The sequence below is a fragment of the Pithys albifrons genome, chromosome 1, assembly GCF_047495875.1.
Source record: "Pithys albifrons albifrons isolate INPA30051 chromosome 1, PitAlb_v1, whole genome shotgun sequence".
In the NCBI taxonomy this organism is placed as follows: domain Eukaryota; kingdom Metazoa; phylum Chordata; class Aves; order Passeriformes; family Thamnophilidae; genus Pithys; species Pithys albifrons.
The window spans coordinates 101,191,238-101,263,326 of record NC_092458.1 but is presented as its reverse complement, the minus strand read 5'-3'; the positions used below and the strand labels follow the sequence as shown (position 1 = coordinate 101,263,326).

The window sequence follows — 72,089 nt, the reverse complement described above, 5'->3', positions numbered from 1 at the left end:
GGTTTTATGAGTCTCCTGAGGCCTCCTGAGATGCACAAAATTAAAACAAGGGCATGAGGACCTCCATGGGTGTGAGAAGGCTGAATGCTGATTAATGGAACCCAGAGACCAATAAAGAACTATTAAATTTTACACAGCCAAGTGAATGAAGACAGTACATAAAAATCAATAATAATATTTCTGTTTTATCTCTCCCCAGAAATGCTCAACAGCCATTTTTTAATCAGTGGGTAAAAGGAGAGGTAGGAGGGGACTCCTTTAGCACATTGGAAAACTCTAAGGTGATTCAATTGCAGAAGTCCTCATGAAATATATCCCATGGTATTTAAAAAGAAAAAAAAAAGCTTTGTGTCAACACTCAGACTGTGCTGACATTCAGCTATGCAACCATTTAGTTACAACAGAAGTTACTAAGACCTCATGTTTGTCTCTACAGTGAGTACTCCGACCATAGATCACAACAGAGTTATTTGGACTAGTTTGAAATTAGACAATAGAAACATTTCTAAAAAAATAGAAACATACAAAGTACAATTATTTTTCATTTGTTTGCCTAAGAGTAAAGTTGGATTTATATTCTATTTAGCAACAATGTTAAGTATCTCAAACCAAGACATCTACTCACATTTAGTGCAGAAACTAAAGATGACAAGGCATATTTACTATGTGATCAGCACAATCTCCAAGGAAAAGTCTTCTCATATTAAATGCAAAATTTGGCTCCAGTTCCAGGAAGCTGAAATTTTATTATTGCATTATTAAGGGAAAAAAAAAAGCACAAGCTCTGTAATTATAAATTATTATAATCAAGGTCATGATAGGTGACATTTCCCATGACGTTCCCTGCAGTCTTTGGATGTTCTTTGTCTTAACACTGGTTGTCTTCCATATGCTTGTCCTGGATTCTGAATTGGTCAGAGCAAGCTTCATGTTCTCATGACTGAGGGGTTTTTTGGAGGGGTTTGTGAGCTTGTTATTGTGCTTGTTTTTTAATGGGACACTTTACCACTGCATCCATCCTAGGGAAAGTTCAACATCTTAAGATGTTGTGGAAAATTTATATCCATCATAAGTGGTAGGTTATCAAATAAATATTTGACAAAATTATATTATTCATAATACCTCAAAGCCAATCTGTTCATCAGGTCTCAAACCATCAGTAGTTAGCAGTATTAGTTTGGCAATCTAATCATAGCAAAGGAGTTCCTGACAAGAAGCCACTACTTTTAAATAAAATTGTAAAAGATCACATAAAGAGTACTTTAAGCTTCAAGAACTTCTGTTTGATTTTAAAAGGCCTGACGGGTGTATTCATAAACTCATTATTTCCACTCTATCTTTTGCTGTGCCCTGTGCTGCTTTTGCTGCGTGGATGCCACACTGGCCGCTCATGGCCCTCCACTGCCTGGATCCCTTGAATTCGCACTGGGTGGTTTCTGCTAAATTGTTGGTTGCAACTGCAGAAATCTAACACATATGATCATTTAATTCCTGCCACATTTATATTCAACATTGATGTCTTCAAGGTTGTTCATCTTGTTCTACTGCAAAGTACTCTGATTTGAATTCTTTTTATTTAAAAACTTCCAGTGCATCAAGTAAAGAATTCTCATCTAAAAACCCAAAAAAAGGCACACTTCCTAAACACCACACTCATCTGTTTACTGTAAGACTAAGACCTAAAATCTTGCTTGTTGCAAACAAAATACATTATTTTGTTGTTGATTAGACTATTTCATAAGTGGTCCACATATCCTAATTCTCTGTAAGCAGATTCTTACTCCTCAGATTCTTACTCCTCATTGCTGTTGGTGCTTTTGAGGATAATCACACAATAAAATTCTTGTTATTCAAGCGTCAATTTAGTAAATACATACTTTACACAGTAACTCAAATCTGAGCACAAGCTTAAGCATCATTATGAGTTAGCTTGAGAGTGAGGATGGGTATGAATCATGGAAGAAGACCATTGAACTTGACACCCTTGGCTCCAGAGAGACCATTGTTGGAAGATTAAGAGACTGTTCTATTGTTAGTGCTTTTCAGGTTTTCAATGGTTATTATAGGTTGCTTGTTATATTAAATGTTTTCCTATAGAATGTTCAAGAAAGTTTTTCCTGTCATGGTTGAACCCTCAAACCCTCATTTGTTGTTGCATGTTCCACCCCCAGTACTCCCCTACTTTCCTAATGGTCACTTCCAAGGTTACATAAGGCAGAGCGCACCTCAGTAAAGTGCCATTTCCACTCTATTCCTCCTGGTCTCCAGAAGTGAACCTTTCTTTCCATGCATTTAGGCCCCATTAGCCTTCATTAGAAAAGAAATAGAACGCAGAAGGAGAAGATAAATAACAGTACGTAGAAATTAAAAAGTGTTTCAAGATTTTGCACACTTCATACAAAGCAGGTATGAATGTGAGAGCTCTTGATTTTCTTTGGTTCTTCAGTAATCCCTTGATGATCAGGTGTAAGATTGGAAGTGAAAAGTGAAAATGGAAGTTAGTGATTGTATGTAATTCCACTGAATATAACATTTTCACAGCTTATTGAAGTTATTGAAGTCTTGAGTTAGTTGAGTTCACAGAGATAACCAGAAAGAAAATAATGGGATTTATGGGTACTGAATGGCTTATAAAGAACAGGAGGCTAAATCCAAAATATAATTAAGCATCTATCATGCATCTTTGTTGTGTTTCAGGAATGGTACTCCCCAGTTTAGGGCTCCGACAGAGACTCTGCAAACCATGAGATGCTCAATTGCTTCTCTCATCCCCCCACCCTCCAGGGTGGAGAGGAGAATTGGAGTCACAAATGGTAAAGATCACAGTTTGAGATAAGAAGGCAGGGAGGCCCTGCAGAGAGACCTTAACAATTAGAGTGCTGGGCAATCACCAACCTTATGAAGTTCAACAAGAAGTGCTGGATTCTGCACCTGGGATGGGGCAACCCAGGATGTACATACAAACTGAGGAATGAGAAGCTGGAAAGCAGTGCCACAGAAAGTGACCTGTGTTCCTGGTCAATGACAAGTTGAATGTGAGTCAGAAGTGCCCTGGCACCCAGGAGGGACAACCATTCTAGGGTCATTAAGCAAAACATCACCCATTGGTCAGGGGATGGGATTGTCCCACTCTGCTCTTCACTGGTGTAGCCTCACCTTGAATATTGTGGAAGTTTTGGGCATCTTAATATAAGAAAGATATCAAGCTATTAGAGAGCATCCAAAGAAGGGCAACAAAGATGGTGAAGGGCCTTGAGGGGAAGCTATATGAGGAGCTGCTGAGGGCACTTGGTCTGTTCATCCTGGAGAAGCAGAGACTGAGGGGAGACTTTATTGCAGTCTACAGTTTTCTTGTTAGGGTAAGACGAAGGCCAGGCACTGATCTCTTCTCTGTCCTGACCAGTTACAGAAACTGAGGGAATGGCCTGAAGTTCTGTCAGGGGAGGTTAAGTGTGAATATTAGAAAAAGATTTTTTTCCCCAGAGGGCGGCTGGGCACTGGAACAGGCTCTGCAAGGAAGCCGTCACTGCACCAAGCCTGCCAGAGTTCAAGAAGAGTTTGTACAAGGCTCTCGGGCACACAGTGTGACTCTTGGGGATGGTCCCATGCAGTGCCAGGAGCTGGCATCGATGATCCTTGTGGGTCCCTTCCAACTCAGCATATTCTGTGATTCTGTGAAGAACAATTTACTGACAACAGCAGTGAGATAAAAAAACAAACAGTAATAAGAGCAACAATAATAATGACAAGGAGTAGAAGACAAGAAACATTATTGCTCACACTACAGAAACCTCCAACAATAGACTATCCCACTGCTCCCTCTGCCATGCTGCCCCCACCACTCCCCCCAGATTGGAATCAGCATCACCCAAACACTCCCCCATGGCTCAGGACTGGGGCCACCCTACTGCTTCTTGGGCCACCCTTACTCAACCAGAAGGAAAGTCTTCTATTCCGAAGAGACTCCCTTACGCCTCTGCCCCAAGCAATAACATGAAGCAGTATAGAGTAATCTCTGGGTGTGAGTCATGCCCCCACTTGGCTACTGCAAAAATTAACTCTGTCCTGGCCAGAACCAGGATAATCCTGAATAGAACTAAGGTGCCAGTGTCTAAAACTCACATCTGAACAATGTTCTCCACTGCCTCTCACAGATCCAGAGGTGTTAGGCCTCCATAGAACTGAGACCCTTATCACCTGCTTGATATGTAGTCCTAACCAGACCCCAGCAAGGCACTTCTCCAGCTCAGAGGATTAACCATGTGTAACTAAGACATCACCTTTCAAAACATTCCTAATACAAGCATTTCCCACCAGACCAGGTCTCCCTGTGTACCCATCACCTTCTCTTAATTGCAGTTAGCAGAAAATATAGTAATATTAGGGTGACCTGCCTTTTATATACAGCAAAAAAATCTGCATCCCCAAAGTAAGACATCAAACCTCACTTTTCCCTCTGCAAGGAGAATTTCAGCCTTTGCCACCAGCTCTCCCAGCCAACATCATAGCAGGGGAGTCTAGGTGGCAGGGGGAGATTAAATGTGCTGGTCCCGGCTCCAGGACTCATGTATTTGGTATGGATCTATCACAGTAATGGCTGTTTCATAGCTTATTTTAGTAGGGGGTGTATTCATATATTTATGTATTTATAAATACATATACACAAGACTACATATCAGGAGAGAAGAGAAAAGGCTGAGAAGTGGCATTTTTTGAAGGGATCAGCGAGCAGAGTTAAAAAGACATTTGGAAAAAAATAAGGATTAAGGATTTCTTCCACTGCTATAAACAGTACTTACACATTAACTCTAAAGACGTGGTTCTCACGTCTTTAAAAACATGAGAAAAAAAGAAAGAAAAAATACAACATAAAGCACAAAAGTGATTTTAACCAGTGACACCAAGTTATGCACTGAGTGGGTACAATCCTAATATTAATGAAAATGTGTCAAATGACTGCTGTTGACACTAAATTTTCATTCTGCTGGTGGTTTCTTTATACATACCTAATACACAATGGCTTTTCAAGTGCGAAATGCTTTAAAATACTTTTACACAGTCACAATTATATTAAAACCACCGAGGGCACCTAAAAAGTTGTATTCCAAACTTTTATCCTGTTAATTTTGTGCCTATTTAACTTGTTTCAATTTGAAACCTGAAAGGGAACAGTTTCTTTACACTCAGCAGGTTTCCATTTACTCTTATCCAGTGAGTATACACATGGAACATATCACTCACTCCTGTCTTTTCTGTTGCTGTGCTGTGCTGTGCTGCACTGCAGGGCCAAACAGCTGACACTTAGGTAACACAAGCCAGAGTGGGAGAATCAGCTAAGATATAAACTCTCGTGGAACTTCTAATTCAACTTTGAAAATACATAATTGCAAAACTAAAAAAGAATTCAATAGTACAATATAGAGTATGGGGGAGTTTCCCATCAATTTCTTTCAGAGTAAGTCCCCTGAATAATTTTCTAAGTATTTTTAAAAGATGTGTGGCATAGCGGTGCTACACAATGGAAGAGGATTTATAGATACTGTTTCAGATAAGGTGTATTGAAAGACCTAGGAATCCAAGAACTAGCCTAGGAGTTTTCCTTCTTGTTACTAACATCTGTGGCAACTTCAGTATCCATTAAAAGAGGAAAAAGCAGGAGCTCTTTCTTGTGTATATGATCCCATCTACATGCAGTCCTTCAACATCTGCAGCAGAGACTGAAAGTGTGCTCAATCTCCACTAAACATAGTGAGAGATTCCAATGGCCAGATAGTAGTCCTGTTTATCAGCTTATACAAAATTCCCTGATAAAATTGTCCTCTTCTTCTTTTGCATAAATCTTTCCTCTGGATATCTTTTTTCCTAACAACTGTCATGATGCTGACGAAAAAACATCTCTGCCATTTTGAACCTGGTATCTCTTACGACAGCAATCTTTTTTAAAAAGATTTAAAAAGAAAGCAGCTGAGCAGTGCTTTAAGGAGTTGGCTTGGTGGCTTTTTCTATTTTTTTTTCTAATAAAAGACAATAATTGCAGCAGAAATAAGCAAAGAAAAATTGTTGCACCTAATATCTGAAACAGTTGTCTTATAGTCTTGGAAGCAGCCTGAATTATTTCAGGGAAGTTAAGTGAACTGTAACCAACTGCAAGTTTAATATCCAAAAGAATACTGCTGATACTGGATTTTTAGATTCCCTTACTTAGTTTGTAAGAAGATGACATCCACTGAAGACTGAGATTACTGGATATTGAATGATAGTTTATCTACACCTTTCAGTCTAGACTGCAGCTGAGAATATTTAAGTGGGTACAGCACAAAGCATGACTAACTATGTCCAGCTTGCTGATACTGTAAATGTGATTTTTCTTCACAACATTTAAAAAGTTTCATTCCCGTGTGTCCAGTTTCATTTTGCATAAAATTCACTTTTGACAGAACAGATAAGAGGCATGGAAAGGCAAAGCAAATATGGAAATATGAGGGCTGCATGTCACATTCAAATTTTTCTTTTTTTTTTTCTGTTACAGTTTTACCTGTTCTTTCTGTTTCTCCCATTACATTCTGTAATAAGCAAACCTCAAAAAAAGGACTGATTTAATGCTCATTCAGGGAAATACAGAGATCCCTAGATAGCTACTCAGTGAGCACTGAAATGGACTGGAGGATAGGGAAGAATTATTTTTATTGGAATTCTATTCCCAGGCAGAAGAGAGAATGTAATGAGTTCACACTAGACATCCTCCCATTGCAGACTAATCTCTTGTTATGGAACGCAGTCCATAATGGGGAATAATTATTGCCCATCACATCCAAATAATTTTTCTGATATCAAACCTTTGTGGATGCCTCACAGAAAGGGAGAAAAAGTGACCATAGATATGTCTCAGAACATTACCAGAAAAAACCGAATGGGTCTGTTGGTAAATATATGTTATGCACCAACCCAGAGTTTCACTGCAAAAGCCATTCTCTGTAGTGTTTTCCCATCTTGAAAAGTGGTCCCTCCAGATGAGTACTGACGAGGATAACAAATGGTGTTAAATATGTTTTAATTTCCTTACACATGGCTGGAAGACCTTTCTATGTGCAGCATTCTTTCTCCATCAGGGTGTATTTTCTGTCCACACAGAATTTATTAAAGGTATTGTCAGTCCATTTTTCTAAAGATATTCCCAGGGAGATAACATGGGAACAGGCAGCAATAATGGCATGTCTGTTCTCCAAAAGACATGTGACCATATGAAACATTGTAAGAAAATTCTGGTAGCAGTGACACTAGCAAAAAATGGTAGTAAAGATGGTGTTGCTGACTCTCCAAATCAAATGTGAACACAAAGAAGTGAATACTTCATTTTAACATGACCATTGACTTTGGTGAAAAACTGGTGTCAAACTATCTATATAAAAAAAGCTCACAACAATTTACTGACCCCCATTTTCACTTAAATTACAGTGATTTAGGTAGAGTTGATGACACATGACCATAGCCATGCACTTCCTAAAAAAGGTGCTGGGTCTACGTTAGTAACTTAAACCCTTCTAGAATAAGTGGTTTCTTTTGATTTCAAAAAAAGCTGCAATATTTCAAAAGGTACTTTAATGAAGAGTAATTACCACTGAAGACCACAAGGACAACTTATCATAGAAATATCAAGGTTGAAAAAGACCTGGAAGATATTTGAGTCCAACCCTTAACAGAATACCATCATGTCAACTAAACCATAAGACTGAGTGCCATGTCCAGTTGATTCTTAGACACTTTCAGGGATGGTGATTCTACCACTTCCCTGGACAATATTTTTAACAATGTGTTGCCATCATAACTATTTAGAATATTTTAATTCTCAGGACAGGTACTAGAATCTGTTTAATAAGGAAATAAGTATTACCAAGGAAACAGAGTTTTCTTCTGAGTTTATTGTTTTGGTTTTTGGAATTTCCTTTTGGTACCTTGTCTCATCATATCAGAGGGATATAATAAATCTCAGCCTTTGCCTGAGTTATGGAAAAAGAAAAAATTAATGTCTTATTTTTGGAGTAGCAGATCTTCAGAATTTGCTTCAAATTCAAAAGAATGACCATGTTTTCATGCTGTTTCATTAACCTTGAACAATGAGGAAAAAATGCCCAGAAATGTGCATTTCATTAATAGGATTGGTGATAACTGGGAGGAAAAATGAAGGAATAGAAATGTTTCCAATTCTGTAAATCAGCCTTGAAAGAAGCAGATAGAATCACATTCTACCTCTGATAAAACTATTATCTCCATCACCAGGGCATTTCATGACAACTGCCTGAAACATCTGATGAGGTGTTTACAAGGAAAATTAGAAGCACCTTGAGTTACTGTGCTTGCCCTGAGAACTTACACAGATCTACTAGCATATATTTGGCAAGAATTTGTTAATGAGTGATACTATGGGAAACTGATCTCATGTCATAGAGTGAGGCTGAACAGACACCTAAGAAAAAATCTAGACTAGTGATTGTATTCTTTGTTAATGAAATTCTCTGTGAACTCCACTGAAATGATGGACAGCCACAAGAGAATAGACACAGATCCTTGGAAAACATCAGTCTGAGGAATCAAGCTTTGTAACTAATGTTTCCTGCTAATCAGGTGATCTACACCATCATTGGAGGAAGAGGGGGAATGAAGCTCTCTGAAGAAGATAAGCAGTTCTGTAACTATGCTTGATCATGTAGAAAAAAGAAAATTCGTGAATTCTGAAAGTCCCCTCGGAGAATTCGGCTACCAAAAGCTTTTGTTCTTCTTCATCCCTGTTTGCTGAAATGACTGTGGATCACCACCACCATCTCAGTCACCATTTCAAACTGACCTCAAGAAATAGGCTGCATACATCTCTCTTCCTTTACAACATCTGTTTGCTCTCTGCTCCTTTGTCTATGTCAGGCCTGTCCATTGGTATCTGATATGTCAGAAATTGTATCATTTTTTGGTGAAATTACACTGTTCTCTTCCACAGTGGACCATTCTGAAATAAATTAGAATTTGGTAGCTGTAGGGGTAAATACCATTTTTCTGGAAGATTTTACTACGAGGAGTCAGTTATTTCACTTAGGAAAGGCTCTTCTGCCACTTTCTCAAGACAATTGCTGTCCTGTCCCCCTGCATCTCTCTGATACGTGAGGAGAGAGAAAACATTCAGACATGTTACAGGGCTGCTGTGGTCCAGAGAGAGCCTGGGGCCCAGTGATAATAAAGCCTGAAGAAGGAACAGAAGGTGTGTCTTTCTGAGGTCCAGTGCTCTTGCAGCTAGCGATGGTCCTCTTTGTAAGTTTTCAGTATTCTTGACTTCAGAATAAACCTTTTGGATTCTTTCTACTGTTTTGGCATTTTTCTTTTTTTTTCTCTTTTTTTTCTCTTTTCTCTTCTCTTTTTTCTTCATTTCTCTTTTCTCTTCTTTTCTCTTTTCTCTTTTCACTTGTTTTCTCTTTCCTCTTCTTTTCTCTTCTTTTCTCTTTTCACTTCTTTTCTCTTTTTTCTTTTCTCTTATTTTCTCTTCTTTTCTCTTTCCTGTCGTTTCCTCACCTTGCCTCACCTCACTTCCTCATTGTTCTTTTGACAATGAACATCTCCAAGTCTTGGGATGTCATGCATGCCTATGGATCTCCTGAAGAAGAAAAAGCAGAAAAAGAATGATTAAACCCCCCTTGAAGCTTTGAAGGAAGAGAGCTCTAGTACAAACTCCATGTCTTTTTTCTAAGTACAAAATGATGTTGAGTTGAAAATTTTAGACAAGAAGCTGAAGATAATGACTTTTTTTACAGATAAATGTAAGCACAAAAATGTGGTATGGAGCAACACACAATAGGACTGTCTGACTGCTCGATGGTTCCTATTATCAATATTTGCAATTATACATAACATCACTGTAGTAACTATCTTAAAAAAATACTCAGTCTCCACACACAAAAACTCTTACTCTCTGTGGGTAAATCTTGGTGATCCTTCCTTTACTACTTTTCCTACTTTCCCCAGAATATATTTGCCCATCTACAATTTTTTAAATCTCATGTCCCAGTGGCAAAATTGCATTACTAACAGCAAAACAGAATACTGAGAGATCACAGAAAGCTACTTTGAAGTACAGAACCAGACACAGTTCCATTTGAAACATTGGGTCTGTATATTATACTGAAGTTTTAAAAAGGAAAAAATATTAAAAAGAAATACTATAAAGGTAATGATGAAACAAATAAAGAAACTGAAGACTATTTTTTCTCAAGAGAGCTATACAGAAAATTATGCTATCATCAAAAATATTAAAAATTTGTGCAACGCATAAAACCAAATATTTTGTAGAAAAAATATTAAGAAGACCAAATTCTAGTTTTTAGGCTGAGAGTTATCTGTCTCCAGAGATTTCTCACAGAAGATCTTAAATAGTTCTTAAAAAGTGCACAAGTCTTATGTCAGCATTCAAAACAGGTGTAAATTTCATTAACTTAGCAGTGTAAATCCCATTTGAGAGAATATCCACTTCTCACACTTTTTGTCAGGCTTTTTCTTTCTTTCTTTCTTTCTTTCTTTCTTTCTTTCTTTCTTTCTTTCTTTCTTTCTTTCTTTCTTTCTTTCTTTCTTTCTTTCTTTCTTTCTTTCTTTCTATAACAGAGAGGATTTTATTTTCTTGGTTTCTTTTAAGAGGAGGAAGAACCACATCCATACAGAAAAATAGTAAATAAATAACAGAGAAAAATATGTTCATAATTGAACAGTATTTTTGGTTTCCATTATCCCCACTTTATAAGCATACTTCTGTACAGAAAATGCAGAATACTAAGAAATTCTAGGAAAGATTACACCTTAATTTGTCAAAGATTAGAAACAACTACACTGCTCCAGTTATTACTAAAAGCAATGAGAGATAGTCATGGGACTATCTTCCAACTCAGTTTTTAAGCCTTCTAAAATATTTTCATTCTTAAATTCATGTGTTTTTTAATAGTGTTATTGTGGTTTCAGATTCCCTATTACCTCAGTACTTGAAATAAGGAAAAAGTTTTCCAGTCTATCTTAACTTTATATACAGCCCCTGTTTTCGCTGCAGAGTGGGCATTGTTTGATGCTGTCAGCATCCCTGCTCATCAGAATTATCTGAACGATACACAGGAGAAGTAATTACAGACCATGAAATGAGTAAGTGCGAAAATGTGTTGTCCTGTTACTTCACAAACAAGCAATCTCACTGAATAGAAGATAAAAATAAACATCTAAAAGTGGGCCAGACAGGTAAAAGCCAATATACCTTTCCTTAGCCATAGACTCCTATTCATTTTTAGGTAAATTGCAGGCCATTTGTGTATGTTAATAACTATTCTATCCCACATTTCTTCCATGAGACATATAAGAAGGAAGTTACTCCCAGAAAGGTAATTAAAGTCCATGTTTCCACAGCCTAAGTATACATAAATCTAATTTACTGCCCTAAGACACCTTCTAAGAATATATTAAGATTAATATACTAATTTTACTTCACAAAAGAAGAATCATAGAATCAATTGGGTTGGACCTTCAAGATCATCAAGTCCAACCTTTGGTCCAACTCCAGTCCCTTTACTAGATCATGGCACTCAGTGCCACATCCAATCTCAGTTTAAAAACCTCCAGAGACAACCTTTCTAGGCAGGCCATTCCAATGCCTGATTACTCTCTCCGTAAAGTATTTCTTTCTGATATTTAACTTAAATTTCCCCTGGCAGAGCTTAAGCCCGTGCCCCCTTGTCCTATTGCTGAGTGCCTGGGAGAAGAGACCAACCCCCACCTGGCTAGAACTTCCCTTCAGGTAGTTCTAGACAGTGATGAGGTCACCTCTGAGCCTCCTCTTCTCCAGACTAAACAACCCCAGCTCCCTCAGCCTCTCCCCATAGGACTTATGCTCCAGTCCCTTCATCAGCCTCACTGCTCTTCTCAGGACCCACTCCAGTACCTCAATATCTTTCCTGATCTGAGGGACCCAGAACTGAACACAATATTCAAGGTGTAACCTCACCAACGCAGAATACAGGGGAAGGATCACTTCCCTTGTTCTGCTAGCCATGCTGTTTTTGATACAGGACAGGATCCCATTGGCCTTCTTGGCCACCTGGGCACAATGTTGGCTCATGGTGAGCTTCCTGTCAATTCATACCCCAAGGTCCCTTTCTGCCTGGCTACTCTCCAGTCACTCTGTCCTCAGCCTGAAACGCTGCCTGGGGTTGTGCAGGACTCGGCACTTGGCCTTATTGAACTTCATCCCATTGGAATCAGCCCATCTCTCAAGTCCGTCCAGATCCCTCTGCAGAGTCCTCCTGCCTTCCAGCAGATTGACACTCCCTCCCAACTTGATGTCATCAGCAAATTTGCTGATGATGGACTCAATCCCCTCATCTAAATCATCAGTAAAGTTGTTAAACAGGTCTGGACCCAACACTGACCCCTGGGGGACACCACTCTAGTGACTGGCCACCAGCTGGATGCAGCTCCATTCACCAGGACTCACTGGGCTTGGCCAGGCAGCCAGCTCCTAACCCAGCACAGAGTGCCCCTGTCCAAGCCATGGGCTGTCAGCTTTTCCAGCAGTATGCTGTGGGAGACAGTGTCAAAGGCCTTGCTGATGTTTAGATAGACCATATCCACAGCCTTACCCTCATCCACCTTGTGGGTCACCTGATCATAAAAGGAGATCAGGATGGTCAGACACCTCAAAATCAGGTTGGTCAGACATCTCATCAAGAAATCTCAGTATACTATAGAAATAACAATATGTGGGCTGGTGCATGAACATGCACCTATGCGTACAGGTGGTAGTCATAGTCCGGCTTCAGAAACAGGTTTTGTCCCTGAAGATCAACATTATAAGGAATAATTCACACTACTTTAATTATATGTTATACAGAAAATGTCTAGAAATTTGTAAGTGAAATAACAAATTTTTATTCATCTTGGTTATAAACTGAAAGATAAAAGAGAGCAAAACCCCCTAGTTTTGTGAAATTCCTATTTCTGCTCTGCAAGTGTTGTTTGCACAGCAAGGCCGCTGAACAGCATGAAGTGCTGTCCTAGTTCAGCTGGAGGGACCAGCTAACCCTGTGTGGTGGTGATCAAACCTGTGTATTCCACCCCCTCTATTCATTCCCCAAGGACAATGGGCCATTAGCAGCAGCTGCCCAGGGAGCCATTATCACTTCACACCCAGCCTGAGGGGGGCGGAGCTGCTAATGGGCCATCAACAGCTCAACAACCCCTGGCTCCCAGAGTTAATCACCCATTGTGTGAGTCCCCGCCCAGGGGGAGGGACTGAGTGCTCCCTGAGGGTACATAAGTGGTGGGTAAGAAGACCTCGGGAACCTTCTCGTCGGATCCAGAGCAGCAGCAGGACCTCGACAGCAGGAGATCACCACTCTCGCCCAGACCACAGCCCTCGCCTGCACCAACAGGTTTTTCTTTTCCTTTTGCTCTGGACTTGGGGGAGCCACAGGGGTCTCAGCACAAGGGCAAACAAACCCCCCTTGGGTTTGTGCCCCAGGACACTGGGTTATACTGCTGGGGTATTGTGAGTTGAAAGCAATTTCCCTTGTGTATCAGTGTTGTTATTGTAATATTATTATTAAATTTTAGCTCTGACTTATAATCTCTCTCGTGGTGAGTTCATTTTCCCTTGCTGGTTCACCTTCAAACCAGCACAAGTGCTAAAGCCACCTTGTTCAGATACAAATTGTCTAGAGACTAGTGTACCATGGTTAGAAGTCATACATTAAACTAAGCTAGACATTTCAATAGGATGAAGTGATAAATAGCCAAGATTTTGTAGAGTTAGAGCTGAGGTTTTGCAAGTTTTACAGGTCATGTCATCAAACAAAAAAAAGGCAAAAGTCCAGCAGTGATGAAGATGCTTCAAGACCACCCCAAGGGATGAAGTCAGGAGACCACTACCCAAATTCAAAGCCAAAAAGAAAGCTCTGCCCAAGATTCCGCCTAGTCATTAATATGGAAATTAGAAGGTGTTAAATATGAACTTAAGGCGATAAATGGCTTATTTTACTCAAACAAATCAGGCAAGTTTTTGCCCAGTATGAACTGGCTTGCCTCCAACATTGTCAATAAATACTTTTGCTGCTAAAAGTAAAAAATTTTCTTTTCGCAGTTATTTTTGCGATGTTTTCGCTTATCATAAACTAAAACTAAAAGAAAAAAGGAAACTAACACATACTTGTGTGAAGGCACAAAATATTTCAGCAGGAAGAAGTCTGACAGGAATGTATGCAAGGCCTTGGGAAAACATCAGGACTTTGGCAAGCCAGGCCTGGACATGATAAAACCTAAAGCAGGCTGAAGAGGCTGGCTCATCTCTTGTCCTTGCATTTGAAAAGACTTGTAGCTCCTGTGTATTCTCTGTTCTGTATCAAACCTGTTTTGCAACATCTATTGTTTCCCTGCCTCCTTGTGTTCAGGAATAATGGAATAGCTCTAGATAGCTGTCCCCCAAGTGATTAGCATGCTGTAATCCCTTAGTTACCATAAATGTTCCCATGCTTAGAATAACCCTGCCTCCTAATAATTCTAACCCTATATTAGACTGGAAATTTCTACAATAAAGTTGTCTTTATTCTTCCCTCGAATAAAGTCTGTTCTTGAGCGCCACATAATTGTACAGTTTGGAAATGCTGAAACTGATGAACTGCAGCTCAGAGAGCCTTTTATTTTAACCAATAAAGCATATGAAAAACCCCTGGGAACTGATATGATAGTTTAGATGTTTTAATCACCTGCTAAATGAAGTCTATAAGGCAGTTCAGTGATGTCAAAAAAACAATTAGTTCTCAAGAAAGATTCATAATAAGCAATGATTACATGAATATCTCTCCTAGGGAAACTCTTGTTAATTTTTATGACTTTTTAATTTTCCTTTTTTTTTTTTTGTAAGGAGAAAACACATTAAAATATTCTCTAGGTTTTCTCCTGTCTTTTTTCTTTGTTAGATAAATCATCCCCTCTTTAGGCTAAATCCATACCCTGCCAACTCTCAAATAAAAAAGTATGTGGTCCATGTGGTCATTTTTCCTTCCAGTGTGTTCAACCATTTTCTAAGAAAAAATAAGTATGTGAATTAATCATAAATACGATGCAATTAATCTAATTTATACTGACATCCACTAGCCCAATGTATAACTTTCCAAAGTCCATAACTCAAAAATAACTTTTGGTTAGTAAGCAACAGATTTCCAGTAACTCAAAAAACTGAAATAAGGTTTGCTACTTAAGTATATTTTACAAATACCAAGCAACATTTTTCTTCCCGAAACACTGTTTTCTCTTTGATGCTGCTGAAATGAGAAAGAAATAACTGGGCTGAGTATACCCATTCAGTGTTTTAACATTGTACACCAGGAGGGAAATGCAAGAGTCAAAACAATTTCTTTCTCTCTTTCTACTTCCCTTTACATTTCAGGACTAATACCAGTTTTAATGGATGCCAGTTGGACTTAGGTCCTAGCAAAGGTTTGACCCAAAGTGAAAGTTCAGTTCACAAAAAAGTCATAGACCAGAACAGATTCCACTTTAAAAGGCTCATGCAGTTCATAAGGTTTTTTTTTCTTCTTTTGTCTTTTATGACTGATTTATAATTTAAATAAAGAAGGGAACATGAGCCTGGAGCATGCAGATTTTCAGGATATAAAACAGAACCTACTTGTATTTCAAGTTAACCGCTGTGCTGTAAGGCACAGTTAACTGTTGTGCTATAAGGTCAACCCCTAAGAGTGTTTATAAAGATCCATAAATAGTATCAATTAATGAATTGAGATAGACCAAATAGAAAATGTGACACTAGAAAATGTGTCATAGATTTCAGAAAACTTGAAGGTAAGAAAAACTCCTCTTAAGCTTGAAACAGTTAATGGCATTTACTAGTCCATCAGTGCAAAAAAATGTATTTTTATCAAGGAAATCAAAGGTGTAGTTCTCATGCCTTTGCACATGACACAGTGATTGCATGTCAGGAAGCATTATCTTCGCTGCTTTGGGTCATCCCAGTTTCGATTGGTGCTTCTTCTGCAACTTCCCATTCTTTTCCCTGTTGTTTTTTGTGGAACTGAGAACTCTGGAACTTTCTTTATTTAATTCTCCCTGGAGGCATCAACAGTGATTAAAGTAAACAGTGTGGGGGTTTTCCAATGTACATGCAAGCCAGAAAAAAGGTTCGAATCTTGGTATTCCTCATGGAGGCTGCTTCATGCCAAGCTGTGAATACAAAGACACTTCAACAAAGATGGCTTTGGTAGTGCCTGACATTTCCCTCATTTTGAGGGAGTCTCTGGCTGGTTTAAAGGTAAACTGACAGGAGGAACAAACCCACCACAAGAGAGATTATAACTCAGATTACAATTTAATAAAAATAAATGCAATAGCACAAAGAGAAAATGGTTTAAACCCACAAAACCCAGAAGTGTAACCCAGAACCCTGCAGCACAAACAAACACAATGGGGTTTGTTAGCCACTGTGCTCAGCCCCACATGGTTCCCCGAGTACAAAGTTGGTACAGATGGTGGTCACAGCCTGGTTAAGAGTGGTGGTCTCCTCCTGTTAAGATTCTGGTCCTCCTCTGGATCTGTTGTGTGGTCCCCCAAGTCCCAACCGCCCCAATATTATATTCCCACAGGTCCAGGTAGGACCACCCAGTACCTCCCCCAGGGCGGGAAATTACAAAATCGGTGATCTCACTCTGTGAGTCATAGAGTATTTTGGAATCACTGATGGCCCATTAGCAGACATGACACCTCAAGCTGGGTGTGGAGGTGCAAACGACTTCCTGGAAGGGAGTTATCACAGCTCTTATCTCACAGGTATCTTTCACACCCAGATCACACCCTGAGGTGTCAGGTGTGCCCTGGGCAGCTGCTGCAAATGGTCCATTGTTAACAGCTCTTGGGAAATGGCATAGAGGGTTTACAATATACAGCTTTGGTCACACCCACACAGTGATAAACTGGTTCCAGCTTGCTGAATTAGGACATAGAACAATGGCACCCAGGAAAAATAATCGTCTCACTAGATTTACCCCCGGAGAGTAAAGTGGGTTGAAAGCTGGTTTTAAGATACAGCTAAGTGAAAAAAAATTGTACCGCAAGTGCTGTTCTAGAGATTAAGCACTGAAATTGGCTCTTGTAGCTGGATTTAAATTAAGGCAGTCTTGATCCTATACCAAAGTATGCTGGGGCAAAGTATGCCAGGATGCTGCAGATAGTGTTCAGTCAGTTTTGTCATCCCATGTCACATTTTGTACTATGTGAATTTTGATTGGATCTACCACTTTGGTCATTAGATGGTTGCAGTCCACTGCTTCACTGAAGAATTCAAAAAAACCTTAATTCTTGGTTATATACCAGTACTGCCACTCCTTGTTTCACTTGCAATATGGCACAAACACCAACTACAAATCTAAATAACAGTACAGAAAGTTCACAGATTTGGTTTTTTTATTTAGGTCATACCCTTCTACAAGTGGCCTCTAGGATGAGGATATAGTTTTAAGAAAAACAGTCTGGGTGTGTTGTGGAATGCACTTAAACATGGCAACAAATACCCTTTCTTTATTTTGTAGTGCCTGCTGGCATTGCTCTGATGGTTATTCTTGCTTGAATTACATCCACTAAAACTTTCTGAACATACAATAATCTATGAACATAATGCAATTCGCTGCAACAATAAGGTCATTGTTTTCATCCTGAACTCACAAATCATTCCCCTACACACTCCATGTTTCAAAGTAACATTTAGCATATGCAAATGTTTTGTGCTGTTCTGTTTTGGTATTATGCTTCTGTGTTCTCTGTTCTTAGAGCTTTTATTTATATGTGCTGTACTATCTCAGACTATACACATCAGCAAATATCTCAAATTTTGAAAGTTTTCCAAACAGATCCTTAGTCTTGAGAAAATTCATATGCATCTTGTCTGAATAGGATTAATTTACTCTTGTTCATATTTGAATAATTCATGGGAAGTCTGTTTCATAATCCTAAGTATAAGCCAAATATATCAGCAGTCCTTTCACTAAAAGTACTGCCACATGACATCAGTCTCTGAGTTGGTAGATTCTTCAGTTTGCTTAAAGTCTTCTGTAGGAGGGACAGCTATGTCCTCAGTGCTGCTTTTATAGCTGCACAGATACCTCCTTTCCTTCCGAACCTGGCTAAAACTCTGAGAAATATAAAGTTATGTGTGCTCAGATATAATTATACACTACAGGTTTTTAATAATGAATTTTCCCAGCCAGGCCTGCAGGGCAACTGTAAACCAAAAACATCGGTGGCTTAGAAATTCAATTCTAGGTCCGGGATCAGGGGGAAGAAGTTGCACCTTCCAAGTCTTTGACACATGTGCACACATCAGATGTTGAAAAGCCATTTTACTTTTCAACTGTGGTCTACTTTAAGTTTGTAATGGAAAATTTTACATGCACTTATAGATGTGAAAAATAGCATTTCTTCTTCAAATAATGCTGCACTGATCACATGTGCTCAGTGATGACAGAAAACATAGAGATTTACATTTAACCCTTTTTATTTAGACACAAAGACTTGCATTGCTTTAAGGAATTGAATTTACCTTGTTTCTAACTTTATTGATCCAGATTTGAAACATTGTCAGAGAGTGTCTGTGTAAAAACAAGTGTTCACACAGTGCTGAACCCTTCCAAGCATGGTTTCCAAAAAGAGAGGAAATTTACTGGAAAAGGGATAAAGAGGAAGGGAGGGGGAAGACATTTTTTTCTTTAAATCTTGGTGCCCTTACCCATTTTAAACAACTTAACTGTGATCCAAGATCCAGCTTTCAAAACCTCAGTGCATTTGCTTTTACAGTGCCTCTGTTCCTCATCCTCAATTCTATTTTGCAGTCAGGGCACCCTGTCAACAAGAGGAGGAGAGCTCAGCACACAGTTTCAGTGTTTGAACATGAAAATTCAGACCTTCATCTCTCAGACTTTGATCTACTGAAAAAAGTCTACTGAATTTTGAGCAGATCATTTGTAACAGGACCAGAAAAACAAACACACAGCTAGATACCAGAAGACTCTTCTGCATGAAGGAAACAGCATTAGTACACAGGAATTTGATCACACAAGATACAAGAAATTAATGAGACAGAAAAAGTGCTTCACAGTGACACTTCTTGGACTTTCTTGTGTGTCTTGATGTAGGTTTGAGGAATGGCTTACAAAAGAAGTTTTATGCTTGCAATAAGTTTAAACTGCTGAAATTTCTTCACTGTGCATTTGGAAACTGGACTTCTGAGTTCAAAATGTATATTTAGAAACTGGGAAATCTTGTATGTTTCCTGGCAGCAACATCATCCATTGTCTTACTCCTAAATATATTTCTCCAAATCTGGACATCATGACCACAAAACCCAGTGTGATAATTTAGGATTAGTGCCAGGAAAGATGATCATGTCAGCGAATTTTTGTTTGTCAGCTTGTTTGTTTTTGCTAGAGTGCTGGATTTTCATCCCAGCTTCAGAGCCCCCAACAAAATAAACAAGTAAAACCAAAAATCACTATTCTGTGTACATATTGACCTTTCCTTGTTTGTGACACTGGCATTTGCCTTGTTGCTTTTGTGTATATAAAATGCACGTATATGATCTTTTAATTAGTATTGTTAACTATCGCTTTGTTCTGTCATACAATTGAGGAAAAATTAGAAAGAAAATTGAGCATTTTGTATGCACAACAACAATCTAAACATGTATTACCTTTACAGTTTATTGAAAGAGCAATAGGGAGCTCAACAAAGGAACTTAAAAAGGAACTACCTGATGCAGTAGCAGAAAACTCTCTTGTGAAGCTTAAATAATCAGCTGTTCTTTCACTGATATTACTTAGCAAGTAATTAAACATATTCTAAAAGTGATCTTTAATTTACTGGCATTCAGGAGACATGTTAGAACAAATCAAATTGTCTGCTCAGCCCAATTTACAGAAGGTTACTTTATTAGGCACTGAATCAAACTCTGACAAAGTTCACTGCCACATACCATGCTGAAACAAGTAATGATAGGTCCCACAATATTGCTACCATTTTTATTTCTGTGTGTCCTAGTGTTTTAGAGAGAAATTACAATGTGATTTTTATCAGTGTTAGGGCCCTCAATTAATTTGCATAATGAAAAGTTTTCTAAGCTTTTAATGTAGGTCAGACTAAAATCTTAATAGTGTAAACAACCACAATGCAGCTTTTAAGTTTCCCTTTAGAACCTTCTCTTTTCCTAAGACAAGAGCCCTGACTCAGCACTGTAATTATAAACTTCAAATTCCAAAATTTGTAAGTGGTAAAGGTGAAAAAAGATAGAAGCGTAACACACCCATGATTCATTATTCATTTAATGAGATCCAGTATTGGATGGGAAAACTAACAAGCACTTCATACTTAGAGCTGACTTGACTGTTTCTACAAAATTCATAGAAAGGGTAATTTTCATTGGATGCACAGGAAGCATAGCTCCCAATCCACAGGTAAAGGTTCTCCCTCTTGCATTAGTATGGAACACTGGTGGCTTCAGCTGATGAGGGGCCTCCATGAGATCTATGCAGAGAGATGAGTACAGACACACTGCAAGTGCAGGTGTTGGGTGTTCAGACAACATCAGTTAGCTTTGCTCGGGTTTCTGGCAGAGATTAAAGCAGCTACTTCATAGAAACAGTAAAACTTCTGTAAATTTGAAACTGAAATATTTTAATTTTTTTTCACTTAAGATAGCAGTTCTTTAACAGTAAAAGAGAAGTATTCGGGCAAAAGGAAAATCACAGTGTTTTTATTTACATATAACAATACATTCTGAGAAAAATGGGTGGATGTGATGGAGACCTTTTCCTAAATCAGAAATGAGATTTCCTAATCTGAACACCTGTCTTCTTGCACAATAAACAGACTTTATTAAAACAACAAAGGAAATCCATTAATTTAATATTTTCTTTACTTGCTGCTTAACTGCATTCCTTTGCTTTTATCATGAGCAATAATTCCTCCTCACATACCCTCCCCTTCAGCCACAGAGTTTCCACATTGCTATCAAAGAAGTTGAATGTTGTTTAGCATGGAGCTAGCATCAGATTACTCACCTTAAAATAATATTTTACTAGAGTTCAATAATTGTAGTCAGAGGATGCTTTATGTATTTCAGATAGTAAATTACTATTTTTTCCTTTTTTATATTTGAAAAGAATTTTAAAAACCTACATTGAGAACAAGCTAAGCCCTTGTGTTGCTCAGAAGGTCTGAACTCTGCTTGAAAGAAACCCCAACCCAACAATTCAAAATCTTCAAGGCTCCATGTCATACCTGTACTGTCAGAGCTGGATCTTAATACAGAGCAGAGAACAGGAGGCAGCCCATAAAGGAGCCGTTGTATGGGAAGCAGCAGTATACAATTAAGCATTTATGGAGGATTGACTGTTCTCTCAATTTTTTAATCAAGCTTTTTCTCGAAGACCTATGGTCAAATATCCAAGCAGCACCTTTCCTTTCAAATGCATTCTTCACTTGATTCTCAGTGTAATATGTCCTTCTTTATTGACACTCCATGCTTTCTTTTAATAATTAGATCACCTTGTCTTCTTTCCCCTCACCAACCTCATTGCCTTGAACTGGGATGCTCTTTTAAGCTACCATGCTGATTTCTAGTGACATTTTTATAAGAAATTTTCTCTTTCTCAGGATAAGCACTAATAACTAAATAGAGCTACATTTTTTAAAGTTATGTTTTTTTGTGTCTTGCCAAATTACTAACTTTTTTGAAGGCATCTTGGATCTTAAAAAAAAAAAAGGGAGATGCAATTGCTGTTTTGCTTCTCTCTAAGCATTTTTTTTTCCTAAAAGAAAAATTTGAGAGAAAAAATTGTGATGAGAAAGATCTACCTTCCACAACTGCTAAGGGTCTGGGTACTCATTACTACAGCTTTTTAAACTGGTTTGTTTTAAACTGATTTTCAAACTCTACAAATATCCTGTAAATCACGGGCAATTTTTTTATTTTGCCTAATTATACTACCTTGCTACTACCTGTATTCCTCTGAAACCACCAATTTCCATAAAGAACAAACAGTACCTTCTCAGTTAATGCCATTCTGTTTAATTTGTCTTTAACTATAGACAGAGCAGGGAAAGCAAAATTTCAATCACTTTTTTAAAGCATAGTGTCAAGATTTAGGAACAGTATGCTCCAGTTTAGTGCTCCCACTAAAACCACACACTGCTGACCCTAGTTCCCCCAGTCCTCTTCCCCCTTGTGGTGGGACAGAGATTGGAGGCACAAAAGGCAAAGATCATGGGTTGTGATAAAAGCAGCTTACTGGAAACATCAATGAGATAAGAAAATGAACAGTAACAGCAACAATATTAATAACAAATGTGTAATAAAGGGGAAGTGATTCATGGGCAAAAATGCTTACTGCGGAATTCCTATCCTTGACTTGACCTTAGCCACACCACCTTGACCACTCTCTCCAGCTCAGAATCAGCACTACCCAACTTGCGCCTTCTAGCTCAGAATCAGCATTACCCAACCACTTCCTCTGGCTCAGAACCAGGACTACCCACCTCCTCCTGTCATCGCACTTACTCCACCAGAAGGAATCCCTTCTCCCTGGAAGAGACTCCCTTACCCCTGCCCATGGCAATGATGTGAGGTGGTGCAGAATAACCTTCTGGTCCTGGCCATGCCCCCTTCTGGCTACTGCAAAAATTAACCCTGTCCTGGCTGGAATCAGTACAGATAGCCTTTAAAAGTGACAATAGACAGGGTCCACTAAACACCATATGATGCATCCACAATTATAGCACACTGTAAGCCCAGGGCTAGTGACTATCATTAGGCAGCTCAAAATGCTTCATTCTTCACTTTTATTGTTATCTTCAACTTTGATTTAAATTTTGTCAAGCAGTATGTGTTTAGTTTCAGCATCAAGAAACCTTAATTAAAAAAATGAATTATATTAAGGAGATATACAATGGTCAATGATAGGACCCAAGGGAATGGCCTGAAGGTTTGTCAGGGGATGTTTATGTTGAATAATGAAAAAGTTCTTCACCCAGAGAGGCATAGAGCACTACAACAGACTCCCCAGGGAAGTGGTCACAGCACCAAGTCTGACAGGTTCAAAAAGTGTTTGAACAATGCTCTCAGGCACATGGTGTGACTCTTGGGATGGTCCTGTGCAGGGCCGGGAGTTGGCATTGATGATCCTTGTGGGTCCCTTCCAGCTCACCATACTCAGTGATTCTGTGATTCTGTAATTGATAGTCTTCATGAGGTTTGCAATGAAAGCATGAAAGAATTTGGAAGAGTGCATCTGCAGCATGATTATCATGGGCCAGGTTCCCTATCTCACAAGCAAATTGTGCCTGGAAACTGGTATTACTCAATTAACACAGTTTTGTTTAAAAACCTTCCCTTGGCACCTGCAATCCCCATGAACAGGGACTTTCAAGCAGGGGAAAGAGGATGTTTTCACCCCGTTTCATTTAAGCACATGCTTACTTCCTCCTAGTGAGCAAAATACTTGAGCACGTGCTGAACTTTATCTTTTATTTTCCTTTTAGAGTGGCCTCTTTCACATACACTTTCAGTGAGTCCTTAACTTCTTTTTCAGGAAGCATAGACATTTAGAAGTGGTTTTGTATCACTGAGTTCAGCTGAAACAAGGTTATTACTTGTGTAAGTCTCTCCTGCAAGTGAAAAATCTTCTGAAAAAAACAACATACCTGAACTTTTTTTACCAGGAGCAAGATTTGCAGGAGATAATGGCTTTTTCTAGACCAGCTATGACTGCAGGAGAAAAATGGACAAGCTTCTCAGGATGTAAGCCCTTCTTCAATTCTGAAATAGAAGTCTTTAAAAGTACAAGGAGTTTTTCAGTTGAGTATTATTAAGTCAAGTATTTAGACAGTCTGACAGGTCTTGTAATACCTTGGGAGTCCTGGGGTGTTCTATGTACTTGGCAGTTTTGTGTGTGCAGCAGCAGCTGCTGCAGTCCACCTCTCTGACACTACTGGAGCAGGTTCTGCAGTGTCTTTTTTTGTTGGTTTGTTTGGGTTTTTTCCCCCTCCCTCCTACTGGAAAGATAGCTTTTATGCATTACCTTGAACATTTTATAACTATTTTATGAAGCTGTACATTGGTCCAACCTGTGTGTATTCATATAGGAACTCATTCCTCCTTGCCTCTCTTTTAAAAATGAGTCTTCAGGGGAACATGCAACCACAAGTCAATATGGTCTCCCTGAGAGAGGCAAGCCATCCACGTGGACAAGAAATTTTAGAAAGTTTTTACTAATTTCACAACTTAAAATGCAACCCTTATCTGATTCAGCTAAAGGGAAAAAGGAATAACCTGGAGGATGTTTGTTCCTGAGTAAAGCAAAGACAGCTATTGATTGAACCCTACTCACTTGGGTGATTCAAATTAAGCACCAGACATTCAGGCATTGAGGTTCACATTTCATTCACAGAAACAGAGGCGGTAACCATTCTGAGAGCTTGCATTCAATGCTACTTCTATCGCTTCAAGTAGGCTTTCATAGCAGCTTTTCTACTTGTGAGGTGAGAGAAATATCTCAAATATAGGATTTTGAAGACAAGAATAGAAGTTGTTCATTCAGTTACAGTTTTTTACATCTCTTAAAAAATAAAAATCTAATTCTGGTGGCTTAGTAGTTGATTTAAATTGTTAAGATACTTCAAAAACATGCTGTGCATATGAAAATTGTAATTATAGTCCTATCTTAAACAATATGATTGGAAACAATCTCTGTTTGCATAATATTGACAGACTCTCTTTGCAGACCAACAATATGTTTATATGCTGTAGTTTGGATGAGAGTCTGATAAGAGTCCATTTTTAGTTATTAGGTCTAAAAAAGTGACATGTTTTGCACTATGCCTGTTGTTGAAACCCTTTGTATAAAGATCAAACAAAAAAAAATTCCAGAGTGGGGCAGGTGGAACAAGTGCCAAACACAGAAGTGATGTGACCAAGGACTGCACAGCTCCATTTTTTGTTGACAAGACCTTGTGTGGAATTAGGAATCTACAGAGACCTTGTAGCTTGAGAAAGGAAATAAGGACACAAAAGGGAAGAAATCAGGTTCTCAGAGGAGGAGGTAAATATGATATGTAGGGTTTCTTTGTTTCTTTTGTTTGCCTACCATTGCATGTCCTGATACATTAAATTTTCTGGCAGTTTTCCTTTTTTTTATTTTCATCTTATTATTACACTTGAACTTAATGGTGCTCATCCCATAGCAGCAGTGTCTCAAAGGAACATAACTACACATTAGGACACAATTTGGTCATTTGCTGTGACTTTAAGAACAGCAATGTTCTCCCTAACGTCTCTAAATCTAAGTTCTTTTTCAGAGAAGCAGCAAATATGACAAGATAGGCTTGGGATTCCCTGCATAATTCAGCCGGTTTCATCCATACCTCTGGCAAGAGGACAACTGTGCTTTAGTTATCTCTATGAAGACCAAGGGTGATAATACACAGAAGAACCTGAGTGAGAGCACTGCTTACAACAAAAGCATCACAGAAGGTCCCTTGAGACAGAGATGCACAAGTCCCATAACAGTCAGCAATTAGCATTTAGGAGGGGAATGTTGCAAAGCACAAGTCAGTCTGTCTTGTCAGTGCCAAAACAAGTTTTTCCTGAAGATGGCTTGCTTTCTCAGGGGGTCTGCTTCCAAGTTAATGCCTCTTAAGGGAACTAGGAAGAAGCACTACCTTCTTAAACTAAATGTGGAAAGATTAACATGTAGGAAAGAAAGCAAATAAATTCCAGAAGAATAGTACACATATTAAACCATATTTGGATGTATAGTGGCTTACTTGTCATTAAAATTATGCAAGAAAGGCAAGTTATATACCACCACATTTCAGTGAGGTAGTTTCTAAACTTCCAAGTCATCTGTGTGTCCTAGTTCAGCAGGAGGGACCAGTTAACACAGTGTGGGAGTGATCAAAGCTGTGTATTCTACCCTCTCTATTCATTTCCCAAGAACAATGGACCATTAGCAAGAGCTGCCCAGGGAGTCATTAGCACTTTCACACCCAGCCTGAGGGGGTGTGGCTGCTAATGGGCCATCAACAGTTCAAAACTACCCCATGACGCCCAGAGTTAATCACCCATTGTGTGAGTCCCTGCCCTGGGGGAGGGACTGAGTGCTCCCTGAGGGTACGTAAGTGGTGGGTAAGAAGACCTCAGGAACTTCTTGTCGGATCCAGAGGAGCAGCAGGACCTCGACAGGAGGAGACCATCACTCTTGACCAGACTACAGCCCTCACCTGCACCAACAGGTTTTTCACTTCCTTTTGCTTTGGACTTGGGGGAACCACGCGGGTCTCAACACAAGGGCAAACAAACCCCTTTGCGTTTCTGCCCCAGGACACTGGGTTATATTACTGGGTTTTGTGAGTTGAAAGCAATCTCCCTTTGTGTCAGTGTATTTATTGTAATATTATTATTAAATTGTAGCTCTGACTTATAATCTCTCTCCCTGAGTTCATTTCCCCTGCTGGTTTGCCTTTAAACCAGCACATCTTTTGGCGCCCAACGTGGGAGAAGTCAAAATTACAATTTCATTTTGTGTATTTGGATACAGAAACTCCCTGACTACCATGTTGCTTGATGTATTCATGTGGATGGTGTATCTGGGCCTGTTCATATTTTGGCACATGGGGAACCATTTGCCTATTTTGATGCTTTCTCTAATACCAGGGAGAAGGATGAAAATTGCTTTATTAATATACTATGTTTATGTTGTCATAACATCAGAAGCAGTGAATTTCATTGTGAATGTATATTCCATCTGGTTTGACTGTCCTGGTTTGAGTTGTTACCTCTGGGGCCTCATTAAAAATAGCACCCAGCCTGTGGGGAAAACAGGCAGAGATGATTACTTCCACCTTTTCACCTCTGCTACAACAATTGTTGAAAATATTGAGCTTGCTTTTGATGTTAGGGACAGCATAATCTTACTGTTAGTGCTGTTAGTGTTGCTTTGTCTCCTCTGTACTGTATACACCATGTTTAGGGTCAGAACTGAGCTTTCTAAAGATGCTTGCTGGAGGCCTGCCCGGGGAGCAGATGATGTTGAGTCGCATGGGAAGTGGTAAGATATGGGCCAGTATCTGGAGACCTTCTCTCTTCAAATGATCTGGAAATTCACCCCGGAACTACTGCAGGACCCTGCCAAAATGCTAAGCTATGTGAAAGGAAAATGCTCTGGCAGTCCCAGAGATGTGCAGCTCACAGCAACCTGCTGGGCCCTGGCCACTGCCTACCACACACTGCTTGGTGTGGTACAGCATCATCAGGAGGAGGAGAAAAGGAGCAAATCAACCAGCACCATGTCCACCCAAACCGTGCCTGAGCCAGAGAGGAAGAGAGATACATCAACCAGCACCATGTCCACCCAAACCGTGCCTGAGCCAGAGAGGAAGAGAGATACATCAACCAGCACCATGTCCACCCAAACCGTGCCTGAGCCAGAGAGGAAGAGAGATACATCAACCAGCACCATGTCCACCCAAACCGTGCCTGAGCCAGAGAGGAAGAGAGATACATCAACCAGCACCATGTCCACCCAAACCGTGCCTGAGCCAGAGAGGAAGAGAGATACATCAACCAGCACCATGTCCACCCAAACCGTGCCTGAGCCAGAGAGGAAGAGAGATACATCAACCAGCACCATGTCCACCCAAACCGTGCCTGAGCCAGAGAGGAAGAGAGATACATCAACCAGCACCATGTCCACCCAAACCGTGCCTGAGCCAGAGAGGAAGAGAGATACATCAACCAGCACCATGTCCACCCAAACCGTGCCTGAGCCAGAAGGACAACAGAAACCGATAGCAGTCGCTCTTGTCCAAACAACAAAATCAAAGACCAAATAAGTTTGTATAATGAATGACGAGGAAGAGGCAGGACCTTCACCTCAAGCAGAAGAAATGGAGCCAGAAATAATCACCCGGTCCCTATCCCTGGGAGAGCTGTGTGAGCTCCAGAGAGAGTTCACATGACAGGCAAATGAGTCCATCTTGACCTGGCTGCTTCGAATCTGGGATGCGGCGGCCAATGATACAATTCTAGATGGGAGTGAAGCAAGACAACTGGGATCCCCGTCTCGAGATGTGGTCATTTATCAGGGCATTGGAAAGAAACAGGAAACTCAGCCTCTGGCGGCGACTGTTGTCAAGTGTGTGGGAGAGATATTTTTGTAAGGAGGACCTCCATGTACAGCAAGGACAGTGGAACACGATGGAACAAGGTATCCGGTGCTTAAGGGAATTAGCCATACTGGAGATAATCTTTTCAGAGGATGAGAGATTCCCTAAAAGTCTGGATGGTGCCCAGTGCACATCCCAGATGTGGTTAAAATTTGCACAGCTATGGCCGAAATGTATTCTCGCTACCTTGCAACATTGCAGTGGAGAGAGGGAGAAGACAAAGTGGGCGCACTGGTCAGTAAACTCAGGATTTATGAAGACACTGTCACTGCTCCATTACGAGCCCACGTCTCAGCTGTGGAAACAAAACTGGCTGAACTGGAAGAGAAGATTAAGGAAGGACTCTTCCATATCTCTCCAGAACAAACGAGAGTCTCTGCCATCAGAAGCAGGCGTCTTCCGGCTAAGGAGAAAGGGTACACTCCACGCGGCAATCTGTGGTTTTACCTCCATGAGCATGGAGAAGATATGAGGAAGTGGGATGGGAAACCCACCTCTTCCTTAGCAGCTCGGGTACGTGAATTGCAAAGAGGCACAACTAACACAGGGAATTCTTCAAGGTTGAAGGCTGCTCCGGTCTCTCGTGGGCAAGGCTCCAGACAGGATAGGAATGATGATGTTATGCCCGATCCTCTTGAAGGAACCTCCTGGTCATATTCACAGGGAGAGCGCAGTGAATACCATGACCAGAACTAGGGGTGCCCTGCCTCTAGCCAGGTAGAGGAGAGGGACAATCGGGTTCATTGGACTGTGTGGATTCGGTGGCCTGGCACATCAGACCCACAGAAATACAAAGCTTTAGTGGACACTGGTGCACAATGCACGCTGTCACCATCAGGATACGTCGGGGCAGAATCCATCTCTATTTCTGGGGTGATGGGGGGATCCCAACAGCTGACTGTACTGGAAGCTGAAGTCAGCTTGACTGGGAAGGAATGGCATAGACACCCCATTGTGACTGGTCCAGAAGCCCCATGTATCCTTGGCATAGACTATCTGAAGAATGGGTATTTCAAAGACCCAAAGGGACTGCGTTGGGCCTTTGGCATAGCAGCTGTGGAGACAGAGGAAATCAGATAGTTGAGCACCTTGCCTGGCCTCTCAGAGGACCCTTCTGCTGTGGGACTACTGAAAGCTGAAGAACAATTGGTACTGCTGGCCACAGCCACAGTGCACCGTCGGCAATACAGCACTGACCGAGACTCTGTGACCCCCATACACAAGACGATTCGTGAGCTGGAGAGCCAAGGGGTGGTCAGCAAGACTCACTCACCCTTTAATAGCCCTATATGGCCAGTGCGGAAGACCAGTGGAGAGTGAAGGCTGACGGTGGGTTACTGTGGCCCAAATGAGGTCACACCCCCCCTGAGTGCCACTGTGCCGGACATGCTGGAGCTCCAGTATGAGCTGGAGTCCAGGGCAGCCAAGTGATAAGCCACCATCGACATTGCCAATGCCTTTTTCTCCGTTCCATTGGCAGCAGAGTGCAGGCCACAGTTCGCTTTCACCTGGAAGGGTGAGCAGTACACCTGGAATCGACTGCCCCAGGGGTGGAAACACAGTCCCACCATTTGCCATGGACTGATCCAGACTGCATTGGAAAAGGGTGAGGCTCCAGAACATCTACAGTACATCGATGACATCATTGTATGGGGGAACACAGCAGGGGAAGTTTTTGAGAAAGGAAAGAAGATAATCCAGATTCTCCTAAGAGCTGGTTTTGCCATTAAATGAAGTAAGGTCAAGGGACCTGCTCAGGAAATTCAGTTCCTTGGAGTGAAGTGGCAAGACTGGCGTCACCAGATTCCAACAGAGGTGATCAACAAAATAGCAGCTATGTCCCCACCGACCAGCAAGAAGGAAACTCAGGCTTTCCTAGGCACCGTGGGCTTTTGGAGGGTGCATATCCCTGAGTACAGTCAGATTGTAAGCCCTCTCTACCTTATGACCTGGAAGAAAAATGATTTCCAGTGGGGGCCCTGAACAACAACAAGCCTTTGAGCAGATTAAACAGAAGAATACCCACGCAGTAGCCCTTGGGCCAGTTAGGACAGGACAGCATGTGAAGAATGTGCTCTACACTGCAGCTGGGGAGAATGGCCCATCTTGGAGCCTCTGGCAGAAAGAACCTGGGGAGACTCGAGGATGACTGCTGGGATTCTGGAGTCGGGGATACAAAGGATCTGAAGCCAGCTATACCCCAACTGAGAAAGAGATCTTGGCAGCTTATGAAGGAGTTCGAGCTGCCTCAGAAGTGATTGGCACTGAGGCACAGCTCATCCTGGCACCCCGACTACCAGTGTTGGGATGGATGTTCAAAGGAAAAGCTCCTTCTACCCATCACACCACTGATGCCACATGGAGTAAGTGGATTGCTCTGATCACGCAGCGAACCTGGATAGGGAATCCTAATCACCCTGGGATTTTGGAAATCATCACCAACTGGCCGGAAGGTGAGAGTTTCGTATTGTCCTCTGAAGAAGAAGAGGAGCAGGTGACATGAGCTGAGGAGGCCCCACCATATAACCAGCTACCAGAAGAGGAGAAGGAATATGCTTTCTTCACAGATGGCTCCTGCTGCATTGTAGAGACAAGCCAGAAATGGAAAGCAGCTGTATGGAGTCCTACATGGCGAGTTGCAGAAGCGACTGAAGGACAGGGTGGATCAAGTCAGGTTGCAGAGCTGAAAGCTGTTCAGCTGGCCTTGGATATTGCTGAACGAGAGAGGTGGCCAAGACTCTACCTTTACACTTACTTGTGGATGGTGGCCAATGCTTTGTGGGGATGGCTGGAGTGTTGGAGAAAGGCCGGCTGGCAGTGCAAAGGGAAACCCATCTGGGCAGCTGAGATGTGGCAGGACATTGCTGCCTGGGTAGAGAAGTTGAGTGTGAAGGTCCGTCACATAGATGCTCATGTACACAAGAGCTGGGCTAATGAGGAGCATCATAACAATGAGCAGGTGGATCGAGCTGCCAGGATTAAAGTCTCTCAGGTAGATCTGGATTGGCAACAAAAGGGAGAATTGTTTCTAGCTCGATAGGCCCATGATGCCTCTGGTCATCAGGGCAGAGATGCGACATACAGATGGGCTCGTGACCGAGGGGTGGATCTAACCATGGACAGTGTCTCACAGATTATCCATGACTGTGACACAGGTGCTGCCATCAAGCAGTATCTCCTTTGCATCAGGAGTTTGTTGAGACTTTCTGACACTTTTCTTTCCTATGCAGTTTGCAGTGGCATCACTACTGACAGTAATCACTTTCAGTTGCCCAAACAGGCTCTGTATTTCAGCTGACAAATAGAAAGAAATAAAAATTAGTTCTCTGATCAAAAAGCCCTGAAATGTAGAAACAATAAAAAACCCTAAAACTGGCCTGTCTTTTTTCATCTAACATGCATTTAGCATATCTAAAAAGCCAAACTTAAAAAAAATAACATGATGAAGAAAGCCCTGTGTTGTGGTTTAGGAATGGTATTCCCCAATTTAGTGTTCCCACTGAAACTACTCCAAATCAAGTGCCACTTCCTTTCCCCTTCCTCTTGCAGCAAGCTGGAGAAGAGAATTGGAGGAACAAAAGGTAAAGCTCATGGGTTGAGATAAGAACAATTTACTGGAAACAGCAATGAGATAAGAAAACAAACAGTAACAGCAACAGTATTAATAGGAAAAGTGTTCAAGAGAAGCAAGTGATTCCCATGTCAGTGCTGACCACTACACCCTGTAGAGCTTGACCATACCTGAGTTCTGTCATACTGCCCCATCCTGGAAGGGATTCTGTAAGTGTAGAATAATTTTTTTTTAATAATTTTTAAAGGAGGAGAGAATTTATGTTGCTCAAGGAAGATTTGCCACCTGGGAAAAAAAATTTATACCACCATCTATAGTTTGGTGGGTTTTCCTCCCTCTTGCCTTACAGGAAGGTTAACTCCCTGAAAAGATAAAGTTCTTACAGACAACCTTGGAAGCTCTGCCATAAGGGCTAAGTAAGCCATTAAAAGGGCCCCAAGAGAAAAAAGCGTTACATTTTTCCATGTCTGGTGCTTAGTGCCATAAAGTTAGTGTTCCTGGCATTTGGAAATACATTTTCCTAAATCCTTCTGCTGCCTGGTATCTGGAGTACCTATGTGAAAATTTTCAACACAGACCCGCTCCCCAATTCCCAGAAAACGTCGTGAGGTAGTATAGAATAATCTCCAGGTTCTGACCATGTTCCCTGCTAGATACTGCAAAAATTAACCATGTCTTGGCTGGAATGAGGACAACCTGTTTTATTATTCTGTATTTCTGGTTCGAAGAGACTAATCCTGCCATACTCTGTGCCTCCCTCTAACCACTATTACATGACAAGCTGGTAAGAGTTGTTGTGGGTTGACCTTCTCTGGCTGCCAGCCCCTCTCCCTTTCACTTTCATCACCCATAATGGGGAGATAAAATGAAAAAGCTCTTAGGTCAAGATTAGGACAGAGAGATTACAGTTACCATCATAGGCAAAATAAATTGGGAAAAATTAACTTTATTGCCAAATTGATTCAGACAGTGAGAAACCAAGATAGATTAAAATACCAAACTCCACTTACTGCATGCCTGCACTTCCTTCAGGGGTTGTTCACCAGCTCCACCACAGTCTTCCATGTACTGCAGGTAAATCTGAGCTATAACATCTACAGTATCTATCTGAAGCACCTCCTCCTCCTCTCTGCCCCTGATCTGCCCCTTTCTTCCCCCTCTCCCTTTGGGGCCCTCAGGACTGTCTCTCACACTGCTTTCCTCACCCCTCACCATTGCCCCCTCCCTTATCACAGCTGTCCCTGAGGCAGCACCATCATGGCCATGGGGCTCAGCCATGCCTGGCAGTGGGTCTGTTGTAGCTGGTGGAACCGGCTGTGACCAACAGCCCTGGCTGATCCTCACGGAGACCACCCTAGCAGCTCCTGCCAGGGCCTTGGCACCCGTACCTCGTACACTGCACTATTCAGTTTTTGTGTTGATCTAAAAGTAGAAGGTGCTGGTATTTCTAAGTTTTATTCTGAACTAAGAGTGAAATTATTGCATTGGACTGTGCAGCCTGCTGTAAAGAGGAGTAGCTCCACGAAGCCTTAACTTCCATTGAAGTGTTTGTAAACATAGCGGTACTTTGCTTTGTGCTGTTTCTGTCTTAAGCCAAGTAAAGGTAAGGTGATTGTCTTTACATATATCCATACACTTAGGTAACATCATCACACAGGTGAGACTATCATGTGTGTGACTGTCTTGCCCCTTATCCTATATTCTGCCAACAGAGATAGTTCATGTGTTCAAGGAACTGAGATAAAGCTTTTAGTGCATGAAAACAGTGTTTGAATCCAACTTTTTATTTTAATCTTTTATCAGAATCATCTGAGGATGAAGACAGTCCTGTTAACATCCCTCTTCTCATCTCCCAGTGGAAGTGGAAGGAGATGAATAAAAACAGGAACTTTACCTACAAAACACTAGTGGTAAGTTTTCAAAGGCGTTTTAAATCCAGAAGAGTTAAATATCAGGTACTATCTGTTACATTAAATGTCTTTTATACACCTGCCAGCAAGTGTGAAACAGTAGCTTAAATGAGTCACTACTAATGCTCTTAAGTCAACACTTTTTATGTCTCAAGGCTGAGTCATTCTTTTTAATGTCTTTTAAAATAGTTTTTACTCTTTGAACCTAGCTCTATTCTTCCTCTATGTCCAACAACAGGCAGTCCTGGATCCCATACATAGAATGCAGGAGAGTCTATGGGAGCAGAAGTCAACCTGGTACTTGGTAAGTAGCTATTCAAAGCAATTTAATGGAATAAAGGGTTCAATAAATTTTCATAAGACTATTGCAAAATTCTCCTTATTTACTTAAGTGCTCTCAATTCTTTATAGCAAATACTTTCAAATTCAAGTGCTAAGTCACGCATCTGATATATGTCATAGCATTCCTTGGCACTATTTTGAAGGTTGCAAGTCTTTATCCTGAAATAGAATAATTCAGAATTTTTATGTTTGATGTCAAGACCAATAACATTTTCAAATAACTGAATAAATTACACCTTATTTAGATGATGAATATGCATTTTGAAATTTCATAACAAAAGCTTTTCCAGAAGGTTACAGATGAAATACCAGTGGAAAAGTGTGAGACAGAAAGCTTTAGTCCAGCACCCTGGGAAACACAAATGCAGAACTTGCACTTTTCCAAAATAATTAAAGGAAGTAAAAGTAATGAGCAGGCTTAAACTGAAAATCTTGACATCCCCAGGCAAACTAACCCTTATTATACTGAAATGTAATTTTATTAGCATATTACAAATAACAGGGGTCTATGTACATTAAGTAAAATAAAATCCCTCTAGCAGTAATGCTGGATTTATGTCTCAAATTTTTTTAAAACTTTTGAAGCAGACAGACAGCAGAAGCTTACATAGTTGATGGCAGACATGAATTGTTGAGGAGTTTCTACTATGGACTCTTTAGCAACGCTTTAAATGAATCATTTTTGACATAAACATAAAATTATTTTGAGAAATTCTTGGCCTTTACAAGATGCTGTGGCAAGCACTATAAAAAGATTCAAAGGTTTAGACTGGTAGTGGGTGAATCCATCAGTAACTACTGCGTATTTTGATCCAAACAACAACCTCTCATTAATAAAGGTCTAATATTATTAGCTGTTTAAAGTTGAGAAAACAAATCCTTACATTAAATAATCTCAATATGCCTCATTTATATGAATCATTTATTAAAAATTGAGTACTAGTCAGGATAGAAGATATGACACTGAAATAAGTAGACTGTTAGTCTGACCCAGTATTGAGTTTTCATTTTTGTTTACATGATTTTCTTTTCTCCACCCTTTTCTCCTCTGCATCATTTTTTCCTATCCTTTTGCAATTCTGTTTGGTTTAAGGTTATGTAAAATGTTTTCATCACTGATTCACATTAGTTATCATTTAAGTGCGTAATCCTGTTCCAGTCCACAAAGTCTTTAGAGAACACAGACTCTCCAAGAGCTATTTCCTTGATGTCACTGCACTGGAAAGAGGAAAGTGGCCAATACATCAGTTTAAGCTATCCCCTAAAATCAGGATGCTTTGCTTCCAAGTGTTTCTATTTTCTCTGTCCAGCTAACACACAAGAACACTGAAGTCCTGAATATTTGCTATTCAAGTATACCATACCTCTTTAAACTAGACAAATGTTTTTCTCCTTTTGATAAGTACTGGAGCTATATATAAGAATGCCTTTAACAGGCTGCAGATAATAAGAATTCCAATGATATTTTTAGTAGGAATAATAATATGAATAATCATCACAGAATTTTAAAGTCAGTGGATTCAATGCATGTCCTGAGTAGCCAAGATTCCAGGAGACCCAAATTAAGCTTACAATAGGAACATAAATTACAAGTAGAGTAAAGGCAAAGCCATTAGACTGAGATTTCAAGAATTTGTTCTTTATGTTTTTCTTTTTAAAGGATTAATCAGACAAGATCAGCTTTAACAGAGCTATCTTAAAGACCGTGTTACAGATCATGTAGCCTCACAGAAGTTAATCTGGTGATATTACTCAGGAGTAAAAAATGTCTGTTCTACACCTTCTTTTACCTATGACTGTTGCTAAAATACAATCTGAAATTTTTGGACCAACATATTCCAAAATATTTATTTTTTTAATTAAAATAAGTGATTTTTTAATATCTAAGAAAAAAACCACCTGTTTGTGACTTCAAAATTGTCTCAATCTGCCATACTATATTCAGCTGCAGTTAGTGGCTTCTGGGTTTTGTTAGTCATTAAAAAACAGACTAAGTCTCAAACTGCAGGTTTTATACTGTTTTGAAAGATATGCTGTACTTTTTCTTCTGCTATGTTAGCTTTTCCTTCTGCTAAAATGTGGCCAGTTTCAGCTTTCTACACCTCTAAAAAACTATCTCTAAAAAACTCTGCCCGTTTATCTAAGGGGTAGATTAGAGATTAAAGTTAAGGCTTAATTTTTTTAAATATCTATGGAAAAAGAGAGAAATATGAACTAGATTCACTTGGTCTCATTCTAACTTCTGTCACAGTTTCATGGAGATGAGCCTCATTACACACACAGTTAAGGGGTAGCCCAATTCACCACTCTATATAAAGCTTATTAGTCAGCCATGTACATCAGAAGAGTTTTGAGAAACTTCATTGCAACTACCAGTAACAATCGTACAACTCATCTTTCAAACTTGAGTATAACTTCCCACCTCAGTTTCCCTGGTTAGGACCCAGTTATTGAGATAAAAAATATTTTTATGTTGGCTTTTTAAAATGTTTAAACCTTAAAAAAGGCTTTCTGATGTTTCGGTTTTTTGGGGGTTTTTTTGCAGATGAGACAGACTTGAAAATGGTGGTCTGACCCATGCCCTACCAAGAAAGAGCTGTCGTTATTATAAGGTAGAATTGCCACCTCAAGAGCCAACAGACATGCAAAGACCTAGTCAGGGCTGCATTGAGCTGTGTCACTACAGCCCTGTCTATCCTGGCAGAAGATGCTGTCCTACCCATGTGTCCTGCTGGGCAGTAACTGATGTTCTCCCAGTTTGGTTTGGTCTCTCACTTGGACACCAGCTCTAACCCAGCCTAATCAAGTGAAGGTACAGCCTCCCATGATATTTTATCATTTATATGACCAGTGGCAATACCCTTCATGTAAGAAGTGAAAGAAGAGACCAAATTTCTGTATTTTGACCTCTGCAGTTCACAGTTAGATAGTTCAGCAGGACCCATCCTCATTTGTGATGCAAATGATCTATTTTGTGGTTTTGATTCCAACCTCTACAGTGGGGACAATCAACTTTTAGCAAAGGAGTGCAGGGGTCATAAATTACTTAAATAGGCAAGTTATCTGGAGCAACAACTTCAAGAGGAGTGAACTATGCAATTACAGAAGTGGAGAGGTTACTAAACTGGGAGGAGCTGGTAACTCCCTCTGAGACAGAGAGACTCTGCAGAGAGACCTTGATAAATTAGAGTCCTGGGCAATCACCAACCATATGAAGTTAAGCAAAGACAAATTACAGGTTCTGCAACTGCAACAGGGTAACCTTGGCATGTATGTACAGACTAGGGAACAGGATGCTAGAGAACTGATTCATGGAACGGGACCTGGAGGTCCTGGTCAGTGGCAAGTTGAATAGGATTCAGCAGTGTCCTGGCAGCCAGGAGGAACAACCATGTCATGGGGTGCATCAAGCAATGCATCAGCTGATTGACAGAGGTGATTGTCCTTCACTGCTCTGCACTGGTGCAACCTCACTTTGAATATTGTGGCATTTTTCGGCAGCAAAATATCAGAAGAATATAAAGCTATTGGCAAACATCCAAGGGATAACTATGAAGACACCCTCGAGGGGAAGGTGTATGCAGGGTGGCTGAGGGCACTTGGTCTTCAGCCTGGAGAAGAGGAGACTAAGGGGCAGAGGAGAAGACTGAGAAATCTACAGCTTCTTTATAGGATTAAGAGGAGGGTCAGGCACTGATTTCTTCTCTGTGATGAAAAGTGAGAGGAACCAAGGCAACAGCATGAAGCTGGAGGTTATTAGGAAAAGTTTCTTGCCCCAAAGAGTGGTTGGGCACTTGAACAGGCTCGCCAGGGGAGTGGTCACAGCAAGAAGCCTGACAGAGCTCAGAAAGTTTTTGGACAGCACTCTCAGACACTTGGTGGGATTCTTGGGGCTGTTCTGCAGGGCCAGAAGTTGGACTTCAATGGTTCCTGTGGGCCCCTTCCAACTCAGGGTATTCGATGGTTCTATGATTTTATGATTCTCCATTTTGGCAGTAGCCTCCCTGAAACTGAATTAGGAGGAACTCCTGTTGTTATATAGAGCTTTACATTGTGAAATTAATGTTTTTAATTCTTGTATATATGTTTATACAAAACACATGACCATTGCCCTGACCACCATGACCATCGTTTGTGTTGATATTGTTTTGACTGAAGCAGCATGAAGAAGTGCACATTTCTAGGATCAGCTCCCATCTGGCACAAGAGCACAATATTTAGGCTGTGATCTTGCTTCATCTACAAAATTGGTAAGTTTAAAAGAATTTTCATGTTAGAGAAGTAGGCAACAAAATCGTAAATCTTCCCTTGCAGAGAAAATTACATGCCTGAGGAAGACTATGTGACTTCTCTTTCTGCCATGATGTATCCCATGTTTGGTCAAAAGATCTACTTTGAATGGATGCCTGTATGTAATAGCTTTTTCCTCCAGCCTATTTCTTGAACATTTTGACAGGATACTATTTTTTTTCTCAACCCACAAGATTTTAGGGTGGGAAGGGGAGCAGAGGTGATAATGTGATTTTGTTTGAAATTTCAGATCAGCTTTAATATTGATGAATTTGACAGGAAAGCTATATGACAGCAAATATAACGCATTGCATTTTTTCCGCTCATTTTGTATGAATTAACATAAACAAAATACACACTTCTAAGTCTGCCCTTCCATGTTTGACTGCCAATTCCAGGACTGAACAAGTACATTGCTGTGGAATTTAACAGTGTTTTATTTTTATAATCAATTTTATATGGCTTTTTTACTGTAACTTTTCATAAGAAGAAAACTATTTCTTTTGTGCTCACAAAGATGTTTCTGCAAACATTGAACTATTTGACAGACTGTCCTAATTCAGCAAGCCAGGACAGTTCATCACTGTGTGGGTGTGACCAAAGCTGTGTATTCTAAACCCTCTATGCCATCTCCCAGGAACTGTTAACAAGGGACCATTTGCAGCAGCTGCCCAGGGCACATCCGACCTCTCAGGTTGTAAGCTGGGTGTGAAAGAAGACTGTGAGATAAGAGCTGTGATCGCTCCCTTCCAGGAAGTCATTGGCACCTCCACACCCAGCCTGAGGTGTCATGTCTGCTAATGGGTCATCAATGATTCCAAAATACGCTATGACTCACAGAGTGAGATCCCCCATTGTGTAATTCCCTGCCTGTAGTAGTCCCACCTGGAACCTGAGGGAATATAATCTAGGGGGTTTGGGACTTGAGGAACTTAGCAGATCCAGAGGAGGACCAGAACCTTGACAGGAGACCACCACTCTTGACCAGACTGCGACCACCTCTCTTGACCAGACTGCAACCATCATTTGCATCAACAGGTTTTTCACTTCTTTTTACTTTGGACTTGGGGGAACCATGTGGGTTTCAGCACAGGGGCTAACAAACACCATTGTGTTTTGTGCCCCAGAGTGCTGGGTTACACTTCTGGGTTTTGTGGGTTAAAACCATTTTGTGTTTGTGCTATTGCATTTATTGTAATATTTTTATTAAATTGTAATTCTGACTTATAATCTCTCTCGTGGTTTGTTTCTCCTGCCAGTTTGCCTTTAAACCAGCACACAGACCTTAGACTTCAAACTTTTAATCCACTAAAACCCAGTAGCATTGTGTGCACATCTGCTATTGTAAATTATAATAATATTTATAAACACTAAATGCTTTCTTCTTCTGCCACAAATTTGAATGATGAGCACAGAAAAGCCAATGACCACTGCACACATAAGTAGATCAGCTGCCTCATAAGTCTGGAAATTACAGAAAAGGTATAACTTCATTTTCTCTTGCTGCTTTTGGTCTTTGTAATCAGAAAACTATTTCTCATTGTCAAGATTCTATGACAACATCTGGCAGATGCTACTAACACATTTTTCAGGAAAATAGTTCCCTCCTAAACAGTGATATTTTTATGTGAGTATAAAGGACGTTGGATTAGTTTATGCATAAATGTAATGCATGTATGTGCAATGTTTGGTTGTGCAGACTCTATTGGTTAAAAACATTTCTGTTGTTTTACTGAAATATGAGCTTCACTGTTGATGCTGACATAATTATATAAAATATGAGAAACAAAAAATACTGTGAAAATGAATACTGGTGTTTACTTTACTTACAATGATCCTTGAGAACTTAGCTTCTTGACTAGTCATGGATGGTGTTTTCTATTCCATAACTGGACATAGTGACTCCACATTCTGATGGTAGTACACTGAAGGAGACTGAGAAAATCCATCATGTTTAAAACAGCTTTGCTCTGACTCACACGTACAGAAACAGTACATTTTCTCCTTCCATGCATTGGTGATAACTGCCTTTTAACCTCTTGGCATTCAGTCAGAGTAGGTCCTTAGTCAATCATTTATAATTTATGACATACCCCTGCAGGTTTTCTTTTTATTTTTTTTTCCAGAATAACCATATATAAGAATGAGTAATAAATAATTTATAGAGACAGATTTATTATGGGTGATATAAATAGGAGTTTCTATATCTGCAATTTTAACGATCTCAATCCTATGACTAGTAAGAAGCTCAATGTGGAAGTAAAAATCACAGAATCATGGAATCATAGAATTGTTTGGGTTGGGAGGTGCCTCAAAGACCATTTCATTCCAGTTCACCTGCCATGAGCAGAGACACATCCCATTAGACCAGATTGCTCAATGACCCATCCAACTTGGCCTTGAAGACTGGCCAAATGTTTGAATACAAAATGTTTTTTTTTTCTTTCCTCCAAGCAAACACGAAAGAAAAAAAACCAAACCAAACCTGGAATGTATTTCTTATGCATAAAGAGGACAAATTAATTTGTCATCAGTAAACTTGCCATTTCTGAAAGTCTGACAATTCTACTGCTGTTATATTTGTCTACCACATAACTCAATGGAAAAATCTTATGAGAATACATTTTGAAGTTATAATTTTTATCACGTCAACATTACAGAATTTGCTTAAATAAAGCAAGCTGGAGTTCTTTAAGTTTTTCTCAAATAGAACATACCAAATTAGCTAGATGTAAAGGACTAGAAGCACCAGCATTGTGGATGAAGGAATCTATTACACCATGGTATCAGACTCACCGTAAGGGTAAAGCTACTGTTAAAATGGAAGAGACAAACTAAATGTCCATAGAAAACAGATATAATCCTTTACCTCCATGACTGTGGCAGCAATCCTACAGGCCAGAAATCGCACATGTGAGATATATTAATAAAAGAAATCCTTTGTTGAGGATTTGAGTTCACATATTAATTAGGAGCAAGTGAACTGATGAGGTGAATGAAGTATCCCTAAAACTAAGCTACAAGCCCAAGACAGAGTAACCATGTGAATTGCTACTCCTCTCTGTAAGAAAGAACATCTGGTCCTGCCAAGGATCAAAAAAATTGATTGCTATAATTTTAAACAATGTCAAAACATATCTTCAATTCATAGTAAGATGGATGGAAGGTGCTCAGAATGTAGAAATCTAGCATAAAGATGGACGTTACATAGCATTCTTTGCTCAAAGATGAAAAAAATAGGGACAATTACATACTGACAGAGAACAGAGCATAGTAGGTGGGCTGGTTTAAAGGTAAACCAGCAGGAGAAATGAACTCAATTCAAAAAGAGATTACAAGTCAGAGATACAATTTAATATAAATACTACAATAAATGCAATGATACAAAGAGAAATTAGTTTTAACCCACAATAACCAGAAGTATAACCTAACATCATGGAGAAAAAACAGAATGATGTTTGTTAGCCCCTGTGCTGAGTGCCACATGGTCCCTGTGACGTTCAGATCTGCTTAATTTTTTATGCAGATTGAACTACAAGTTCGAATCATTCTCTTGAGCAAAATTAAAACTCAAACAAGTTATCTGTAAATACAAAAACTGATTTTTATTAATTGATTGCGAGAGAGATGCGAAAGGAAAAGAGGAAAAATAAGAAAAGTTAGGAAAAATGCTTAAGATTATTTATAGAAGCAGAGAAAAGATACCACCATGAAAAACTACTTGAGTGCCTTATCCATGTAACTGAGAGGAAGGGGGGGGAGATGCAGATGCTCTCTCTGTTTCTGCCACGATGTTATCTCTTGGCTGCAAGAGGATGGTGAGTCTTTGAACTGCAAAATGCAGTTATTTCCCCTCACGACCGGACTGGCTGGCTTCTGGAGTAGCTGCAAAAGAGGGTGCTTTATTTTAGCCTGTAAGAGAAAAATTCAGAGAAAGGATATACCTCCACAGACAGTCACAGACTATTCAAGCTGACAAGCAGTCTCGCTCTTAGGCCGATGCCCTCTCTCCAGGCTGACAAGCAGTCTCTCCTTCGAGGCAGATGACAGCTGGTGGTGTTGGAAGAAAGGTAAGACGAGCTGAGAGGAGAGATCCGAAGAAGACTAGGCAAGGCTTCCTAGTTTCTCCTTGTCTCTTGTTCCTCCAACTTCTGAATTCATCTTCAGGTTTTTATAATGCTTTCTTAATCTCTACACATGTTTTTTGGCACGTAGTCAGGTCCAGATGTGGGAAACTGACCACAAAAGCAGGATTTTCTCGCAGGAAGTATTTCCTTGAGAAAGCTTTTCCACTAAAGCTGACATGGCAATGTTAGCAGAATGTATTGAGAGGCAGAAAACAATGGAGAAACATATTTTTGACTTGTTTACCCGCTACCGTCCCCCTGAGTCCAAAGTAAAAGGAAAGGAGAAAACCTGTTGGTGCAGATGATGGTTGCAGTCCTGTCAAGGATCTGGTCCTCCTCTGAATACAACAACCAGAAGTCCCAAGCCCCAAGGTTATGTATGCTTAGGTTCAGATGGGAATGCTCAGTACCTTCCCCAGGGCTAGGAGTTTCACAATGGACTCTGTGAGTCATGGGATATTTATAAACTCCTTGGTGGCCCATTAGCAGACATGATCCCTCAGGCTGGGTGTGAAGTTGCTAATGCCTCTCTGGAGGGGAGTTATCACACCTGTGTCATTGGTGTGAAGTTACTCTAAATATTATCCTGATGGAAGGTGGTGTATTGTTCAATAAATAACAAAACAAAACAAAGAAAAAAACAAATAAACTCCCCGACGCCCTCACCCCAAAAAAGTAAATTCCATAACTTCTTACTTGATAAAGTCCACAATAGCTAGCTCTATTGCTGACACTTGTTTTGCTCCTTTCACATTCCCTCTCTTTAAGTGAAAAGATAAGGATCTTAAGGACCACATATAGCTCTCAGTTAGACTGTTAGAGGTCTTCTGGAATTCATCTAATTTGCATTACCACTCTTAATAGTACAAATTGGATCTAACATTTTAAAACGTGGATCACCATCGTTGCCATAGTCTGGTCCTACTAGTCTTATCTATATATATACATCCAGTAATGGAATTTTAGGTTACTAGTTAGACCTTTCTTCCAGTTTCAGTTCATGATGTTTCTATTGCAAAAAACCCCCAAAACCCAACAAATATAGGTGGGTTCTTACTGTGGCCAACAAAAATAACAGAAGCTTTACTGTGAAGGACATGGTAATGAAGGTTTGAATTTATGGAGTGAGTTCCACCCAGTGTGGGTGCATTATTAGAAAATTGCCCTTGGGAGTCTGGAAATGGCATAGAAATAGATAACCATTTCAGCTGGTGGCCGGTCACTAGTGGTGTTCCCCAGAGGTCAGTGTTGGGTCCGGTCCTGTTTAACATCTTTACTGATGATTTAGATGAGGGAATTGAGTCCATCATCAGCAAATTTGCTTATGACACCAAGTTGGGAGGGAGTGTCGACCTGCTGGGATCCTGGCCTGTATCAAAAATAGTGTGGCTAGCAGGACCAGGGAAGTGATGGTTCCCCTGTATTCTGCGTTGGTGAGGTCACACCTTGAGTGTTGTTTTCAGTTCTGGACCCTTCAGTTCAGGAAAGATAGGGATGTGCTGGAGCAGGTCCAGAGAAGAGCAACAAGGCTGGTGAAGGGATTGGAGCATAAGTCCTATGGGGAGAGGCTGAGGGAGCTGGGATTGTTTAGTCTGGAGAAGGGGAGGCTTACAGGTGACCTCATCATTGTCTATAGCTACCTGAAGAGAAGTTCTAGCCAGGTGGGGGTTGGTATCTTCTCCCAGGCACTCAGCAATAGGACAAGGGGGCACAGGCTTAAGCTCTACCAGGGGAAATTTAAGTTGGAGATCAGAAAAGAATTCTTTCCAGAGAGAGTAATCAGACATTGGAATGGGCTGCCCAGAGAGGTGGTGGATTCCCCATCCCTGGAGATTTTTAAACGGAGATTGGACATAGCACTGAGTGCCATGATCTAGTAAAGGGACTGGAGTTGGACCAAGGTTTGGACTTGATGATCTTGGAGGTCTTTTCCAACCCAATGGATTCTATGATTCTATGATTCTATAAGGCCTATCACAGAAGATTTTAAGGAGCTTATTCTCTCCCCACCCCCCCAAAAAATCCCAAGAACCAAAATCTATCAATTTGCATCTGTACCTATATCCACACACACATACATTTGCCTTATTTTTGTCTTTATACTGTAACTGAAAAATATGAAATGACTGGTTCGTTTCCTCAATCACTAGCAGAAACAGGATTGTTATATGAGGTGTCCATATTTCTGGTTCTGTCTACCAGGAGGACCTGAGTCTGTTATTTGACTTAAATTCAGAATGTCTCCAGTGACTCTTTGGAGTTTCTGAGAGTTACACAATAACAGGTGACAGCAATCAGTGTCCCATATCCCCCAAAAACTTGTACCCATTTTTACACTTTGTATTTCACTTGTAAAGCTCAGTGGTTTCAAGAAACAGCCAAAAGTAAGTTGGAAGCTCTCTATAAAACTATCACTATTAGTCCTTTATATCCACGTAATAAATAATTTCTTGGTAACTGCTCATTAGAAAATGAAAAATGTGTATAAGAATTTCCTTTGGATAAAGGAGAGATGTGTTTTAGATATAAAGTACATAAAGGATGTTCTAAACTCCTCAGTTTTGATGTCTAAGCTGAAACTTCCTTATGTACAATGACATTTTTAGGATTCAGCGAGATAAGTACAAGAGAAAGCATAAGGCATGCTGAAACCTGCCTTAGGGGTGGCACTTTGTGTGATAGGAAATTGTGTGTCTACTGTATTTTCCAGGCTGAACAGTTTTCAAAACTAGAGAAAAAAATCTACTTTAACATCTTTCTTCAGAATGCTATGTTCGTAAGTAAAATATATTGCTTTCATTTATCTCTCTTTTAAAAGTACATGAATTCTGCCATCTTTGCTTAGGATGAAGTGCAGCTTACTTCATTAATAGGGCCAGTTAGTTTCCACAGAGTGAAACACTAGTAAGACATATTGCCTGTCCTCAGTTGCACTTTGTACTGTAGCTTTTTTTCCTCTTTTGAAATGCAAGGTGTGAATGCAAACCAATTGCTGAATGGGCTATTTTGTATCCTAACAAAATATAGCTAGTGACAGTGAAGTTTTATAGTATAAAAGGGAAGTAAATAAAAGAAGCATGAAATATTTGGAATGGAAGGAGCTATAGAGAGAACCAGAAAGGAAATAATGCTTTAGGAGTCTACCAAGTGGACTGCTATGCTATAAGTATTTAATAACATTTCTGGGGAGAAAGAAAATTACTTTTTTCCAGTTGTTTTACTGGCATCTTTTCAATTAAATTTTAATAACCAATGTAGTTCCTTTACTATGCTTCAGTCAATTTCATGGACGCATATCATTCCTTTTTTAAAGACAATATCCTCTAGCAAGATTTTTAATATATTTATGGAAAGTAAGAGGAACAACAGTTCAGATCATAAATTTGGGTTATTGTTTCATAATCAACTCAGATGCAGTGGCAACCATTGACATCACTGGTAGTTGTATCTGTGTTGTCAATTGTTCAATTCTGTGTGGTTGAGAAAAGCAAATGTTTCCCAATTGACTAATGTTTTAGTAGCCTCTGTTGCATATTTTCTTCAAGGGTTCCAGAAGTCTTCAGGTTCAGCTGCCAAAAATTGAAACCAAGCTGAAATCATAATCAGCTGTGGTTCCAAGTCTAGCTCCATTTCAATTTCTTCTTTGGAAAAGATAAATAAAACAGCTGAAAACAGAGCTGAAGTGACTAAGATGAAGGACCAGAAGCAAAAGTGCCATCTGTGGATACCCACTACAAAAATGTTTAGACAGAAACTGGAGACTACTGCTCACTTTCTTCCCACCCATTTAAAAGGTGGTCAGGGCTTTCTGAAATGAAGATTTGATGCTATGATAGAACAGTTCCATGTACGCTAATGGTAATGTAGTAGGTAGAAATTAAGAAATGTTGCCAACTTGTGAAACATTGCACTTTCACATTCGTTATACAATCTTATTTTGTCACTGACATATCAGACAGTTCTACAAACTATTGCCATTTTGATTTCCACTGTGTCATTTCTGTAACTGAATATTTAGTCATATCAAATATTTAATCAGTTAACATTCATATTGAGGTAATCAAGTTCAAATACATATGCCTCTCTTTTCAAACATGTTCTTAGTATGTTGTCATTTGGAGATTTTTTTTACTTCTAAATGGCATGATTGAAACATCTCCTGTCTTGATTTGTTAATAAATATAATGACTATAGAGAAATTAACATTCTGTTAATGAGGAAGCATTTTGAAATATGGTTCAGGGGATAAACAATATTCCTGTATTAATCCATTATTCCATGTTCCATAAGAATTAACAGTTCAATCGTGAAACCATTATTTGATCAGTAAAAACTATACTCTGAGAATATTAAACATCAAGAATATTTATAATTGAGGTCTCACCATCCTGTCCAGTAAAGGTACATGGGCTAAGTGAGTGTAACTGGCGAGTTTGTTGAATGAAATTCTTAAATAATATGTAGTAACAAGAGCAGATGTGTGTCTGTAATACTAACTGCTAGTTTTCTTTTAAAATTGTTATCTATAATCTTTTGCATAATCAGACCCCCGTGTATTCACTCACTTCTTTCTACAGGCTATGGGTTATTTTCATAATAGATGCCTATATTCTAGTAGTTTTCATAGAGTCATAGAATATGGTGAGTAGGAAGGCACCCATCAGGATCATCAAGTCCATCTCCTGAGCCTGTGGAGGATAGCCCAAGAATCATGGAAAGGACACAACATACCTGAAAACCTTGCGAAATGCTTGAATTCAGGAAGGCTTGATGGGTGCTATAACCACTTCCCTGGGGAGTCTGTTCCAGTACAGTTTTGTTCAGAATTACAAGAGATGTTATAGGCTCTATTTTGAGCTGTATATAATGAAATAGAAGTGTCAAAGGGAAATAAAGAATGATTGTAAGATAAATGTGATAGTAATTTGATCTCTGGTCACACAGTTTCTTACATTTAATACAGATTTCCTTCTGAGAGTTCAGTATCTATTTCTGGACAAATTTCTGTCATCAGTAATGATATTGAGAAAGGCTGGTGAAAGCATCAGAGTTACTAAATATCTATAATTCTGATTATATAGACATTCCCTCTTGAGGCAGTTTAAAGCACTTGTAGACACAGGGTGGAATGCTGTTATAGACAAAAAGGTGATTAAGTTGTATGAACAACTGAGTACAAATAGCCAGTTTTCAAAATGGAAAGAGGTTAGAATGGAGGTATTCGAAGCTTTAGCACAGGCACAAATGTCATTTCATATGCTAACACAGATTTAAAAGCCATGATCACCATCACAGTCGTATTTACCTGAAAAACCATGCAGACTGGCATAAAGATGAATCTAACAAATATCAACAAATATAACATGTTGTGATATGACGAGTCATGAGTGTTGTAAATACTTGAGAAAGGCTTAAACTTTTTCAATATCAATAAAACATATTTAGAGTTTCAGGAAGAAAATAATCTAAAACACCAGAAGGTACCTATCTGAAACAGTCAGCTCATTCTCCAATTAGAATCAGAAAACAGGCAAGAGATTAATCTGTATGTGGGAAAAAATTTATAGTGAATTTTGCAATTAAGTGGTGATTTTTTTTTAGCTTTCTTAAATTAATTTCTCCAGTGAACATTACAGAAATAAGAAAGGATCCAGAAAGATAATTTTGTGGGTTTGAATATTCTCTGTGTCATTGAATTAATATATGTGCTGGAGTGGTGCAAAATGTTCTTGTAGTAAGAAAATTGAACTTAGAAGCTTGATGCACAACCCAGACTATGCAAAAAGCAGCAAAGCCTGTGTCCTTGAGATAAAAGAGAACAGACTTGCAAGAGCAGCAGCAAGCAGAGACCAATCGAATTGTGTTGTAAAGCATAAACACTAAGTATTAGCCAATAATGTGCTTGTATTATTCACGTGCTTTTGGAGGTATGAGATATAGTGTGTGTAATGTAAACAATAAATCAGAGCACTGACGATACTTTTGTGAAGATGATGTCTTTGACTCTCGTGCTGGACCCTGGAGAGCTCAAAAAAACGACATTTTTTACTTTATGTTCTCTCCTCTACAACGCATTTTAAAGGTATTAAGGTTCCTTATCAGAGTTTTTAGGAGCGTATTTCATACAACTTTTTGTAACATGGAAATAACTAAGACAAATGTAAAATTTAGTGAATCTCATGAGTCTATGATTATTTGAAAAAAAAAGTTAAAAAGTTAAAAAAATATGTAATAAAATTATGATGAAAAAAAAGTTTAAATCCCCCCAAATAAAAGCCAAATAGCTGCTCCTTTTTGACCTCTGCTATAACAAAAGATAGGGTTTGTGGTGAATGTATCCTTCTCTGAACCTGCTAATTCTTTGGTTATAAGGATATTTCCAACAGCACTGAAGGACAATATCAGCTTAAAAATTGGCCAATAATTATACTTTAAGTATCAATTGTCAGTGTATTAAGTATCAGATGTCACTCTCATAACAATATCATGGTAGATTACACTGATCTTGTCCTACAGCAGACAACACAAATTCAATGGAGATATGAACTACAGTTGCTAACTGACAACAACCTTCTAAAAAACCAAAGTTATTAGCAAAATACTGAAAGAAATATTGAACTGTAGATAAGTAGTTTTATATCTTCTTAGTCAATTCCAAATGTAGAGATTTATAATTTAATACCAGAACAAAAAAAGGTTATAGTGTTTAAATTTCAATTAGTAGCATGGACAAGAGATGTTCTGATTTACTGAAATCTGACAAAGCTAGGCACCTGCTTAGACTTCTGGTATCTGTAGCCAATAAATATATTGCATCACTATGGTTGCAAAAAAAAAATACCAACTAGCAAAATGTGGTTAACTGAAATAAAATTATTGAGAAACAGAATGACACACTGTCTGAATTGGATTAGCCACCAAAGTGTTTGAGCAAAAGTGGATTTAACTGGATAAACTGGTGGAGTTGACTGTCTTAACTGTTACAGCAAGATATGTTTTATTATAAATCTAAATTGTGGGACCTGGGAACAATTCCTACTTCCTTGATCAGGGACTTCAGTCCTGCCACATCTTTACTACTACACCAGAACAAGATCCTGTTATGAATCATGCCTCTACTGTAATTTCACTTCCATGGAAAGAAAACCTAGACACATGTGCATGAAGTGAACTGCAACTTTATGATATTCATCTGTTCTTCATTCTTCCCTTGCAGTACTTTTCATTTTCATTCAGCAAGTCCCTTAACACTTACAGAAAAATAACATAGTCAACAATGTTACTCTATAGTTAAAACTGGCAAACAGAAGGCAACTCATTTAGCTGCTGCATATTTGAACACAGTGGAGTGTTGTTAAATCTTATTTTGATTTGTAGATATCCCTAAATATGTACATTGATGGAAAGGACATTGTGTAATAAACTTAATGTACTGACAATAGACTCTTATTCCCTGTTCACTGGTGGGCCACAGGTTGAAAACTGCTAGTGCAGAACCTTATTTCTGCATAGCACGTTACAGTGTAATTACAGTTAACCTGAGGAGCACACTGGACCTCCAGTACTTGATGGGAATTTAGCCATTGACTCCATTTTATGGAGAATCAGGTGTTTTCTTTTGGGGGCAAATCATTCAGTAGGAATCATGAAAAGTTAAGTTTGAATAAGATGTATGTCTTGAGTCTGATCCAAAGTACACTGATTGTCAGAGGGAGAATTTGCCCACATATTCCTCTACTACCAAATATAATTTTTATAAGAAGCAGTCATTTTAATGACTCAGAGTATAAATGGATCATATGAGGTCACAAAGGTATTTCCTTTCCCTCCTCTGCAAAACTACTGCTCTTGCATAGCACAGCACCACATATTTAGAACAAGACAGACTACTCACAGAGGTGCACTGCTATTCACTGTGGCAGAATTGAGTTCCATATGAGTAGTCATTATAATTATGACTTCATATCTTCTTTCTGTAAATATTTAGGTATGCAACACTACTAGAGGCAATATAATAGCTTATATGGATCACTGAGTTTTCTAGAATATTCTTATTTACAGTTATCAGTTGAGAAAAGCATCACTGAGTCATGCATCATTTCTAGTGATATTCTCACATGATTTCTCATGAGTCAGTTTCTGAGCACCTGTAACACACTGGCCCCGGAGCTGTTTGTTCTTGAGCTCAGCCAGGGGTTTTATCTTAAAATATATAGAGAGACAGTTCTTTAATGCCTTGAGATAACATTAAGAGAATAAGCCACAGATTTGTTCCCAAGAGTACTTTTATTAATTTAGGGGAGAAAATAAGAGAACTTGGCAAAAGTCCAAAGGGACACTGCACAAGCTAGACAAAATGTTCCATCAGAATACTGACCTAGCTCATGCTAATCCACAACACTTAAGTCAAAATCCAATCCCTCCAGCTCCAAACCACCCAAAGCATTAAGGAAGGACCAGGGAAAGAGAAGTAGAGGGAGCAAGAAGAGAAAAGGAGAAAGAGGGAGAGAGAAATTATATAGTTACTACTGAACCATGTGGCAGATCAGCTCTTGCAGGTGCAGATGGCAGGGCCACGACAAGGGGCAAACATATATCTTTGGTTTTCTCTACTCTGGTCCCTGTGGCCAAACCCCTACTGGCCACGCTGGGGTTCCAGACCAGGGTGAGGGAACATGTTCTCCCATCCCTGCCCATCCAAGCTGGGTCAGGGACTCCAGGAGCTGTGGGGTGTTATAGTTTTCCAGGGCTGTTTGTGACAGGCTTTCCCTGTGTGGGCCCCAGTGGACTGCCATGAGGGACACAATACCACTCCATTTTTGTCAACTAAACTCTGATTAGCTGTTTTCTGAATAATTGATTGTTATCTTGCTAAGTTTATTCTAAGTGAGAGAATACATGCCTGTTTTTATCAGCTAATTCATACCATCACTCATGACTCAGGTGCTGCCCTACTGAAGTTACTGTTTACTTAGTCTGTCCCTGTCCCCTTTGTCTGCCCAAGGACTCTTGTTTTGTCTACATTTTGTCTCCATATGGAGCCAGACTTTAGCCAGGGCAGGCATCTGGGTCTCAGTGACTAGGAATTGATGTTGGGTTCCTCTGGGTACAGGCGACAGAATCATAGAACAGCCTGAGTTGGAGGGGACCTTAAAAGGCCATCTAGTTCCAATTATCCTGCCCTGGACAGGAACACCTTTCACTAGACCAGTTTGCTCAGAGCTTTATCCAGCTTCACCTTGAGTACTTCCAGGGAAGATGCAGATTGGGTAGGGTTCTAATAGATAGCCAAAGAAACTGACAGTTTCCTTTGTACAAGTGTTTCATCACTTTGTGTCTTCAACTAAGAAAGCAAAGCAAATGTCTGACTAAATTGTACTCAGTTAAGCATGTCTTTTGGGTGTTCCTGGAGCATTGTCTTGACAAAGACACTTCTCTTTTCTCTCTATCTGGAGACATAATCTACTCAGGAATTCATTTATTAGCTACATTGATCACACACCTACTGTAGCCAGGCCATTATTTACAGTGTCTTACTGGACATGCCAAAAAACTTCAGCCCTGATCAGTATACCTCTCCTCATGCTCTACACATGTGTGCAAAGGAACTTCTCCAACTGTAAGGAAAAAAGTGTGGGTTTTTTTGCACAACATGGGAGTTTCACAGCCATAGGAAAGCACAGGAACTTGGAAACTTTATTTATTTAGAGTTTAGTGACCTCCCTCATTGACTTGTAAGCCTGTCAATGCCACATGATCTTCCTGAGTGTGATTTCAACTGCCTCTCAGCATTGCCCATGTTGTTCAGAAGATTTCTTCATAATTAACAAACAAACAAAATTGAAGTTTCATGAGAACACATGAACAGGAGAGTCTCTTTGAGAAAGTAGCTGATGACACTTTCTCCAGACTGATAATCTGATCTAGAATCCATCTATCAAATGATGAAAATGTAACTTTATCACAGGCTACCAGTGAGCACAGGTACCTCATATAGTCTATTTGGTAACACTAAACCTGCTACACAGCCTGGAGAGGTTATAAAAGAATTTTGAAGTACCAAAGTGAATTCTGATGCCTGACTTTGAGAACATAATGGCTACATGACACACAGTTTATGTATGCCTGTGTAATATAAACAGAAATTTGTACCTTTTCTTCAGCCTGTATACATGAATGCAAAATATAACTAAAATGTCCTCAGGCAATTTAAATGAAAGGAAAAGAGAATTGTAATAAAAGATTATTTTATTTGCTTTACATTGATGGCAGTATTCAAAGATAAACAAAATAGATAGCTTTAATGGAAGTAATTCAGAGGATAACTGAAGAGAAATATTCTATAGTATTTTTAAGAATAGGACATCAATTCATAGATTTATTTGTATTCCAATAACAAATGTTTGATAATTAAAACAAAATACAATCTAGTGCATGATCACTGGTAAAATGTATCCTTTGAGAATCCATTCAATTGGCATCATTTGAAAATGAACACTATTCTTTCTAAAAAACTCTGAATACTTTCCAGTATTTGCTCATTACTGATGCAGGAATGATTTTTGATTTTTTTTTTTTAATTTTCACATTTTGTAGATTTTAGGAACACAAGTACATGTAGCAAAGTAGATTTTAGTGGGTTAATATTTCAGCAGCCTAAGTTTAATGTCTTTCTATCTCTACTCCTGCCCCAAAACAGGCAGCTAAGATTCTCTAGCTGTTTAGTCTCTTTTTCAAGGTACAAGATTGGAGGGTATCAGGAGAAAACATAAACACAGAGCAGAGTGAGCCAGAACACTGGAAAACAACCAAAAGCCCTTTGTATGCTGAAGAAGAGGGGTCTCATCACCCTCAGCCCCATTCCTGAGAGGGGTGGGATGGGGAGGGGCCAGAGGTTGAACTGGAAATATGTAAAGTGGTGATTGGATGGATTATATTATAAAAGCTATGAAAATCAAAGCTTGCACACGTACGTCTATATATTCCAGGATGAGCCAAAGTGCTCATTAAAGCAACTACCTTATCTCCTACAAAAAAATTGGCTTGGAGTCTTTTTACAGACTTTTAAGACATCATTACAAATAAGAAGTTTTAAACAAGATTTACAGTAAGCACCATTGTCAGCAAAAGGTCAAATCTTCATTTAAAAGTTAACCAGGGCATCAAAATATCAACACTTACTTCCATATCATGAGAGTTGCAAAAACAGCATCAAGACATAGGTAAAACTCCATTCATAACAATCTGTGTAATCATGTTGTTTATATGCCAGTAGATAAGTTAAAGACTAGAAAGTTCAAAAAATCAAAGCCTCAGAGAATTAGGAACCTTATGTAATTTCAAAGGCAGTTCTCAGCTGAAACCAGGAATATATATACTGAGATATGTCATTCATGGGAAATGTTCATCAGCATAATTTCTTATTGATTCCAAAGAGTATTGTTTATGTTCTATGTTTTACAGGATGAGAGTGTAAGATGAGGCTTTAACCATGACATTGGAAGTATGACATAAAAATTAAACATGCTTATTTGTGTGTTCATGCCTTCTTCCTCCAATGACTTAAGATCTCATCCAGAGCAGATATTCACATCGTCACACTTCTATCCACTGCAGAGTTGTTAATATTATTTTATTGTTTTTTAATTCTGGTTTTATTTCATCATCAAATAAGCAATATAAATTGTATAATGAGACTTCTAGGAGCACATAAATGCACCATTTTTATTGAGGAAAGAATGCTTCAGTATCTAAACACATATGCATTATATTACTAAATTATATTATCAAATAATAATTAATTATTATTTGCCTTAGAATCATACTTAGAGACTCTAAATAGAACAAGGTCTTATTATGCTAAAAACTCAACACATGAAATTGAATAGTGGCCCTAAATTAAACTGGATGAAGTTTGGGGTTGTTCAACATCTTTGTCGTTGACAGGGATGGTGGGATCAAGTGCTCCCTCACCAAGTTCACTGATGACACCAAGATGTGTGATGCAGTCGACACACTGAAGGGAATCAATGAGCCATCCAGAGGGACCTGGACAGGCTGGAAAGGTGGCACTATGTAAAGAAGAGGACGTCTGGCAGCTCCTCTACTATGCTAGGCCCTGCTCCAGCAGCTGCTGCTTGCATTTTGTTTGAGTTCAAGGAAGTAGAAATATTTTGTTGTTATACTTTCTCTTTCTTGCAGGGTGTCTTTTAGAGTGCTTATGAATCTAGAGTAATGGGCTTTGTATGGGGAGTGGGAGGTTATTTCTTGTTATACATAACTTGTATAAGTGTGTGTTGTATTGTAGTTTTCTCTTATTTTTCTCTCTTCTGTATAAATACATGTAGTTAGTTTCAGCATAAACCTGGTTTTGAGGGTTTTTCTTTCCTCTCCCTCTTCTTTTCCCCTTAGCTGGTTGGGGGGGAGGACGAACCCTTTCCACTCTGTCCTGGACAGTTGACATTTTGCCAGCTCAACCCAGGACAGTTATGAAGTTCAACAAGGCCAGATGGGAAGTCCTGCACTGCGTAAGGGCAATCCCAGGCACATCTACAGGTTCAGCAGAGAAATGATTGAGAGCAGCCCTGAAGAGAAAGAGAGAAAGTTATCTATGACCAACCATGGGTCTCATTTCCCCTGGTGCCCCACCCATAGAGGTCTTCAGAACTGTCCCTTGGAGAAGCTCAAGGACCTCTAGGCCTTCTTCTTGTGTTTTGTCTCCAAGCTGTCTTGCAGATGGCTTCTTCAAAACTGCTTGTCCTTGAGAGAGCTCAAGAATGTATGAGAAAATGTTTTAGCAACTTCTAATACCACCTAATATGTGAGCAACCCAGGAAAATCCATGTAACCTACATAATTCTAAAAATCTACAAAATATTCACTAAAAACCTTAGGTATCAATAGGACTAGGAAGAATGCATTCAAACTGAGAGTAGGTTTCGATTAGAGATACTAAAGAAATTATTCCCTGTGAGAGTGGTGAGGCAATGAACTGTGATATAAAAAAAAAATTCTGACCTTACAATTTATGATTTAAAATATGGAAAAGTCCTCTTCAAAAGAAACCCTGACTTTTTGCTTTCTGTAAAATGGTGCATTCTAACCTTGATTAAATTAACCTTTTGATTAAATGAAGAAATAAATGGAGTGTTCTGAAAAAAATTCTTTTTGATCCTCTGTTTGTGTCTAGTATTAGAGAATGAGTGAAAGAAAAGTTATGTAATTCTTTGTGACACATAACTGAGCCTTTCTCTGCTCAGTGGTACCTGCATGCAGTGAATCTCAGCTTCCTCAGGATTATGTCAATGTTTTAACCAAATTCCATTACCGTGCAGGAATGAATGGACAGGATTTTAGCCTGTAGTATGAGATCACAGATTTCTCCTAACTTTAAAATTGCTATAAACTGCCCACAAGGACCAAGACTGTTTTTTCAGTCAATGTATTCATCCTTAAAGAACGTCTAAGAGCTATAAATAACATTTTAGAACTTCATGATTGGACTGGTGGAATGAAAGCCAGGAGTCAGAAGCCAAATGCTTTCATTACACACCACAAGCATTCCTTTACATAAAATAAACTTCACATGCTTCAAGTCTTAAGGCACAGAGGCTTAAAGACATACGAGTAAAAATTCCATGTGAGAACAGCCTGCTTTGGTAGATCATCACCTTTTGGAAAAATGCAGGATGAATTCACAATATTTAAATGGGCAAAAGTGTATTGATCTTCACAGACACTTTGCATCAGCAAATAAGCTGGCCTTGGACTGTCATAGGGATCTGTACTTGGATACATCTTAGGAGATGGACCCACTGTCTTTTTCGGCCTTTGCTCTTCTCCAGAAGGTGTGAGTAATCCCCATGTTCCCAGAGCTCACAGGAGTAGCAGTGTATGGCAGCAGTTATTGAACAGGTTTCAGTTCATAGCAGAGATTCGAAAGACCACATATCTCATCTGTTTAAGATCAAAGCAGCTGATTTTGACTGAGAAGAGTCAGGCAGCATCCACTTTAACAGTTTCTCCAGCCTTTTCAAAGGGCCAACTAATTTCAATTGCAAGAAAGAGTAGAACCTTATTCCTATTTTTCACTGAATTACAGGAGTGCCAAAAGGCTGAATTTAAGCACGATTCTCTTTATTAGGAACTCCAACATCCAGAAAGCAAACTGTCCCTGCATTGAGGAGCTTACACTCTGAATTAAAACAGCAACAGAACAGAGGCAGCCAGGAAAACCAGGGAAGGTAAGAGAAAAGTTATCTACATAAATCAGCTCTGGAAGGAGTTATCAAATACCTACAAGCGAAAACATTTTGCATGCCCTGAAAGTAACAGGCAAAGCCAGGTCTGAACCAAAGCGGAATACACCTGTCTTCAGCACCTTGAGAATTAAATGTGAGATCTAAATCTAGAATTTAGGATGAGGTTTCTCCTCAGAAGAGTCAGAATCCAAAATCAGTATAAAAAATCCATCACTACAATCCTTCAGAAAAACCAAAACACCAACACCACCACTCATCAAAATCATCATGGCTAGGTGTAATGGTTTGACCCATGGCTTCCTCAGTAACCATTGTATCTAAGGAAGTTACAAGTATTCCACACGTGTCTTCCACGAAGCAGGAGAGGGGGGAGTGGTTTTTGATCTCTTCTCTCTTAGCCGAGGAGCTGGTGGGAGGTGGTTGGGGTCTGGTCCCTCCAGTTGTTGGTGGTTCTCCTGTCCTGGGTGAGATTGTTTCATTCTTGTTCCCCTTCCTTGAATTTTTTAATTGTGTTTGTTTTGATTCATTCAGTTTCTTTAGGTTGGGTTGGTGTCTTCCCTATTTTCTGGCTAATCAATCCCCTTTTCTCCCTTCCCCTCTCACCTGGGGGTGGGAAAACAGCTAGGCCAAACCTGCGACACTAGGCTTCGTGAAGGAAGATTTGGGAAGGGCACTACCCACGCTTGCTGCAAGCATGCTGATTGCTAAAAAGGCCGATACGGGATAGGCAAGTCCAGTCACAGAAGGCACAGCGGAAAGTCCCCATAGGCGATACTGGCAAGGAACGGTTCTTCCTGTGTTGTCTTTTCTCCTCACGACTGACTCTTCGTGCATTCTTAAAGGAAGCAGCAGCGTCGTGAATGGTGTGTCTCCATGAATCCCAATTGGAGGCCAGAGTGGACGACTGGTGCCAATCAATAGGGTCAAGGCTGAGGTATTGTTTCAGGAAGTCCTTTTATCTCTTCTTCAGGGCTCCTCTCTTGTGGCAGCCAGTGGCGAGTTCACCATAGAGCACAATCTTAGGGAGGTAGTGATCATCCATCCTGGAGACGTGCCCTGCCCAGCGCAACTGTATTCTCATCAGCATGGCCTTGATATTGGTGACCCCTGCCTGTTCAAGAACATACACATTAGTCACATAATCAGATCAGTGGATGTTTAGGATTGAACGGAGGCAGCGCTGATGGAAGTGTGCGAGGACTCGTAGGTGGTGGCGGTAGATGACCCATGATTCAGACCCATATAAGAATAGACAGTACAATGGCTCTGTAGACACTGGTCTTTGCACTTTTCTTCAGGTGTTTATTACACCAGACTCTTTTATGAAGTATTCTGAAGGCTTTGTATGCCTTTGTTAGCCTGTTGTCTTTGTTAATCTTACTGTCCAAGGAAATGATGCTTCCCAGATAGGTAAACTACTGGACTGACTTAAGCTCTGATTTGCCTATGGTGATGTGGGGATGATAGAAGACTTCTGAGGTGCAGGTTGATAGAGAACTGCTGTCTTCTTCAGGCTGGTTTTCAGCCCAAAAAGCTCAGCGGCCTCTGCAAAGCAGGATGTTAAGTGCTGCAGAGCTGCTTCTGCGTCAGCAGAAAGCCGCTCACGGACAAGGTGATTTAGGGTCTTGGTGTGGGCCTTCAGTCACCTTAGGTTGAATAGGCTTCCATCAGTACGATATCAGATGTAGATGCCATTTTATTCATCGAGGTCTGCCATGGCTCTTTGGAGCATCATGCTGAAGAAGATTGTGAATAGAGTTGGTGCAAGAACACAACTTTGTTTCACACCATTGGTTATTGGAAATGGGCTCAGAAAGTGCATCACCATATCTGACTTGTCTGCCCTGATCCTCATGTAGCAGGATGATCATTTTGAGGAACTTGGGGGGAGATCCTAAAACTTCCAAGGTCTGCCACAGGCCCTTTCTGCTCACAGTGTCAAAAGCTTTGGTGAGGTAAAAAAATGTTACAAGGAGTCCTTTGTTCTGTTCCCTAAACTTCTCTTGGAGTTGTCTGAGAACAAATATCATGTCTATGGTGCTCCTATTGGCTCTGAAACCACACTGGCTTTCAGGTAGAGGTTCTTCTGTGATAGTGAGTACTAATCTGTTCAAAAGTATTCTTGCAAGGATTTTAGCAGCAGTGGAGAACAAAGTAATACCTCGGTAATTTGAGCAGTCTTACATTTCTCCTTTCTTCTTGTACAGGGTGATGATGACTGCATCACAGAGATCTGATGGTAGTTTGCCTTGTTCCCAGCAACGCACAACAAGCTCATGAAATTTGGCATGGAGTGCTTGACCTCCATGCTTCCAGATTTCAGGTGGAATTCCATCAACCCCAGCTGCCTTGCCAGTTTTCACCTGTTGTATGGCCTTAAGTGCCTCTCCTACAGTAGGGTCTGCATCCAATTAATTTTTCGCTGGTTGTTGTGTAATGCACTGAATTGCTGAGCCTTGGACTACACAGCTAGCACTAAAGAGAGTCTGAAAATGTCCAGACCATCGGTTCAGGATGGAGGTTTTAGCTGTGAGAAGCATCTGGCCATCTGCGCTGAATAGGGGACTTTGAACCTGGTCTGTGGATCTGTACACTGCTTTCAGGGCCTCATAGAATCCTCTTTGGTCACCCAAATCTGTGCATAGTTGAGTCTTTTCTGCTAGGTTGAGCCACCATTTGTTCTGGATGTCTCCAAGTTTCTGTTGAAGCTTACTGCATGCAAGACGGAAGGCAGCTTTTCTTACATGGCAAGATGGCTGAGAGAGGTGTGATTGGTGAGCAGTTCCCTTCTTCTTCAATGATTCCTGAATCTCATGATTGTTTTCATCAAACCAGTCTTTGTTTTTCGTGGAGGAGAACCCTAAGGATTCTTCAGAGGACTGCAGGGCACTATTTTTAATATGTGGCCAAAGTGCTTCAGGAGAGGGATCTATGGGATTATCTTCAATCTAGTTTGAAGGTTTACCTGAAAGCTGTCTCTCACTGAAGCTGTTTGAAGGTTGCTAACTTGGAGTCTTCTGCTTAGAATAATGCCTCTCATGTTTGGGCTTAAAGTTAAGTTTGCAACGCACAAGGGGGTGGTCTGTTTGACATTCTGCACTAGGTATCACTCATGTATGACGGATGTCGCAAACATTTCTCTGTTGCACTAAGACATAGTCAATGAGGTGCCAGTGCTTGGATCGAGGATGCATCCAGGTTGTCTTCAGGCTGCCTTTCTGCTGAAAGATAGTGTTGGTGATGGTGAGCTGCTGTTCTGGACAAAACTCTAGCAGGATGCATCTGCTTGCCTAGTACTCCTTTCCAGGCTTCTGAGTTCTTTCCTACTCTGGCCTTGAAGTCACCAAGGATTATGATCTTATCATCTACAGGAACCTTGTGGGTGAGGCGGTGCAGGTCGGTGTAGAATTTGGCTTTTTCTGCTGGGTCACCTTGGACAGTTGGGGCATATATGCTAGGCGTAAGGAGATATTGTAATTGGAATGACCTGTCGGCAGATTTTCAAGTTTGGAGGCAATGGAGTTTTTAATCATGAAGCCAACTCCTGAAAGGTGTCTTTCAGTTTTGGGTTTGCCTGATCAGTAGAGTGTGTACGTGGCACCATGTTCTTTAAGGCTGTCTTCCTCATGAAGACAAACTTTACTGAGAGCAGCAATGTCAATGTTGAGTCGTGACAGTTTGTGGGCCATTAGAGCAGAACAACACTCAGGACATTCACTATCCACTGTATCAAGCATGGTTCTGATGTTCCAACATGCGAGTGTCAATTTGAACATACCTTTGGAGGCAGGTGTATGTCTTTGAATTCTCTTTGACTTTGTTTTTGTTTGACCTCATTAAAAGATGCGAGTTGGCTGTGGTTATCCAACTGGGTGTGGAGATGAGCTTTGTTTAGGCCACCTTTTCTAGGCCCCTCTCCATGTGGAGCAAGCAGTGCTCTCCTTAAGAACGGCTGCTTGGTCATTCAGGATGCTGCCACACGAGACTGTCATCTCCAGTGTCAGTCTCGAATTACCAATATCCTTCACCGCCTGCATGCAGGGTTGGGTCTGTGGCTTCCAGTGCTTCTATCACCTGCCAGTTTGACCCTCACCTGTTGCTACAGGGCTTTGAAATATGGGTGAACCCATAGAGCCTGCACAATGTATTTTTAGGTGAGGCACAGCATGCATAGAATTGGCCCCACCCCTTACTCCTAAGGCTCATCTGCCAGGGCCTAGCAAGCTTGGATGGTGACAGTGAATATCTCAGGATGCAGGTTTAGTTAGAGTATCCTTCTCTTAGATGGATAGCCTTACAGGGCTAAGCGAGCTCCATCTGTCCAGGTTTGTAGTTAGAGTTGTCCTTCTCCTGGGATGGTTGCCAGAGGGCTAGCAAGCCCTTCCTGCCCCTGGACACACTTTATCTGACCCTTCAGCTGAGACCTGTCTGGCATGGGAGACCCTACTGGAGGCACATACCACCTCCAGCATAGCTCTCAACCTCATGAATGCACACAAACTTCTCCCCCACAACAAGGGGTGTCTGCAGAGAAGACCATCACCACTGCAACCTCACAAAAAATGTCTTTTTTTTTTGAAGACACACAAAAGCTGTTATTACCTTTAAAAGTAATGATAAAATACTGTTTACTCTCATCTAACTGCATCACAAATAGCAGACCTGTACAGAATCCTTTGTGTTCAGCTATGTCACATTATGTGCACAACTTTGGACTGCAACAGACCTCTGAAGAATGGGCATCCCTCCTAGCAGAGCTCTGAGATGAGATTTGACAGTTGCTATTATTATGTTTCTTTTTGGGGGTAGGTGAATATTGGAAAATGTTCAGTTTTATTGTTTTGTAGCTCTTGGGCATTATCTGTTAAGTAGAATAACTGTAGCTGGTTTATAATGGCATATTTTTGTTATCTATTTCTTTTAGGGGGAATCCCATAAATATGATTCTTTTCCTGAAAAAAAAAGTCCTTTGTGAAAAGATATGTGGCAGTGTCACAGATCCTACATTCACAGCTTGTATTGAAGATATAAACCATAACCAATAAAATAATCTCTCAATTCATTCTTACAACACTAGGAAACTCGGAAAGTATAAACATGAACCAATAAATTTTTGGAAGAATTTTTAATTTCCTACTTGAGTTTTTCCTTGTTGTTTTAGAAACTGAAATTCTGAAAATTTTGATCAGCTAGGCAATTTTTCTTATAGAGCAAAACTTCAACATAAGCTGGCAGACTGTACTCACAGCCCAAAAACTAACCATGTCCTGGACTGCATCAAAAGGAATGTGGGCAGGAAGTGAGGGAGCAGACTGTTCCACTCTACTCTGCTCTTGTGAGACCCCACCTCGACTGCCATGTATAGTTCAACATAAGAGGGACATGAACCTGTTGGAAGCAGTCCAGAGGAGGCTATGAAGTTGCTAAGGGAGCTGAGAAAAGTAGGGCTGTTCCGCCTAGAGAAGTGAAGGTTGTTTGGAGACCACTGAGAACCTTCTAGTCTGTGAAGGGGCCACAAGGAAAAACAGAGAGGGACTCTTGATCAGGAACTAGAGTGGCAGAACAATCAGGAATCACTTCAGAGTGAAAGAAAGGGAATTAACGTTAGGTGTTTGAAAGAAATTATTCCCAGTGTGGGTGGTAAGGCACTGGAACACATTGTCCAGAGAAGTTGTGGATTTCCCATCTCTGCAAGTGTTCAAGGCCAGGTTGGATAGAGCTTGGAGCAACCTGGTCCGGTGGAAGATTTTCCTGCCCGTGGCAGGGGAGTGGAACAAGTTGAACTTTAAGGTCCCTTCCAGTCCAAACCATTCTATGATTCATTCTGTGATTCTATAAAGCAATTTTAACTACAGCATGGTTGCCATTTGGTCATAATCCAAGCATTTGCACAAAACTCAAGAAGCTTTACATATACATAGTTAAACAGAGAACACACATATAAAACAAAATTTAGAGGCTGCAGGTTTTCATGGAAATATACCAGTAGCGAGATAAGCGTCAAGAGTTCTGTTTTCTTGTGAAAAAATGTTGGAAACAGCTTTTTTTGACTGACCATCATGGAAAAAGATCCAACTGAGGTGTTGCAGTTTGAATTTTGTTGGATTTCTTTTTTTGGCTTTCTGAAGTGAGGGAACAGGTTTAAATAAACATTTTGATTTGGGTTCTGCAAGGTCTTAGAAAGCAGTAGTGTATGAACACTGACGTATTTGGATTTTACATAAATATACTTTGCTATTTTTGAAGTCAGATCCTACGTTTGTATCAACAAATCATACACAAAAACTTCAGTCCAAGACTCAAGGTAAGAAAACATATACTTAAAGGGATTCTTTGTATTTGATTTTAAAAATACTGTCATTTATTAGCAGATTTTGAATGTCTGCCATCAACTTTGAAAATAATCTTTCCATTTATTTTTTAATTTTCTTAAAGATGGGTCTCATCTAGCAATCTATAATAATCATAGTTAAAGATTAAATAAAATAACTTACACTCACATATATTATAGGATCTGAATAAAATCCAGAAAAAGATTTACAATTAAGTGTGTATTTAATCTTTTGAAGGGCTTCAGGGCATATGGACTGTATTTTACCTTCAAGTCAGTTTTACAGCTCATAAAAATGAGCTAAGCAAGTGAATAGGATGTAGTTCAGACATCCAGTGTATTCAGTTGCATGAGTTTTTTCAAGCTGATATTTTGCGATGCATATCAAGTGGTTGATATGGAATGATTGATAAGGAAGTTACTGATCCCCTGGTACTTGGCACTGGTGAGGTCGCAATTCGAGTTCTGTCTGCAGTTCTGGGTCCCTCACTGCAAGAAGGACATTGAGGTGCTGGAATGAGGCCAGAGAGGGGCAACAGAGCTGGGAAAGGGTTTAGAGGGTAAGTCGTATGAGAAACAGCTGAGAGAGCTGAGGGTGTTTAGTGTGGAGAAATGGAGGCTTGGGGGAGACGTTATCTCTCTCTACAACTGCCTGAAAGGAAGGTGTAACCAGCTGGGATTTGGTCTCTTCTCCCAGGCAACCAGTAACAGGGCAAGAGGACACAGCATCAAGCTTCACTAGGGGAGGTTCAGGTTGGACACCAGGAAGAATTTCTACATGGAAAGAGTTGTTAAGCATTTGAATGGGCTGCCCAGGGAAGTGGTGGAGTCACCATCCCCGGAGGTGTTTCAAGAAATGATGACGTGGCATTCAGTGGTCTGGTCTAGTTGAGCAGGTGGTGATTGGTCAAAACTTGGACTCTGTAGTCCTGGAGGTCTTTTCCGACCTAAATGGTTCTGTGATATCTTCTTACAGAGATTTGTGAAGATTAATGTTTCATTCTTTAAGTCTCTTAAAGTCCAAGGAAACTGAATAAGATAATTTGTTCCAAAAGAATCACCAATGTGTTGATCTCATAGTACCTGGTTTACACCCTTATAAAAATAAAGTGGTAGCTTTTACATCCCTTCTATTGTTGCACCATCCGGTGTCTTAATCTGGTCTGCAATTATGCATTTTCTCCCCTCAATCTTCAAGCCTATTAACCCTTTCTTTGTGTGAGACTTAAGGACCATAACTTTGTAAGATCATTGTACTTAGCAGGGGAATATCTGCCCTTCTTTTTTGCTCTACACACAATTCTAGGTCTTTTCATCAAAATGAGTAAACAACTATTTAGGGGAAAGGAAAAAGTTAAAAAAAAGGGACAAGGTATAATCAAACCTGTCTTTTGTTTATGAAGAACATTTAATTTCATTTTTGGTAAACTTTATATTCTCAAGAAACAAAAATATCTGCAGGAAATCATTATGGAAATTAGAAGTTTCTACAACCTTCATATTGATTCTGTGTGTTTTGCAACCTTTTCTTACCTGTTGAATGATGAAATACACATCTGTGTGCAATGGTAGAACCATGTAGCAGAACCCACCTTCCTTGACTTGCTACAGGGCAGAGTCTCTCAAGAAATTAAAGGCATAAATGAAAATAAAATCCACAAATTCCACATTAAGTCTATAACACAACACTTGCCATATGTGGCTGTGCAACCACAGAAGTTAAAATTGATGCATAAGTAAATGCCTTTTGACTCTCACGAGGAGTGTTTTTGTCTTTCCCTTGGACAAGGTTCTGATTCTGCAAATACATTTTGGGAATATGAGTAACCCATTTAAGATCAAAGTAACTAAGCACAAATAACAGATCCGGTCCATCAAATCTAATGCAAAAGTGTATCCTTGGTATTTTGGTGTTTATTTTTTTCAGATTTTCATACATCTATATTACAATCTTTGCCTGAATTCCTGTGTATAAAAGTGATCCCATATGTAAGATTCATCACCATAAACACTTTATGCAAGTCTATGATGTTCTCAATAACTTTTCTGTCAGGTTGCACAAGTATGTTGCTATATATAGCCACAATTGTTTGAACTTTCTGGGTAAATCTTTTCATATCAATGAGCACTTTCAGAAGATAAAAGAACCAATACACCAACAACTAAATTAATCCCAGAAAAGCAGGGATCACAAAAGAGATGACTCATAATCACAAAGGTTGATAAATAAAGTACTATTAGTCACAGGACATCTATATTCTGCTTCTGAGGTCACTGGATTTAAAAGAGACTCAGGAAATCAGCCAAGCACATCAGCTTTTCTCACCTGTACAGGGCATTGCTTCATTCGAAAAAGCTGGATTTGGAAAAAGCTGCCAGAAAAACAAGAAAAAGAGCACACATCTGAAGAAAAAGGCCTATAGTTGGAAACACACATATGTTAATGTTCTGTTTGTCTAGCATCAGATGTGATTTCACAGTTTCAGTTCTGGGTCACATTTGTGTGAGGGAAGAATGGATGATTTAATGATTCCTTGATTTATATAGGTTCTCTCACTTCAAGGCAGTGGTAGCAGCAATGTGGTGAGCCTGCATGTTAGAATTTTGTCATTGACTATCAATTATTCTATAAATTATTAGATGGTTTTCTGTGGATACTCATACAAAACCTAGAAAAGTTTATGGAGAAAAGATTCCACTCAATTTAAAAAGCTTCTTTTCATTGATTTTTAGTACAAGATATTCTGTAATAAGAAGTGGACAAGAACTCCACACTTGCTGAAATGGAAGCTGTAGTCTTCAAGTTTGCCTATGACCATTGGCTACAGAAAGCTTTATCACTGTATTTGATGTGGTGGAATCACCTTCTGAGAGGAAAGCGAAAGCAGATTATTGAAAAACATCAATCTGGGTTTAAATAAACTGCAATTGTGAATCCAAAACACTCATATTTCTGTGAAAAAAAACCAAACTGCATGTCTTTGTTGAACAAAAGTGGCCTAAATTCTGCAAACTTGATAAGATCTGTAACAGGAATTGTGTGGAATCTGTAATAGAAATGAATGAAAAAGAATAGTAGATCACAATGCAGTTGGATAGGTGGTTTGGGGATAAACTCTCTGTACTACTTGGGAAATACTCTCCTCTTGTGAGACCCCACCTTTAGTGCTGCCTCTAACTCTGGCGTCTCCAGCACAGGAAGGACATAAAACTGTTGGAGTGATTCTAGGATTCTGTGATTCCATGATTCGATGAAATTTCATAAAGGTTAGGAGAATAAAAGAAAAGCAAGAGAGATTTCATTTAAAACAAATCAAAAGCTTTATTATTGTCACTATTGTCAGAAGCAGATTTGGGTTTTAGGATTAATAAAATGTTTTGCAAATCAATGGAAAAGAATTTGTAATGGTCTCTCCATACATGGAAGCTGGAAAGTTTAAAAGTTATGCTTTAAAGTTATGTTGAGCCAAATAAGTGATTTCCTAAAATCTGAAAGCACGAAAATATATACAGTTTTGTCTAAGTGTTACAAATGAATATAAAATATAGAAAATTTGTTTCATTCTTAAAACAAAATAATTTAGTGAACCTTACTGTGTTGAAAAAAAGTCTGAGATTTTTAAATAGACAACCTTTTCCATCAGAAACTCTTTTCCACTGAAATCTTGACTGACCAAAATTTTCCTGAGAACAAGTAATCCTGAGGAAAACCTGAAATTACACTAGTTGCTTAGGGTATGGTGCTAATAACACCAACGTTGTGGGTTCAATCCCCAAATGGCCCATTCCCTTAAGAGTTGCACTCAATTATCCTTGTGAGTCCCTTCCAACTCAGAATATTCTGTGAAATCTATGAAATATTTATGGAGAAAAAGAGCCTGACTTCTCCAAGGAGAAGTGAATTTTCATGGTAAAACCTGAACACGTCATATCAAGAGCAAAGATTTGTTATGTAGGAAATACCATTACAGTGCTTATGAGGTGATGAGCTGATAAGGCCTGATGGGTGAGGGAGACACCTCAGGCCCCTCTGGGGGGTGCTCCCCCAGAAGCAAACGTATAAGATTAACAAAGGATGGAGTGTTAAGAAATAGCACGGCCTTCTTTTGCGATATCTTCAAGGGGCCACCCCACCTCAGGGCATCTGCATCACACACCCCCATAGATTGACTATTAGCCACACAAACACCTGGAGAAAAAAAAAGATATAAAAGAAGTGCAGTTTAACTACAAGTTGGGGGAGAAAAACTTCCACCTCTGGGAAGGCAACCGAAGAGCTACCCGTCTTCCCCATTCCATCAACATTGCAGGGGTAAGCAACGGAATTCTTACTTTATTTTTCTTATACCTTACTAGTCATAATTTGCTATAGCTCACTGGGTGTATGCATGTTAATGGGAAGTGGCTATATTTTTCCTGTTGCTTTTCTTTTGGGTTATTGAGTGTGTTTACTGGTGGTGTTGAACTGTTGTGTTTCTGTTTAGCAATCTTCTGTTAGTTAAGTTTGCTATGGGAGTGATATACTACTGGGGTGGCCCTTGAAATGTGTGTTGTGCCGATGTTTTTTTGGGGGGTGGGGTATTTTGCACAATCCTGCATCTAAATGTTATCACCGACTTAGTAACCCATATAGTTATTGTCACATATTTGTATTAATAAATGTTATTTCGGGAACTATCATGAGAAAGGTTCTTTTCTCTTGTTGCTATTAAGTGTGGGCCTCATAGGGGAGTCAAAAATCTTTTCAACCTGTGTTCTGTCCAGAGTTCTGCGGGCAGTGCTGGGTTCATAAAGTTTTGATTACTCTGAGGACGCTTATAGCTATAATTTCTCTCTGGCTTAAGTGTTGGCTTCATATCAGGGGTCAGAAACCCTTCCAACCTGTGTGCTGTCAGTTAGGAGACAGACAGTGTTGGGAAAATATAAGGCTCTGATTGTCTGGAAGCGCTTACAGCTAATAACTTCTATTAATACAGTTAAGACTAGAAATATTTGTATTTCTGTCTCACTCCCCCCTTTCACGTGACAGTGCTTCACAGAGTCTGGTCTGGGAAGATGCTTGCATTCAAGCTGAATCCTTAGAAAACAATACCTAAAATGGGATGATTTAAACAAAAATGTCATGCAGTGTGGTAGTTTTGGTTTTAGTTTTAGCTAGGCCTCATTTCAACAGGCCCAGAGAGCTTATGTAGATTAGAGGGGACTAGCATCACCCAGCTTAAGCAACCAACAAGATATTTCATACCATTTATATATCAAAATTACATATAAAAGAAGGTGTAGGTGGTGCCTAGTCAGTCCCTTGATAGCCGGCTGCTAAGCAAATCTGCTCTCATCCTTTCTGGGAGTGTTGGGCCTCATTCACCACTTCCCAGCTGTTTGGTTTGGGAAGTACCATTTTTTAATTTGCTGTTGGTTTTCTCCTCTTTTGCCAGGTATCCTTTGCAGGAGCTTCTTGGAGTGTTTTTGTGACCTGGGGTGGTGGAGGTCTGTGTTGTCTGGGTGGAGGACTAGGTGGTTGTTGTTGGTGGTGATTTGTTTTTCCTAACATTTGTGTATATATGTATTATATCATATTCTGTATTTAACTGTCTCTTGTATAATATGAGAAGCTTGCTAATTTGGGGTTTGGAATTTTCCTCCCTTCTCTTCATTTTTCTTTTTTTTTTTCTCTTAGTTCTTTCTTTTTTTTTCCTTTTCCTCCCTCCTCTTCCCTTGGTGGTGGTCGTAGGTGGATTCTCTCCCTCTGTATTGGGCAGTTGGCATTTTGTCAGCTCAATCTAACACACGCAGCCATTTAAAAGAATCATAAGAAACTCTTGTTTCTGCATTATTTAGAAAAATAGCAGTATGCACACAAGGCTAGTATTTATTAAACAAATTAGCATTTTCAATGAGCAAAATGGCTAGAATGTTTTAGAAAATATTTTCATTCAGAATCTTAGATTGGCTCAAACTGTACCTTTAGCTTCCAAGCAAAACTTCCATTGATTTCAACATACCAGAAGAGAACAAGAGGCCAAATTCTCTGTTACTCTCTTGACTACATGTGAAAGTCTTCACACAGCCAGCGGTCACCAAACATGTACCACCTACCCTGAAAGAGCTAGGGAAGGCTTCTCTCTGGGAATGGGCAATAGTCCTGTTTAACATCTTTGATGATTTAGATGAGGGGATTGAGACCATCATCGGCAAATTTGCTGATGACACCAAGTTGGGAGGGAGTGTCAACCTGCTGGAAGGCAGGAGGACTCTGCAGAGGATCTAAACAGACTTGAGAGATGGGCTGATTCCGATGGGATGAAGTTCAACAAGGCCAAGTGCCGAGTCCTGCACTTTGGCCACAACAATTCCCTGCAGCGCTACAGGCTGGGCACAGAGTGGCTGGAGAGCAGCCAGGCAGAAAGGGACCTGGGAGTACGAATTGACAGGAAGCTCAACATGAGCTAGCAGTGTGCCCAGGTGGCCAAGAAGGCCAATGGGATCCTGTCTTGTATCAAAAATAGTGTGGCTAGCAGGACCAGGGAAGTGATCCTTCCCCTGTACTCTGCGTTGGTGAGGCCACACCTTGAGTACTGTGTTCAGTTCTGGGCCCCTCAATTCAGGAAAGATATCGAGATGCTGGAGTGGGTCTAGAGAAGAGCAATAAGGCTGGTGAAGGGATTGGAGCATAAGTCCTATGGGGAGAGGCTGAGGGAGCTGGGGTTGTTCAGTCTGGAGAAGAGGAGGCTCAGAGGTGACCTCATCACTGTCTATAACTACCTGAAGGGAAGTTCTAGCCAGGTGGGGGTTGGTCTATTCTCCCAGGCACTCAGCAATAGGACAAGGGGGCACGGGCTTAAGCTCTGCCAGGGAAAATTTAAGTTGGATATCAGAAAAAAATTCTTTCCAGAGAGAGTAATCAGGCATTGGAATGGGCTGCCTACAGAGGTGGTGGATTCACCATCCCTGGAGGTTTTTAAACTGAGAATGGATGTGGCAGTGAGTGACATGATCTAGTAAATGGACTGGAGTGGACCAAGGGTTGGACTTGATGATCTCGGAATTCTTTTCCAACCCAATCAACTCTATGATTGTTTCTAGCCTTAATTCCCCCTACGATATGGTGTAATCAAGTTAATCTACAATACTTATCCGTATTTTCTAGCTATTTCTAAAACTGTTCTGAACAACAATAATGTTTTAGGAACTAGTATTTTCTTTTGTTTTAATCTGAATTTGTCAGTAAATTCTGAACTATGTGTCAGAGCACTCTGCCCTCAGAAAACTGAGTATCTCTAATGAGCTGGATAGTCTCTGGTTTTAATGCTGTATTTCCATTAAGCCAAATCCTCAATTTACTGTACGATTCTATTAAGGTGCAAATTTCTAAATACAGGTACAGGCAATTTTCACCTTGTGTTCTACTCACCACAGTTATGCAATATTTGATAGCTTCAGGGGTACTTAGTTGATAGGACAATTTGAAGAGTGACTAAATCAATACTATTTTAAACAGGCAAATCTTTACATCTGTTTTCAGTCTCTTTCTGTACTTTTCTTCACAGTGACAGATCACCTGAATTGCTGGTATAACAAGTTGTCATAAAAACTACCATCTCAAGACAGTTATCTGGCAATTATCCTCTTATTGGTGTATAAACACCCCAAAATATACCAGTCTTTTAAAGTCAATCTTATCAGTACTTGTCTTCTGTTATCATACAACAGTTTTTTTATGTATTTTTTTATCAAAGTGTATTAATAAGTTTGAGACTTTGTGATCGACTGCAATGGGAATCACTTGAGTGTTTAGAAAAGTAAGCCCAGTGATGCCAACATGCAGCAGTGTCCTGTAATGGTACTTCTACTCAGTGTGCAGCTAGTCTCTACATTAATGAATGGGTGGTTAATTCTGTCAGAATCACAACAGATCTGCAAAGTTAGTTGCAACCATTCCAAGAATATATAATTAGAAGAATAGAACAGAATGAGGCTTATACAGTGTTTGAGGAAGGTAAATTTTCACCACTAGAAAACATTCCCTCCTTCCACAGGAAAATATTTCACTAACTACATTGCAGTTCAGTTTAAATCTATCTCATAACAGTAATTTAATTGAATAATAAAATGAGCATTTGTTAATAAAACCAGAATTTGTTTCTAAAGAGGACAAAATCTTGCTTTTACATAAACTTCTATGATCAGGAGAAAATCTTCTGTTGTGTGCCACATCTCACTTGTGCATCCTACGGGTGGCTTCCCAACCTAGGTTTTCCAAGCTGTATTGAGCATGCCAACTGCAAATCCTGTTCCCCAACAGTTTGCAGTATATCTTTGTATAACATGACTTTTCCCTAGTAACTTGATGACAAACAAAGTATTATTTACACCCTGATAATTTTGGACAGTGTTTCTTTAAACAGAGACCATTTGCTTCCCTAAGCGACTATGTTACCACATGAAACCACAGTAATACCAATCATTTGCAAGGCAAAGGATGTAGACAGGCCAGAGCATTCCAAGTCCTCTCAGAAAAAGTGGAGTTCTATCAGATGGCATACAGCACCAGAGAAGCATGGAAACTCATGTTACCAACTCATAGGGAAAAAATAGCCCAAAAAGGAAAGGAAAATCACTATCAATTTACAAAATCAAACCTGAAGTTTTCTCATATGATTGTATGTATGGCCAGACATGGTGAACAAAGATTTGGAAGGGTTCACCCCACGTGGGTGTGCCCTTCGAGCCTGTGCAGTGGATTGTTTTAGGTGAGGCACAGCGTGCGCAGAACTGATCCCACCGTTTAAGTCCTAAGATCCATTTCCCTCGGCCGAGCGAGCTTGGACAGTGACAGTGAAGTCCTCGGGACTGTCTACAGCACCCGGTACTAACCGGGGCTGCCCCTGTTTAGTATCTGAAACATGATGGGATCGGACGGCAGGGACACATTTAACTGCCCGGGGGACGATCCCCACTGAGACTCAAACT

The 72,089-nt window shown here is 39.9% G+C and overlaps 1 long non-coding RNA gene across 1 annotated transcript; it reads left to right on the top strand.

Annotated features, from left to right (window-relative positions):
* Positions 1–33,994: 33,994 nt before the first annotated feature.
* LOC139680270 (uncharacterized) lies at positions 33,995–55,425 on the top strand. Its single transcript, XR_011699328.1, has 3 exons — positions 33,995–34,072; positions 38,272–38,360; positions 54,474–55,425. It is a non-coding gene; the product is annotated as an uncharacterized lncRNA (long non-coding RNA).
* The last annotated feature ends 16,664 nt before the right edge of the window (positions 55,426–72,089 follow it).